This window comes from Anser brachyrhynchus, assembly GCF_964034855.1.
Source record: "Anser brachyrhynchus genome assembly, chromosome: 13".
Classification (NCBI taxonomy): Eukaryota; Metazoa; Chordata; class Aves; order Anseriformes; family Anatidae; genus Anser; species Anser brachyrhynchus.
In genome coordinates this window covers 1,414,260-1,484,001 of record NC_137708.1, presented here as the reverse complement: position 1 = coordinate 1,484,001, position 69,742 = coordinate 1,414,260, and the positions used below count along the sequence as shown (strand labels likewise).

At 56.8% G+C, this 69,742-nt stretch overlaps 2 long non-coding RNA genes across 2 annotated transcripts; one reads left to right on the top strand and one right to left on the bottom strand.

Moving 5' to 3' along the window:
* The first annotated feature begins 40,041 nt into the window (after positions 1-40,041).
* Positions 40,042-42,634, top strand: LOC308177088. The gene is made up of 4 exons (XR_013938863.1): positions 40,042-40,153; positions 40,771-40,819; positions 40,910-41,237; positions 42,343-42,634. It is a non-coding gene; the product is annotated as an uncharacterized lncRNA (long non-coding RNA).
* LOC308177090 lies at positions 42,513-56,690 on the bottom strand. The gene is made up of 3 exons (XR_013938865.1): positions 56,157-56,690; positions 55,145-55,228; positions 42,513-50,210 (listed from the first exon to the last, which is right to left on the bottom strand). It is a non-coding gene; the product is annotated as an uncharacterized lncRNA (long non-coding RNA).
* Positions 56,691-69,742: the final 13,052 nt, after the last annotated feature.

Below are 69,742 nucleotides of genomic sequence, written 5' to 3'. Positions count from 1 at the left end.
GCACCCTCCTCCCCTGGCAGGAGAGGCACGGGGAAGTCATGGCTTGGGGCAGGGAGGGAAGCTGGAGCTCACCTGCTTCTTCTCCAGCTCCTGCTGTGACCAGCAAGGGGATCGTGCCGCTTTCTGCTCTGCTTCTAATTTCTGCCTCTTGCAAGATCCGAGTCGTGCCAAAGTGGTCGGGAGACTTAATCATATTTATTACTCCTTTTGAGGGAGAAAAATGGCTCCGTGAACGCTGGGCATTAGCAGCTCAGATGGACAGAAGCCACCAGAAATCCCTTGTTGAGCCAGGCTCGGGATCATGAAAGCCTGTTTGCATCCTGCCCCACGACCGCTCAGACTGTTCCAAAATGGCTGAATTTCCGAGCCCGTGTTGATTTGCTTCTATTTTTTTGGCTCTTACTTCACCCCTGACTAAGTTTTGCCCTCTGCAAACAGAGCAGGGCAGAGCCAAGAGCAGGTGGCAGGGCATCAGCTAAATCCATCAAATAAATGGGAAATTTCCTACGAGCACCAGTGAGCCTGGGCTCGAGCCAGGTTCTTCTGTTGATATTTTAATGACGATAAATGCAATTAAGGATGAGAGAGAGGAGCATTAAATTAAATAAAGTATCAAATGCTTGAAGATTCTTAGCTGATGGGGTCATAACCATCTCTTGGGTTTCCGTGGCCAAGTGGCAGGTGTTCCAGGCTCGGCTTCCACCCGCCGGGCTGCCGTCCTGTCCTGCTGTCTGTCCGCTGCCTGCCGTGCCGCAGCTCGGCGGGTCCTGCCGCGGAGACGGATGCTTTGGGGCACACCGCTGCCTGGGCACAGATGCTCAGCACGAGGTACCACCGAGTCCCCTTGGTGTCCCCCCGCTCTGAGGAAGGGTATATGGCCGTGTGCCACCTCGCTGCGGTCCCCACGGCAGCTGCAGGGCCCAGCTGGCGGCAGGACGTGCCACAGCCAGGGGACGTCCCTGGCCCTGGCAGCCCCTCCAGCCACCAGCTGCCTTGAGCATTGGTGTCCCCGAACCCCCGGAGCCTGAGTGGGGTCTGACGGGGGTGAGATGCAGAGCCCAGAGCCCTGCCGAGAGCTTCCCATGCGCAGTGCCCGGCCAAAGACATCCCTCGCCTGAGCAGTGGCCGTGGCCAGTGTTGGTGCTGTATAGGACCAAGGTGCTGGGTCCCAGCGGAGCACTGCCCTGGGTAGGGTGGCTCTGTGCCCCCCTATCTCCTTTCCCTGCTCCTTCAGCATTACTGAGGGTATACAATGGGAATAAGGTTTTTTTTGTTTTTTTTTTTTTTTTTGAGGATCGTGCTAATTGCCAGGCTTCGCTCTGAGCCGTGCTGAGCAGCAGCTTTGCGATCAGGCTTCGTGTTCCTAACGAAGTCCCATGGGCTTCCCACCTTCTCCTGCCCCTTTTATAACAGTCACCACTCCTTGAGACTTTAAAGCTCCTTTTGTTAGGGCTTAAAAGCTGCCTTAGAACAGCCATTAAAACCAGAATTAAATTAATTAAGAAGGAAACCATTCAACACTGGCTTTCCTCTAGCCGTGACGGGTTTTCTGCCTGCATTTGCCTCTCCGTGGGCAGGCGGCTGGGTTGTGAGCCCACATCTCTCAGCGCTGGCTGGGGATGTCCCCCTGGGAGGACAGCTACTGGCCCCCGACATGGGGACTTCTCCTGGCTGCTGGGCGGGGGGACATGGCAGGGCAGAGACCTGCCGTGGTGGCCTCGGGGCTCCGAGCTCTGCCTTGTCCTCACCTGTCCAGCACGGGCAGCAGAATGGGCTCCAGCATCTGAGGACCTGCAAAACCCAATGCCCAGGGCGGTAAATGCTCCAGCCTGGGTAATTTTTTGCCCATATCAGAAAATTTGAGCACAATTCATGGATGTTCAGGCCAGAAGGGCCCTTTGCGACCGGCCGGGCTGACCTCCTGCATTCCACAGGCCGCTGCCTTGGCAGAAACCTCCCAACTTTTGCTCAAGCTGAAACATATTTTTTAGAAAGATACTCAGTCTCCATTAAGAGACTTCGAGTGATGGAGATCCCACTCTGTCCCCAGGGATACAATCCAACCCTTAATTGCTCTGACTGCTAAAAATGTGCTTCTTATTTCTAATCTGGATTTGTCTTGTTTCGGCTTCCAACGAGGGATGTTGTAATGCCTTTTCCTGCTAGATTAAAGAGCCGTCTGCTATCAGAAATCTCTTCCCCATGCATATGCTCATAGACCGTGAGCAAGCCACCTCTTGGTCTCCTCAATAAACTAAACAGCCGGAGCTTCTTCGCTCTGTCACTGTAATGCATATTTTCCGCTGTCTTGACTCACTCCCAGCTCTTTTCTGAACCCTGTCCAAGTTCCCCTGCTCCGGTTGGGAGCGCGGGCGGGAGCGCTGAGCGCAGCATCCTTGCAGCGGGCTCCTCGTGCCAGGTGGCCGGGTAGCAGCGCTTCTCCCTCCTCCTCTGTGGCTGCAGCCAAGAATTACGCTCATCTCCGTGGCCTCCCTGCGTGCAGCGAGCAAGGGCTGAGCTCTGTCCTGCCGGCTGCAGAAGGGGAGATCTGAGGGGTTTTCAAGCCCAGGGCAGCCCAGGGATGGCAGATGCAGGTGTTCCTGCTGGGTCGGTGGCACCCAAAGCGCCCAGGGGCACCTGCAGCACGTGGGCAGGCAAAGGGTGATGAGCTGGAGACAGGGATGCTCGGGACATGCAGAGCCACCAGCTCTGCTCGAGGCTTGGCTGATGGAGGGATTGCCCGGGGGACAAAGGCGAGGGAGCCCAGCCACCCGTTGCCACCCCGGTAACTCCCTCCTAGCCCTGTCACCTTCCCCCTCGTTTCCCAAGTCTGGTGCTGAAGCGAGGTGGGATTTGTGATGGCCAAGCAGGGCTCGGCGGGGTTTGGTAGGGGTGGCTGTGGGAACAGGGAGAGGAAGGGCTGGCTCGCATCCAGCTCATCGTTAAAGTCCGCGCGGGGGAATTCACCCACCGGCTCATTAGTGCTGGGACTCGTGTAGCTCTTGGAGCTGGGAGAGCGGCTCCCTGTGAGATTAATCATCTGTGACCCATCCGGGCTGTGTTTTGGTCTTCGTTCTGAAGCCTGTCCTGTTCCTGTTCCCTACCCTCCCAGCGAACTTGGCTCTGCGGCCGGCCAGAGGTCGGCATTTCTCTTCCCTCCAGAACAATGGAGCGATGGGCTGCAGCAGCCGACGCAGAGCAGCGTGCTGATGGTTGCCAGCTGTGTTGCCTTAACATCTTCCCATTATCTCCGTATTGCTGGCTAACCCTATCTTGGGGGAAGCTTCGTCCTGACTTTGGCAGAGGAAGGAGTCTCCTTCCCAGCATGGAAAGCTGGCCCAGTGCTGGCTCGCGCTGCCCCGAACATCTGCTGCTGGCTCGGCGGGGAGCGGGGCTGACACGGGGCTGCAGGAACACACACACAGACGTGCTGCTGCTGCCTGTGCACGGCCGGGCACCCGCAGACGTGGGCACCCACTGCCCTGGGCACCCACTGCCCTGGACATCGCCAGCCCTGGGCATTGCATTCCCAGTGCACACGCCCCTCGCCACGCTCAGCCCCCACTGCACACATGTGCACTTGCACACGCATGAACACACGTGTGCCCCACCCCGCTGGCCACGCGCACTGCTGCAGAGCAGGCTCGGTGTCTGGGTGCATGAACCGCTCTACATCAAAGCAGGAGCAGCTGGAGCCTTGGATAAGTGCAAACAAAGCTTTTTTTTTTGAAGCCCTGGGTGGCTGCAAGTGCATGTATTTCCTCCTGTTACTTTCTCATGACTTGCTCTACCATGTGCAGGCTGGGACCAGGCTGGAAGAGGCAGAATTATGCCAAGAAAAGCTCCTTCCTGCTGGATGCAGATGTCTGAAATGCAGGGGGGTCAAGCCCATACACCGACAGCGGGGTGGGCTCTGCTAAGGGGACAGCAGCTCACCTCGGACAGCCCCCTCCTCCTGTCCCAGCCTTCCAGAGATGGAGAACGGACCCGGGGTCTGTCCCAGCCCCTTGGCAGGAGCTGGCTTCGTGGGGACCAGCGCTTCGTTAGGGGTCCCAGGCAGGGAGGAATGGGGTCCCCGAGCCGGCAGCTGTGCCTGCAGGAAGGGATGGGTGGCACGGGCTGCACGGCATGACTCCAGGCTCTGCCACGCAACGCACGTGGGGATTTCGTCCGATGAGGGTGCAGCACGTTGCACGGAGCTGTGGCACTCCTAGGGCTTGAATCGCCGTCCTGCAAGGACGCCGAGGGGCCCTGCCGACGCTGCAGCACGAGAGGGAGAGCGAGAGTCCCAAATAACTTGAGAACCTGAGCGTCTCTCGCTGTTCAGGTTTTGTGAACATCCTTAACGGAAACACATGTGAAACGCGTTCTCTGCGGATCTACCCGAGAAGCCTTTTCCGTTTTTGCTGCGTTAGCAAACTGCAGACGACTCTTTCTCTCCACCGTGAACTACTGAGCAGGGACCCTGGACTCTCCGCTCCGTTTTCATTCAGAGCCTCTGCCAGCGTCATAAACCCAGTAAAACGTTATGGCACTTTGCACCCACTGGGAAACCAAATGTATTTTAATGTATATTTAATAGATTTCAGGTCTTTCTGTTATTAAATTTGCTTTTCATTTGCCCCCTCCCCCTCTCTTTGGTGCATGAGACTGAATGGGAAATTTTAAGTGTATTAAACCAGCATCTCACAGAAACAAATCCAGATGGCCTGGTACAAATCAGGAAAAAAAATCGCATCAGAATCTATTAGAATCTCAGCCCAAATGCGATGCACATTTCACCAGGCAGAGACCGCCCCGTTACTCGGCTCCTCGCTCCCTGGCGGCGAGGAAATGCGCTTTCTTCTCGGGGCTTCCCAGGAAAGTGATGGGCCTGACAGCCTGCACGCTGCGGGACGGATCCCTCCTTGGTCTGTAGTGGGGTAAATGCACCCTGGGGCTGAGCTGGGCTGGATTTCTGCTGCTATAGCCAGGGCTGAACTCGGCTCGGGGCTGCCTAGAAGTGATGGTGCCCTGCTTGTTTCTTGTGTTCCCAAGGGGGGAGCAGAGGAGGGAGGGACATGCCTGGGGTCCCGACATTCCCATTTTCTGGAGCCAGGTGCTGCAGGGATGGAGGGACGGAGCTCGGTGAGCCCTGGGAGCAGGCACTGCTCTTTGCTTTGTTTGTGCTGGTGTTTCTGAAGCTCCTTGGCTGAGCTTCCCCACAGCCCCCGTGCCCGGTGCTTCCCCGCACCCCTTCCCTGTTTGCCGTGGGTTCACGTTCAAGCAAACAGACCGAGTTACCAGGAGGAATGTCCATGGAAACAGTGAATTTTAAGGCACTCTTGTAAAATATTCATAGAAAGCAAATTTTGAATTAATACAAAATGTGTGCACTGAAGACTCAGAGCTAAGAGTCATCTGCTCGGGGAACGGAAATAATCCCATATGACCTATACGGCCAATAAAGCAGCTTGACTTTTGAATTCTTGCAGTAAACTGCCTGTGAACAAGACACAGGCCAAGAATTATTTGCAGAAATTATTCATTAAGGGCCTAATCCAAAACCCAGCTAAGTCAGTGGAAAGATCCCCCTATGTTAGGCCCCAAATAATTTTGGATAATGAATACATTTGAGAAAACAGTGATCCTTTCCCGGACAACTCAACAACCAGCAAAAAAAAAGAGAAGCAACCTTCCCCAAACAGCGTTAGGGGCTGTGCATGCCCGGTGAGCTCCTGTCCCGCTGCGTCTGCTCGTCCCCGGGCGCGGGGGACACTCAGGGTGCACGATGTCCCTTCCTGCGTGGCTGCAGCTCCCAGGGGAACGGGGACAGGGCAGGACCCCTCCTGCGGGGACAGCACCCGTGGGATTAATTTCAAGGCACCCTTGGGGAATTGGGAGGAATTGTACGGCAAGAAAATATCTTAATATTGTTATTATTATTGCTGTTATTATTATTATTATTATTCCTATTTTAAAGTGGCTGTAATTCCATCAACAGATCACGGTGACAATGTGAAACACAAGAGCAAGCCTTGAAGTTGCCCGAGGCCCTCAGCGCTGGAATGACACCATTAATAGCTGTATAGTTTTATTGCCACGTTTAATACTACACATTAAGCCCCACAAATCTTGCCGTGCTGTTAAATGTTTGTTCTTACCCAGCTGCGGTCCAGTTTGCATTTGTTTGGTGTCCAGGATGATGCTGGTGGCTGGGGAAGTTTGCTTTGTGTCTGAGTGCTGCGTCCATCCTCATGCAGGGATGGAGAGGGGAGCACAGCGGGGGTGCAGGAGCTGTGGCTGCCACCACGGGGGACGCGGCTCTGCCACTCGACTGTCCTCGTGGGACGAGCTCGGGGCCATGCGGGGAGCCCCAGGCAGTGTGGGGTGTTGTGGAGCTGGGGAGGTGGCACAACAGGGGCTGGTGGGGGACGTGGATTATAAAAAAACCTCCCCCAAAACAACATTGTGCTATATTTGTCAGCTGGCTGCATAAACCATATCTGCATTCAATATCAGAGTGATGGGAAGCCAGTGTCAGGGAGTGTGACCCCGAGTCCATCTGGATGCAATTCCAGCTTCACATCTGAAAATCAAATACATATTTTTGAAGCACATCGGACAGAAAGGGCTCATTTCTTTTTCTTCTCCCGCAGCATGAATGTGTCTCTGATGTGTGTGCACGCTAATGGGGTTATTGTCACACGCATGTCGCACAGCCGTCCGCGGGGCTCTGCGCTCCCCTCCCGGCGGGGTCAGCCTCGCGCCCTTGCTCTGCCCCATGGACTCTGCCTGCCTCTGGCCCTGGGCTTGGTTTTGTGCTCACTACCAGGGCACGGCACCCCTCTGGCTCTTTGCGGGACGTGGGGCTGGGAAAGCTTTCCTTTCTTCTGCTTGAGGTCAGAGTTATGCAGCGAGAGTGGAAACTTGTGTTTGGAGACCCCCCTGTGCTCAGAAAACGCGGAGGAAGAAAGCCGGTCCTGTCTGTGGGGCTGGCGAACCCCCCACCTCTTCTCCTCCAGCGCTGCCCCTGCATCGTATGGGATCTCATACACTGACTTCTTACAGAGATTGGCTTTCCCTGCTCGCTGCACCGAGAGGGGAGTGGGGGGAAGCGCCTGCAGCCGGCGAGCGCGGCGCTGGGGCGTGCGAGCATCGGCGGCGAGCCCCGCTCCGCCAACCCGCGCGCGGCGCAGGCACCACGTGGCCGGTGGCACGCGGCCAACCCAAACGCCATGGTACATGAACTACAAGTAAACACAGCTTGAGTTTCACATGTCAAATATGCTCAACAAACTGCTGGCGGATAGTCTACAGGCCAAGAAACAAGACGTAAAAAGTAGATGATGAATCAGTCGCAACGATGAATAAATTAGGGGCTGGAGCAGTTCGCCCATAGGCGGCCCTGAGAGGGCGAGGAGAAGCCAAGCAAATACACGATCTGTGTGAGCTGCTAGCCCAGGGCTCGTTTTTACTCGTAGCAAAGTGTCTCCCTGGTGGCCCCATGGGGCTGTGCTCCATGCAGATGGGGCAGGGCTGCATGGGTCATCTTCTGCCCTTTGGATGAGCAAAGAAAAGGGGTCCGTGCTCAGACGGAGTCAACCTTTAGGGTTAGGACCCCTGCCAGGCAGAGCACCAGCTCCCAGCAGCATCACGGTGGCCTCTCTCCTTCCCCCCACTTATGGGCTGCTCCCGTTTTATCCCAGTGCATGGTGTGACATGTTGGGGGTTCTGGGGGCTCAGGCTGGCTCACCGGCGGTGTCACCGCGCAGGGAGGGTGGCACCGGCCGTGCCCAGCGGTGTCCCCTGCCAGGACGATATTTCCAGCCCCCGCTGGTTTAATTGGCCCAGAGCTGCACATGGCAGCTGGAAACTAAAGTTCCCATCTTCCAAACTCAAACAGGAAGATTCATTAGCCGTAAAAATATACAGAGCCCCAGCCCTTCAAAAGCCTGCAATTTATTTTACTCGAGGCAGCCAAACTTTATATAATCCGAGATGAATGCAGGGATCAGGGAGCAGGCGAGGAGGAAGGGGGAAGAGAGCGAGCGCGGGGACGGCGTCGGGACGGGGTGCGAGGGGAGGAGGAGGGCGGCTCTTAACGAACCGGCAGCGCTGGGGCAGCGGGACGAAGGGGGCTCTCCGGGAGGACAGCGAACGTGGGGGCAACGCTGAGTGATTGATGAACAGGCGAGCCGAGCAATCAACATGCCACTTTATCCAGCCAACAAACCTGGAGCCGTTGGTATTTATACAGGCCCCAGCGTGATTATTATTGTAAGGGAGATTTCTCTAATCAAAACTCCAAAATTACACACAGGCCTTTCTGATTAATATTACATGATAACAGCAACGGGGCACATCTGGCGGAGGAGCCATGAGCTTTGCACTGCGAGTGTCCATTTATTTGCCTGATGGGGGAAAAACAAACGCCTCCTCCCACGCTGCGGGGACACCCCAGGGTGGCCGATGTCCCTCGTGGGGCTGTGCCACCCTGGGTGCGCGGTGCTGCTCCGGCCAGCATGAACATGAGCACGAGCATGAGCAGGAGCCTTGGCGAGAGGGAGCTGGGTGAGGTGGCCATTCTCTCTGCACCCGGTTTTGCCCGTGCTCTGGCTTTGCAGAGCCCCCGTTGAGCTGCTCTGCTTCGCCCTGCTGTGATGCCCTGGATGCTAACGTGATTTGTTTTGGAAGTCGGGATGGAAACAGTCTAACCTCGTGTTATAAAAAACAACAAATATGTGCAAGGCAGCAGGGAAAGGACATTCCATCTGGGTTTTGGTGCCGTGAGCTCGGCTCTCCTGCTCTGCAGGGTGACCGGCAGCCCTGGGGACAGTGACAGCCCTGGCTCTGTGCTCTGGGCACATCTGCAGAGGGGATGCCCACTCGTGTCCTGGGGAAACATCACAGATCCTCTTCTTTGCTATGGCTTGCGGGATGCTGGGCTTGATTTGGGCACAGAGCACCCCACTGAGATGAACTGTTAATAAAGCCCTATGTATCGCAGGCAGAGAGAGGTGCGTTGTTTTGGGGGAGGATAAGTTGCATAGAAACTGCACCGCGGTGAGGGGGGCACCAAAGGAGAGATGCTCCTCTTACACCTCAAAGAAGAGCAAGCAGGGGTGAATCTTGGTTTTGCCACGGAGGGGTAAACTGGCTCCTCCGTGGTCTGAGCAGCAGGCAGCGCAGCAGCTCGAGCACAACTGGAAGTGCCTGCGGGGGAGTGCACTCATGGGAATCTGATGCAACGGGAACCTCACAGGACTTCCAGCACAGCTGGAAAGCTGAAAGGGGCTTAAGTGAACCCTTGGATGAAAACTGCGACATTTGGATGCTCTGACCGAGCCCTCCAAGGACTCTCCTGACACTGGGCTCCAAGTCCAGGAATGGTGGCTCCGGGTGGGGAGCGATAAATGTGCCTCCCCTGCCTGGAACCTTCTTGCTCTGTCCCATGGCACCATGCCTGCAGGCTGCCCCGTGGAAATACCTGGCTCAGCAGCTGGCACCAGGCACGGCGCTGCCTCCCATGCCCGTGGGCACATCCTGCCCTCCCCTGCTTTTGGCAGGGCAGGACACAGCCCTCGTCAGCCTCCTCCCGGCCTTCGCGTGCCAGACTTTGTGCTTGACCGGTCGGTGAGGAGCAGCAGCTGTTCCTGAGCCCTGCTTGGAGCACGCAGGGAGGTGATGTCTGCCTCTGGATGAGAGCCCAGGGGAGTTGGGGACGATGGAGTCCAAATGGGCTTCTGCTCGAGGCAGCCAGGTCAGAGTTAAAAATCTGGGGCCTATGTCACGGTTTGCCTCTGACCCAGGCTGGCTGCAGCCAGTAAATGATGGGTGTTGCACCATCAAATAAAGCACAGCTCTTCAGAAAGGCAGGCCTCTGCTTTGGGGCTTGAGGAATAGGGCAAAAAGCAGAGACCCTGTGCATAAGCCATGCTGGGGAGGGGCAGGGCAGAGAATTCCCATCTCTTTGGGGATGAGGGAGGATTGTGGGGCTCAGCTGGACACAGTGTGAAGGGGCCGGGCGTCCTGGGGCAGCTGCAGGAGGTCTGAATGGGTCTGTCCTGTCTGATTTCCACAGTGCTGCCAAGTTTGGTTCCTCTCTGAGCCATTACCTGGAGCTGAGCTGCAGCCAGCGTGCAGGTTATGCATTATCGGAGATTTATGATGCATGATTTATGGGGCCGGTTGCTGTGCTGGTGCTATATACCCTGACTGAGGAGTCCAATTTTATGCATAAACTCTATTCTTGGATCACCGTACCTCCAGATATAGTGGTTAAATAAAACCACTTTCCAGTCACCCACTGTTCCCTGGGCTGGGGAGCAGAACGGGGGCTGGTCCGGTGCCATCTCACGGGTCTCGGTGCCAGGAGGGAGCTCACAGCCAGAGCAGCTCTGCTGGGGGGGCAGGAGCTGGAGCTGGCGCTGGAAAAAACGCGAGTTTCCAGAAGCGAAGTGATCTGCACGAGCACTGGCTCTGCTCTCCAGACAGCAGGCCTGGTCCCAAGACCCTTCATCCCCCCAGGGAAGAAGACCCCTGCTGGTGGCACCCAGTTTGGGGTAGGGACAGGTAGCACAATGGGTCCTGGTGCTCCAGGGCACTTGGACCACATGCTGTGCCACCCGGACCATGCGCCGTGCCACACCCCAAGGGAGGCCATGGGGACACGATTTTTTGGCAGCGATGCTGAGCACAGGAGCAGCGCTGGCCGCAGTGGTGCTGCCACCCCCTGCGCCGTGCCCAGGTCTGTAGGGGTGTGTTCATGGCCGAGGCCGGTCCCGCACGAGAATCGCTGCGCGTGGCTGACCCCGGTGCTTGTCCCCACGTCCCCCCGCCCGCCGCCCCGACAGCTGCCCCAAATCCCCGCAGGCAGCGAGGGGACAGGGCCAAGGAGCGCTGGGCTCCCTGAGTGACACGGACCATCTGTCCCCTCCGTCCCTGACATTCCAGCAGAGCCGCGCAGCCTGCCGCCGGCTGCGACCCGCTGGCAGTGCCGCCGGTCCTGCAGCCCGCTGGGAAGCGTGCCACGGCCTGGGGACACAGCTGCTCCCCGTGCCAGAGCCCGGCCGCAGGCAGCACGTGCGGGATGTGGCGGCCCCCCAGCTGCTGGCACCCCACGGAGCTGTTTTGGGGACAGGGCGAGGGCCGGTGGCTTTCATCCCACAGACAGGGCTGTGCTCGCGGCTTTGCTCCGCAGAGACCTGGGTGAGGGCCGGAGGGGCGATGCCACCTGGCTCCCATCGGGAGGGCTCCTTTCTCCGGCAGAGGGCCGTGTCATTGCCCTGCTGCTGCCAATTCCCCACTAGGTCTCCGTTACCCTGCACAACCCAACCCTCTCACCCTGCTCCGCCAGCCCAGCAGCCGCCTCCTTGCCGAGCTCTTTTTCCAGGCACGAGTCTCGCCGGGCTGTGCACCACGGCAAGCAGCCGCCCCCACTCCTCCTGCCTCTGTCCGGGGCAATCGATCTCCTCTTTCTCCCTTCTTCCTTTTTTCTCCCCTCCCTGCTCGGCCGGGGCGAGCTGTGGCTCCCTGCTGGGGCTGGCTGAGCCTCAGGCACGCCGGCAGCCCCAGGGTGCCGTGAGTCTGCTGGCCCAGAGCTCTCCAAAACGAATGCTTTTGCCTCTCCCTTCGCTCTCTGTGCCATCCTGGCTCGAGGGGAGCAATGCACGCTCGGAGGTATTGTCCCCAAGGCCCCCTTTATGGTTTTTAGAGCAGGAAAGCAGCTCCTGGGCTGTGAGGGTTTCCTCCAGCCCATGGGCTGCTCTCTGGCAGCTCCACCAGAAGCTGTCTGGTCCTGGGGAAAAAAATGAGGTAGCAAACCGCTGAGGTTTGCTGCATGGCTGCCCTCCCCACCGCTCCCCAGGTACGTGTCACTGTAATAGGATTTGGTCCCTGGAAGCCCTTCTGGGGAGGAGGTGAGGTTTTCACCGCGTTAACTCCTTCATGCGCCAGAGAGGGCAGGACCCTGCCCAGCACCAGGCTTTGCTGGGAGCCCGGGGCTGAAGCAGGGCTGGAAACCGCTCTCACTGCCCCGCAGGGGACACCAGGGCTCTGCACGGTGGGTGCTGGGCTCCCCCAGTGCAGCCCCCGGCCTCCTGCAGACACTCTGGGCTCAACAAAGCCTTTTCCGGATTTCTTCATTCCCATCTCATGGCAGGAGCCGCTGTTTAACAGCAGAAAATACCAGATCAGATCCCTTAAGCCAGCGGATTGAATCTGAGAATAAATTGCCTTTCAGGAGGAGGGCTTTTGGCACGCCTGCACCCGTGGCTCTCTGCTGGCTCATTTTGGTGGGTCCCAGGGGCACAGGCTGGGAGCGGGCAGCACCCGTGGCCACCCTGCCTGGGTCCCAGGTGGGTTTGTGTTAGTGCCACGAGCACAAACCCAAAGCCCCCCCGTCCGAGCCAGCACCTGGGTGAGCCCCACAGCTGGGACAATTAGCGCACTTCCATTTAAATGACCCTCACCCAGCAGCGCAGAAGGTGCCAGCCCAGGGGGAGCAGGGCCTGGGGAAGGAGGGGTCTCCCTCCTGCGCCCACCCACGTGGGGTTTGCTCCTGGGGCTGGTGTGGGACAGGGCAGCCGTGGAATGAGGGGATGGGACAGCTTCCCTCCTGCCACCCCTGCATCCCACCCACAGCATCGCTGCGTCGGGCTGCGGAGAGGGCGGCTTCCTCAGGGCTCGTGTTTATCCCAAGCAGCCAGGGCTTGCCTTCACGCCAAGCCAGGGGTTATTCGAGGCTGCTGCCTCATTCATCAGATCCTCATGTTTCATTAAAAAGAAATATATATATCCCCTCCATCAAAATACCAAGTCTATAACGTCTTATGGGAAAAAAAAAACTGCCACACATGAAGCTGGGATGCCCAGGGCGAGCATCCCACGTGAGGCTGGAGGCTAGCTCTCCGCCAAGGCCCTTGTGAGCAGCGCACTTGGCTGGTCCCTCACCACCTCCGGCACGTCCCCGGGGGGCTCCCCTATGGCCACGACCCCCCATCTCCCCCCGCCTTGGTCGTTGCTGCCACACAGGGTGTTGTGTGAGGGGCTGGGGGCTCCGTCCATGCAGCCCCCTGGGTTGGAAGCTGGTGGGCTGCAGGGATCCGGGGGTCCGTGGGACCCGAGGGCCCCCAGACCTGAGCGACTGGAAATGGGGAAGAGTCACAGCACAGAGACTGAGACTATAAAGGGAGCTGAGGAAACTCATAAGGAGGTGTAAATTGGAACAATATGGGCTGTGTCGTGTCCTGATTTGGCTTCGGGGAATTAAGAGCTAATCTTTTCCCTGAGACCGGGGTTGCTGGAGCTGTGCATGCAGCACACAGGGGAGTTTGTGATCTCCGAGCAGAGCCGGTGAGTGCCGATGCAGGAGATGCAGGACTGAGACCTCGGATGATTATTTTTACATTCGGTCTTCCTGTGGTTATTGAGGTACACGTTTAGGGTAAAAGCTTCTTAGTGCAGATTTGCTTCTTTTAATGAAGTATCCCCGTGTGCGCTCAGCCGACAGACACGGGTTACAAATTGGTGACAGTGGGCTGGAAATCGGTGACAGCAGGTTGTAAACTGGAGGCATCTAGCAGGGCTTGCACACCGGTGATAATGGCAATTCCCACCCAGAGATCGGGGGCTGGAAGTGTGTGGGGCAGCTGTGGGGCATGGACACCGTGGGGCTGAGACCCACAGCAAAGGGGTTGAGCTGGGGCCGCATCTCCCATGGTGGCACCCAGGGGACACGCAGCAGATGTGCATCAGAGCTGGGAAGAGGTGCTGGGTGGTTCCTGGGAGCAGCCCCGGGAACCATGGCGAGTCCAGCGCACTGGTGCTGGGTGCGGGTATTGCAAAAATTGCCATTACTGCTCCTGAAGACCCCATGGTGTCTCTGTGCCATGCCCTGGCAGGATGCTGCTTGCTGCAGCCCTGGCTGGTGCCCCAGCCCCCTTCTCTGCCATCAAGTTTCCTTGCTATCTAGGTCAAAGACTAGCAAGCACAACAACAATTAAAAAAAAAAAAAAAAAAAAGGGAAGAGAAAGCAAAAGCCGGCGTCGTGCCTTTCATGTGGACATGATTTGCTGCTCGCAACAGAAAGCACATCTCAGCTGTGCATTAGTCTCCAGCCTTCCCCTTCTCCCTGCACACACCGGCTCTGAGCAGGAGGAGGAGGAGGAGAAGGGTTTCATGCACATGGGAGGGATCAGTGTGGCCAGCCTGGAGGCAGGATGGTCCCAGCACCAGGAACGTGCTGCAAGCCTCCCGCCACCTTGGGCAGCCTGGGACTGTGGTGCCTGTGGGTGCTGTGGGAGAAGGGCAGCCTGCCAGTCCCGCTGGGTTAAACGTGCACAGAAAAGCCTCCCCTGGAAATAACGGCCCTCCCTGCAAGGCACACGGTGCCCGAGTCCCGTGTGCTCCCAACCCCCGGCACAGGGGGAGGTGGGAGACCAGCTCCTGGGGCTGTGCTGGGAGATAGGCAGCCCCCAGGAAGGTGCAGGGTGCTGGGTGACGCTGGGTGCTGGGAGCAGGGTGCTGGGCAGCCCTGCTCAGGTGCTGGCTGGGGAGCTGCCGAGCAGGAGCCGGCGGTGCCAGCTGCAGGCAGCGCGGCCGTGCCTGCCAGCCCAGATTGTTTCAGTCCAGCGACCTCACAAGTGGCTTTGCTAAAGCTGCAAGTTGATCTCATGGAAGGAAATTGAATTGTCGTCGGGGCTGGGTTTTATCTGGGCTTTGGGCTCCGCTGCCTGGCTCGGCCTATTAACGTTTGCTCGTCTGATTACAGACACAGCTCGGGGTGAGAGGTCGGGTTTAAATCATGCCTCTCGCCTGCCTCGTCAGAAAGCGTGTGCGCAGGGGCTGGAGGCGTGCGGGGGGAGTGGGGCTGGGGGCGGGCGAGCTGGGGCGAGGGGGTGTTAGAGGGGAGCAAACCGCTGCCAAACGTCCTGGGTTGTGGGAGCTCCTATGGGCCGCAGGGAGGGAGCCCAGGAGGTGCAGGGGTCCAACGGGTTCGCCACAGCACCCCCGTCCGAGCTGCCCCGATGGCCTGGGGGTGAGCTTTGATGCCACAGAGTTTTCCCCTTATCTCCATCCCAGCACTGCCGGGCTCAGGCGAGGACCCCCAGACCCTGAACAGGGCAGCGAGCAGCCTCCTGCTCCTCGGGGACCTCAGCACAGCCCCCCGGGGACGTGGGCGCGCCGGCAGCCACAGCCTGGGCAGGGCAGGGGCCGGGCACCAAGCACGTGGGCACTGCGAGATGGGCTTTGGAGCATCTGGTGGCTGCAATTTTTCACCAGGATGAGTGCTTTTTGTAATGCCTGCCTTATGGTGCATGGATCTGTAGGGTTTTGCTTTCGAAATGTCTTCTTATCCCACAGCCACAAAAAAAGAGGTGACCGTTTTTATTCAAAAAAAAAAAAAAAAAAAGGTGGTGCCAAAAGTCCCCTTTCTCTTATAGTCACAGGACTCCGGGAGCTGGAGCTTTAAGGAGCTGTATGTGGAGGAGGTGCCCACTGGCTTCATGGAACCAGCTCGGCTGGGGGATGGGGCAGCCCAGGAGCACGGCTCCGGCCCCTCCGTGCCCCTCCGTTAGGGGTCTTTAACGACCTCAATCACCAGCTCATTTGCAGCAGTCACTTTCCCCACTGCTGCCCTCCCCCAGCATGGGAATAACATCTGCTACCCAACACTGCCCCTATAAACTGCTCCTATTTCACATCACAAAAAATATACAGGGCATTAAACTAGGTATGTTTTATAGGGGAACTGTCAGGCAGCTTAAATCCAGGCTCTGACCTACTTAAAAGTTGTCCTAATCAGGGGAGGCATGTGTGTGTGCGCCGAGTTCACATCTCCGCTTCCACGTGTCGCCCCGGTGCTGGGGGAAGGAGACGGGAATTATTTACGGGAGGGACGAGCGCCTGTGCAACCGGAGAGGAGGGTGCACGTCCTGCAGCTCGGGAGGAAGGGGTGAAGAAGCAGGTGGGTTACAAGTGGGTGCTTTGTGCGGGACCCCAGCGTTGTGCCCCAGCACGGGGAGCACGAGCAGAGCCCCGTGAAGCCGGGCCAGGGCTCTCCCGACACGTCCAGGCGGCCTCCCGGGGAGCAGGAGGCTCCCTTGCCCTGTGTCGGGCTCCTGGTGGGGGGCGTTGAGTTCCCCCTGCCCTCCTCCGCCGTGGCCATCTGCAGCCTGAAAGCTCTTAACCAGCGGATATTTATGAAGTGTCTGCAACTCCTCTGATGGCTGGCAGCGCTGCCAGCAGAAACACCCCCTTCCCTGCCCCGCGTGCTCCCGGCTCCCCGCCAGCCCGGGAGGAAGAGAAGGGAGGTTTTACCTCTGTAATTCGAAGCAGCCCTGAGAGCGAAGGCGTCGTGGCGAGGAGGGTGCTGCCGGGGCTGCACCGTGCACCCGGAGCCTGGCCCTCAGCCCCGGCCCCGCTGGAGGAGGCAGCACCCCACAGAGCATCCCCGCTGAGGCCAAGGGGAAGCTCTCAGCCTGCCAGGCAGGGAGGTCACCTCCAGCCTGTCCCCAGGTGTGTCCTCAGCCAGCTTGTGCTGTGCAGAGCACCTCAAGGCCCTGGCACCGCAGACGGGCTTTGTGCACCCCCGCTCCCGTGGGGCAGGCCGGTGCGTGACGCCAGGCTCAGCTCCTCGGTGCAGGTGCTGTGCTGGCTGTGTCACCTCTCCCAGCCGGGACCCCTCTGTGTCCTCACCTCCCAGTGTGCCACCACATCTTGTCACACGTTGTGGGAGCCCAGGCTTGATGAGCCAACGCTGACACAGCCCCCCTCGTCCTCACAACATGTACCTGCAGCCCGCAACAAGTTGGGAGACGGAGCAGGGGTAGGTCATGACTTCTTCCTCGGCACAGGGGAGGGGAAGGGCCCATCCTGCCCCCGGGGCACTGATTCAGGCTCCCTGGGAGCCTGTGCCGGGCCCCGCCGTGAGTCATGGGGCGAGGAGCAGGCATCCGCCCCGGCGCGTGGGAGCAGAGCTCCCGGGGCCCCCACATCGCCTGGCACAGCTGGGTGCTGGCACCTTGGCGCTGGGGACAGGCACCGCCGGGCACTGTGCATTGCCACGGAGTGGAAAAACATCCAGTTGTGGCCTCCTGGGCTGGCCTGGGGTCTGCTCTGAAGGGTGTCATGGGCCGAATCCCTTTCCTTGCAGCTGCTCAGCACCAGGCAGGGCAGCCCAGCGGCCAGGAGAGCCCTTGCCGTGCCCTGGAGGTGCAGCCTCCCGCTGGGACTGCGCGCTGTCCTCCTGCCGTCCCACGGCCTGGCCATGCTCCCGCTTGGCTCCCACTCCCAGATGTGTTTGGACGAGACAGCAAAGCAGAAAAAGAAGCTGGGGGAAGTGGAGCTCCATCCCCGGGGAAAAGGGCCAAGCTTAAGGTGCCGCCTGACCCAGCCACAGCTCTGCAAGGTGACACCTGGGGACTTTCATCCCGGCTCAGCAGGCTGCCCAGTTCAGCCCGGGGTGTACTGGGGTCGTGGTGGGGGCCAGATGCTGCCCGGTCACGCAGCCCCCATGGCCAGACCCTGGCCACCGATCCCCCGGTCCCGGCTGTGCACGGTGGGACACCGGGGCTGCTGTCAGCAGACATCAAAGGGGCTGCTTTAATAGGGTATTGAGTGTCCAGGGCTAGTGCCCGGGGTATCTGCTGCTTTCCACTCCCCCCCACGGCACTTAGTCCCTAATTAAACTGTACACAGCATTCCTTCCCCATCACACCTCGTAAAAACGAGGAACCCACAGAAAACGGGCAGTGTTACACCGGGGATAATGATTACGGCACGGCGCAGCGAGGGCTGCGGCTCCGGCGGAGAGGAGAGACCCTGCCTGGGCTAGTGTGACCCGGGGAGGCGGGGGGTGCTCCTCTTGGTGGCAGTTGCTTTGTGTTAGCATATGTGCAAATAAGCAGTAATCCACTATGATGAGGGGGAAAAAAAAAAGCAGCTGGGACCCGCCAAGGTTGGGGTGTATGGGACTCAGGGTGCTCGGCGAGCCTGATGCTGGCGGCTGCCCACCTCTGCCAGGAGCAGAGCCGGGAACACGGCCGTCCTCAGCTCCACCAGGGTGCAGGGAGCCAGGGCTTCAAGGGGAATCTAAGGTGGTGGTTATAAAAGCGGTTCTGTAACGTGCAATGTAAACGCAGCCAGCACTGGGTCCCTGCCAGGGTGGGGGTGCCTGCGCCCCCCCTGGCCCCAGGGATGGGGACGAGCAGGAGAAGCCGCCACCGCTGATGCTCGGCTGCATCTCTTGGTGCCAGCAGGACCCTGAGGGCTCTGCTCCTCTGTCCCCCTTTAATGTGTTTTACACATGTGACGAATATCGAAGGAATTTGTTTTTTAAAGCCTGTTTTGATTGAAATCGCACACAAACCGGCTCATGCTTGGGGCCTTCCTGTAAGTTATTATTATTTTTTTCATTTTGGGGGAAGATTATGTTTCTTAGGCAAACAGGAAAAACAACAGGGAAAAAAGGCTGTGTTTGTTTCTTTAGCTCGCAGCTCGCTATTGGAGCGCTTCCCCACGGCGGGGAGGATGGAACCGGCAGGGCCCTGGCATCGGGGGGAGCCTGCACGTATTGGGGTGAGCGGTGCCGTCCCCCGGCTCTGGCAGCAGGGATGGGGGCTCGGCGGGTGCAAACCCTGCTTATGCTGGGGAGCGATGGCCCGGCAGAGGGTGGTGGGGTTTTTCTTAAAAAGAAAAGTCTTTTAAAGAGTTTCACAGTCACAGCATGTTGGGGAAACTCTGCTGCCCTCCCAAAAAATGGGTGACCCTGCAGGGACACAGCTGCCAGCACAGCAGGAGGAGCCTCCCCTGCCCACCCCGGTGGGCACATGGCTCTCTGGAGACGTGGGGCCAACGAAGCCCTGTGCTCAGGTTCTAAAAAAAAGTCTTTTTTATATACATTTGGGGGTGACGTTTCTTTTTAGGGGCTGGAGGAGGCCAGCGTGGGGCAGTGCACCCTTGGGGGCACTGAGGGAAATAGGTGCAACAGCTGCTGGTGGCCTCGTCCCTCGTCCTTCTGCCTCGTGCCGCTTGGAGCAGCAGCTCCTCACCACGGCAAGGACATGAAGAGCTTTGGGTCGCGAGGTGCAACAAACCCCCAGGACCATCCAGGTGACATCGGTGCTGGGGCGTCCCTCCCAGCGGGGGACCCGGGAGAGGCTGTGCCCTATTCCCGCTGCTCCAGGGGGTGGAAGGGGCTGGGGGCAGCGGGGCGTGGGGAGCGCGGGCAGAGCCCTGCCCCTGCTGCGTGCAGGCGGCTGCCGGGGGGAGCAGGAGCCCCTCGCGGTGGGAACGAGGAGGCGTCCGCAGGTCATTTCAGCATGTTGTCCCAGTCAAATATTTGTCTAGTTAATAAATATATTGTTGTTTTTTTTTTCAGCGAGGAAATGAGGAGACTGCAAAGAAAAATAATGAAAGGCCTTTCTTGTGCAGTCCTGCTCTGCACGAACCGGGATCAGGCCCTCCTCCTTCTCCTTGGCCCTCACGCTATAAGAAACCCTGCTGCGGATTTCACAACGGCGTGATTGACAAGATTAGAAATTATCTCCCCCTCTCTCTACATATAAGGTTACTGCCGCTCCAGGCACAGTGTGAAATTCCCCTTGCCGGAGCTCATTAAATGGGTCAATGGACGTGTTCCAGCTTCTCTGCAGTTCACAAAGGGCTGAGTCCTGGCCACCCCACCAAACTCTGTCCCAGGCTGTTGACGAGTAAGTGCTTCCATATGGCTCACCTCAGCATCTCCAGAAAGATAACAGAGAGTTAATGGCTTGCAGATTCCACGGATGCTCGTCACGAGATGTGCGGAGGAACCGGGGGCTCTGGGCTGCATTCAATCACAGCTGATTGGGACCGAGGGGACCGAGGGGACTGCAGGCTGCCTGCCACCGGCTGTCCCCACAGACTTTTCCCTCGGGGACAGGGGCAGGACGTTCACACAGCTGCTGGGGGAACATGGTCAGAGCAGAGGGAAGGGCTGGTGGGCAGCCCCACCAGGGCTGGGGGTGAGGGCAGGGCTGGCTGCGAGGTTACGTGGTGTCCTTACAGCCCTGGGACAAGCAAGGACCCAACAGCAGCGAGATCCTGGTCTGACACTGGAGGCACCCGTGGCCCTTTAGATATCCGCAGGCCTGAAGCCACTGATGAAGTTTTGGTGATGTGAAGCTGGGGGAAAACACAGCAAAAGCATTCCGTCTGAGATTTGCCTTTTCCCTCTTTTTTTTTTTTTTAATGGCACTTCAGTGAGGAGATCGCTTCTCCAAATCATATTTGTCACAAGGAACAATTTACAAATTTCTCCCTGACGTCCCTTCCCTCTGTGGGTCCGCCTGCAGACTGCATGGTGGGGAGTTCATCCTGCAGCTCCTGCTCTTGCCGCCGGCTGCGATCCTGGTGGTCCTGCTCCTGGGGGGCTGCTGGGTGGCTCCGTCACCTACGGCATGGCAAGGATGTCAAACGCACCCAAACGCACCGCTCACAACGCTGCCGCTGAATATCTGAGCGTGGAATTTATATTTAATGAGCGTGCGTGCTGGGGAAGTTTGAGCGTTGGCATTATTCATGCGGAAGAGACACAATGGGGTCAAGAGCACAGGTGAATCAAAGAGCTCTCTGCGCCTGAACAAGCTCCCAGGGGATTCGGCTGGCGGTGCTCGGGCTGCTCCCTGCCTCCCTACGTGCCACCTCTCCCCCTGTCCCTGTAGTTTTGGGGAGCCCTGGGGCACCGTCCCCTGCACTCGAGGAAGTTAGGACGTGACCCAGTCTGCCCGGCTCACCCCCACCAGTGCTCAGTGCTGATGGAGGAGGATGAGGAGATGAGGTCCCGGGCTGCAGGGTGGCTCCGTTACCCCCCAGCCTGTAGCACAGAAGCAGGAGGGCTGGTGGCGAAGGCACTGCTGGCGGAGCGGTGACCTGTGTTGTTTATGGCCTCGTAATTACCCAGATCGGCATTGTCACCACCCGGTTAGGTCCCTTTGGCCCAGGGTACTGGTGTGGCTAACAACAAATTAATGTCCCCGCTTTCAGCTCCCGGCTTCCTTGGGGTCAGGTATTGATGCGGGGTGGCTGTGGTGCTGATGAGCAGTTGACACCGCTTCACCCCCATCCCGGGGGGAGCACCCTAGTGCCCCAGCACCACCTCTCCCCTCTGTACCCGCTCTCCAGCGGCCCTACAGCCCCAGTAAGCCCATTGATAGCCAGTCCCAGGGGGTGGGGGGCTGCAGGCAGGTCCTGCTGCCTGGCTCAGAGCTCTGCTCGCTCCCCTCCCTCCTTCAGCAAAGAGCTGGACCCCCCCCTCCCCATCTGCTTTACATGCTGAAGCCGAAATAAGTGAAATTACCTTTAATTATTCTCATTACTTTCCTTGGGAATGCTGGAGTGAAAGGCAGCATTTAGCTGTGAGCCACAGCAGGGCTGTGCCCTTCCTCCTGCCCCCGGCCGCTGCCAGGGGAACAGCCCCCGCCGCCAGGCGTGCCTCGGATGGAGGCAGGGAGGGGGCTCTGGGGGAGAACCGGGACGGGGCTGTGGAATCAGGGGCTGGCTGTGGGGTGCTGGGGGGCTTGGGGATGGGTTCCCTGCTGCCTCCAGGCTCGGGGAGCCATGCAGGAGGCAGGGGGCTCTGGCACCGTCCCGGTTGGTTGCAGGAGGGTGAGCAGCCCCCAGTGAGAGGTGGCTTCCTCAGCTCCCAACCCCGGCGATGCCGGTGAGAAGCTGCCAATTATTCTTCCCTGCTTAATGATTCCTGGACCTGCAATTGCCGCGGCTTCGTTACGTGTTGTCTGGCACCTTCCAGCAGGTGTGTGCCGTGTATTTACACACACGGGTCCGGCAGGATGGCTCAGGAGAGGCTGCGAGGCTTTGGGCTGCCCTGCTCGTGTGCTGCCCAGGTACAGAAGCCCTTATCCTGTGAGCTGGGCAGGGAGCACCCCCCTGCTGCCTGCCTGCCTTCCTCCCGCTTCATATCCAAGGGGGAAGAAAGAGCAAACCAAACTGCAGCCCCATGGGACCCACCGAAATGGCACCCCCCCGTGCCACAGCACCGGGCAAAAGCCCTCCTCTGAGAAGTGGGGGAGAGGGGCAGGGGGCTGGGGATCCCAGCCCCAGGTGGACACTGAGCCATTCTTCTGGAGAAGGTCTCGTTACCCACCGGGGTCAGCCGGGAGTGACACCGAAACCGCCGGGGCCTTTGGGAACGAACCCGGAGACACGTTCGCTGTCAAATGGAATCTATTAAAAGGGATTAGACGCTTTTTTCGTCAATACCCCTGTGACACCGTGATGGGCTGAAATTGCTGCGAAAACATCATTATTAAAAATGGGCCTATTACTATTAGAATGGACAGAAGCTCCTCGCTAATTTTAGCAGCAGCCGCCGGGACCGGAGCTGGGGGGGGGGGGGGTCCCAGGAGGGGCTGCAGGGGGCGAGGTGGGAGGGGAGTGGCGCTGGGCTGCGGGGGGGGGGGAGACCCCTGCACGGGGAGCACGGGGGTCTCGGGAGCAAAACAAACTCATGCGATCGTCTGGGCTCCAGCCTGCCGTGCTCTGGACGTGAGCACCATCAGCGCTAGAAAGAGATGGCTCAAAAGTTGGGGGATCATTATTGAAAAAGGGTTTTAAGGGGGGGCTGCTCCTGGGCACGTCCCCTCGCTGCTGTGCAGGGCTGTGTGGCAGGGGGCAGCTGGGTGAGCCTGGCACCACGCGGCCCCAGCCACACCGGGGGCTTCTCCAGGCTGGAGAGAATTTGCTGATCAAGGGGCCTGTGGGTTAACTGCCTTTTATTGCCAGGAAAGCACAGTTAATGAGGCAGAGGCATGCTGAGGGTTTCTGCCCATTTGCTGCATGGGGGGAGCCGCAGGCTGCCTCTCACCTCCATCCTACAGCCAGGGCGGTCTCAGGGGTGCAGTGACGATACCAGCGTCCCCCGGTGTGTGCACAGTGCCACGGGGCTGGGGCTTGGGTGGCTCCGGGGGTGCTGGCACCGAGCTGCTGGCACAGTGAGCAACATCTCCCCGGCTTTGCCATCACGGGGACACGATGGACCCGGCACCCCTGCCAACACCACCAGCTCCCCCAGCCCCTGGCAGGGAACCGAGCCCCCACAGTTCGGGAAATGCCTCTCTGGAGCCAGGTTCCTCCTTTATTAGTGCTCAGGCAATGTTTGGAGCTGGCTGAAGCCGCTGACAGGTTGAGTTTTCTACTGAGAAATGCAGGTTTATCGAAATCAAAGTGTTCCCTGGGAATGAGCGGATTTTGACAAAGTTTTAGAGGGAAATGTGTCTGAACAAATCACTTTAACTCTCTTGCTTTATTTTTCACAAAGGTAAAAATAACTCTTTGGATCTTTGTGTGATATAAATCCTATACAATACTATTAATCTAATATTTATAATTTCGCATAACGCATTGACTTTGTCAACTGAAACATTTAGTTGTTGACAAAAGGATTCAGAAATTCTCTTTCATAAAGCAGCCGCCTTGCTCACGAGCCCAAAGACAGCACCCGGTGAGTTTCCCATGCAGTAGTGGCTGGGAACCCCCCCAGCATGGAGCTCGGCCAGGGCCGGAGGTGCAGAGCAGGTCCTGCCCATGGCCCAAACCTGCTGAGGGTGTTGGGGTCTCGGTGGGGCTGCTGCAGGTGAGGGCTGCCCCGGCTCAGCCCCCGACACCTAGCGCTTGCAGTGATTTAACGCGAGGCTGTTCTCTCCTGGCCCTTCCCAGCCTGCTGCAAAGCACCAGATGGTGTCTGATATCCCGCCCTAAACGTTAGCTTTGATAATCAGCTACATCCCGTCATTACAATTAAGCCTCACTTACGTTCAGTCTCTTCTTCTCTTCTCTTCTCTTCTCTTCTCTTCTCTTCTCTTCTCTTCTCTTCTCTTCTCTTCTCTTCTCTTCTCTTCTCTTCTCTTCTCTTCTCTTCTCTTCTCTTCTCTTCTCTTCTCTTCTCTTCTCTTCTCTTCTCTTCTCTTCTCTTCTCTTCTCTTCTCTTCTCTTCTCTTCTCTTCTCTTCTCTTCTCTTCTCTTCTCTTCTCTTCTCTTCTCTTCTCTTCTCTTCTCTTCTCTCTTCATTTATTTCATTCTCTTTTTATTTCTTTCTCCCTTTCTCTTTTTCTCTCCCTCTCTTCCCCTTCTCTCTCTCCTCATCCTGAGACCCTGATTCCGCCTGCCGTTAACAGCTGACTCTCAGGGTTGGATGCAGGGATGAATCCTGCCCTTGAGGACTTCAGTCACCCAACGCATCCACTCTTTCCCAGCAAGGCTCCTTGGGACTTTTCAAATGGGGTTTGAAACAGGGAACGAAAGGCTATAAAAAGCAGGACATACTAACATTGCCTGCATCCTAACTCCCTTTTCCATCTTTCCATGGGGCTCGGCTCCTCTGTGGCCTCACTTTTTGGCAGAGCCCCACAAGTCAGCCTGCATCTCCCCTCCACCGGGGTCAGTCGTGGGCAGTGTGTGGTCGGGGCTTCCTTCTCTCCATGGGGCTGATTCCCATTATTTGCACCCGGCCATTTTGGAGCATTGTCTGCATTTCCCTGTGGCTCAGTCATTTTGTGCAGTAATTAGGTAATTTCCCACATAACTTGGCTGCTCCCCCCGCTCCCTCCTCCCTGCTCTCTGGCGATGCCCTGGGGGCGCAGGCAGGATGGGGGGGTGATGCCCCAATGCCAGGAGGAGGGCGCACAGCCCGGCTGCCCGCCTCTGTTCCCCTGGGCACTGGTCTCAGTGCCCTTCCCTCTGGCACTGGGATTTGTCCTAAAAGTTCAAGGGAGGGAGCATGTGCTGGCAGTGTGGGCAGCCCCTCGGGGTCTGGGGCAGGGGAGGAAGGGTTTTCCCCACCCCTACTCGCTTGAGCCCCCATCTGCTCCTGGGTTGCTCATACCTGTGCAGAAGTCCTGTGCAGAGGACCTGTTTCTGCTCGAGGACCACCTCTGGCACGAGCTGGGTTTGGCAATGCGTGTGCACGAGCAGCCGGGGAGCAAGACAGAGCTCCGTGAGCCCTCACCTGGTGTCAAAGAACATCTGAGAAAAAGCAAAAATCTGCGTCTTGTGTACAAAATGACCCTTCCTTTTGAAGTAGTAGAAAAAAACGAGCAGGAAGGCCAGCAGCCCCACGCACAGCAGCCTCTCCTGCTCCCGGTGCCCACCCAGCGAGCGGGGCCGCGGTGCCCCCGGCGGGCTGGGGGCTGGGGTCGGGGGGGCGGCCGAGCAGCGCACCTCGGGCAGAGCCGCCTGGTAAAACAGGCTTTTTAATTAACCGTAGGGATAAAGCCGTGGACAGTCCGTAACCATGGCGACGCGGAGCCAATCCCCGAGGATCCCCAGCCAGCTGGAATATTTGCTGGATGGCAAAGCTTCAGACCAGTGTTTAATGGTGTTCGACTCTATTCGGGGAAACAATTACATGCTCCATTTTCAATGTAGTCAGCTGAACAATAGATTAAATGAAGCAATTTAGGCAGAGGCTTCTCTGCTGCTGCCCGACCCATGGGGCTGCTCCTCTGCCGGGCTGGACCTCTTCCTTTGGAGAGCTGGCACAGGGGCACATTGCTCCTGCCCACGGCCAGAGCCGCCCTCACATGAGCAATCCTCGGGCTGGTGGTGGCCCCAGCACCCCTCCTGGACTGGATCGGGCCCCTGGGCACACAGAGAGGTGGCCCACCCATGTTCATCCCCTCTCTCTGACCATAACTGGTGCTGGATGCTCAAAAGAAGACCACAAACTAGAAGAGCCACCATCACCATGCGTACTTGGGGTGGCTGCTGCCGATCACGGACCTGGAGAGCGAGGTCCCCATGGCTGATCTTCTCCTACCATCCGTGCCAAATGCCACCTGCCTGCCCTGGTGGCCCTTCGTCCTCCATCACGGGCATCCCTCGGCTCCTGCCGCCCTTCCCCAGCGCCCTGACCTCCTTTCCCGTGCAGGAATATCCCGTTCCCACGCCGCGGTGTCCCAGCCCGCGCGCAGAAACCACTTCATTGAGAGCAGACACGCAGTCGGGAGAAATGCCTTTTAAGGCATGCTGGGGTTTAATTAATCGCTGCCTTTACTTTACTGGTATAAAAGTGCAGGTCTCTTAAATATTTTCTAAGGTGACATCAGCGTCTTCAGTTTAGTTTGGATTTTATTATGTTATTATTTTAGCTATTCAAGGTATGTGAGGAGCACTGGGGGTTGGTGACTCCTTCCTCGCTGCCACGCCTTGCTTGGGCTTGTTTTTCCTTCTCCTTGACCTTAGCACATCCACTGGCACGACAATCCGCTCCGACCTTCTCCACGACGTTCTTTTTCTGCCAGTAATTGGCTTGCTCCCTTGATGGTTCAGCTTATCAAGCCCGATCTGATACTCTCGGCAGCCTTTCTCCTCTGCAGTGCTCTGCGAGGTTTATTATTCCCTACCCCCCTTCCGCAGCCGGCTGCTCCTTCTCAGCCGTTTCACCTCTGGTTTTATAACCATGGGCAGGGCTAGCAGTTTAATGGACAAGTCTGCTCTTGCACAATTACTCCATGAAAATATTTCTTGGATTCCCGAAGAGCGTTGGCCTGGCAGTTGAAAAGCAGAGGTGCTTTTTTGGTGCCCATCTCAAGACCTTTGAAAGCTGCCTGACGTTGGGAGGATGAGCGCGCAGAATTGATTGCTTTCTAAGTGCTGTCAAGTTGGGCTCACAAAATCACTGGTTGCTCTTGAAAATGTAGGCTGTTATTCTTCTGCTGATGACTCAACTAACACCAAGCATTAATGGAAGAGTGTTATTAGGTAGGGTTACTCAAACTAGGGTTACTCAACTAGATATTTAACCCCATGAGAAGTGCTCTTCCTCCTCTCTCACCCTTTTCTGCTTCTTTTGTCAAAGCAAACTCGAGGGCTTATTTCAGGTTCCAGCGTGTAGCTTCTTGAAGAGAAAGATTTGTCTCTAGGGCAGGAGGAAACCATCCCAAATCCACCTCCTCCTCTTCCTCCTCTGACCTTTCTCCACCCGACTGTGGACCTAAGGCACAACCACGCGCTGCACGCCTCATCTCTTGCCCTGGAATGACTCTAGAAAATAAAGCGAAAATCAATGTTTGCTGGAGGTTTTACATACCTGTGCTGCCGCTCCCTGGCCCGAGCCCTGCCTGGGGACGGCGGCAGCCCGGGGGTGACCGCGATGGGACCGTCAGCCCTTCCGTGCAGCCTCAGCCCTGGCCAAACCACTTAGTGCACCAACACCCCAAATGAGTTTGGCCTCTGTTTCCATTCACACGGAGCTCAGCAGAAGAGAACAAAGGCGAAAGAAATAGGGAAGAGCCAGGTTGTACTTGAGAACAAATTGTTTATCAGTATTTTCCATGAGGCATCAGCAGTTCTTTAAAGAGGACAAAACCAGAGGGACCTTATAGAGAAATCCTTGTAGGGACTCTGGTGGTATAATTAGTTTCTATATTTGACCAATGTAAAAGTTTATCTTTAAGCCTCCTATATTTTCTAAGTATGACATCAATGTCTTGGCTTTGTTTTGATCGTTCTTAACCACCAGGTTTTATTATTATTATTTTTTGTTTTTTAAACTGTTCACAAAGAATTGAGAATATTTACTCAGGGCATAAAAATACCCCCAAATTCTGATGTCTTTGGCAGAGAAGTGGCAATCCCATTTGTTTTGCACGTGATAAATACTCCTGCTGCCACGTTACTCCCACCACAAATCCAACGATTGTTTAATTTTCAGCTCAATTCTTAAAAACCTAAATGTTCTGAGAGGAGTTAATGTTATATTAATTTTTTAAACCAACAAGGCAAACTGGCTCATAACATAAATATTTTACCAACCATTTATAAATATTGTGGCTTCTAAAAAAAACAACGCAGTTGGTCCAAAAGCTTCAGCGGCTCCGTGCGCGCTGGAGCCAGGCGGGCAGGGGCGGGCGGCTCGGGCAGGAGCGGTGCTGGGGGAGCCAGGGATGCGGTGCAGGGTGCTGAGCAGGGTGCTGAGCAGGATGTGACATGGGATGCAATGTGGGATGTGGTGCAGGATGCAGCATGGGATGCCATGCAGGATGCGATGCAGGCAGCACGAACTCACTGGAAGCTTTTCAGATCTGCAGGAGTTTCCTTTTCTCCCCTTTCTCCCCCACTCCCTTGTGCCTCTCTGCCCACCCCAAAGTTGAATATGTGGAAACCTGTGCTCCTGCTGCTTCTGAGTGCAGGGAAGTCTCCTCCCCACCGGCTCTTGCTCCTTCTCCAGCCTAGCCGTGGGCCTGATCCTGTCACTGTTTTGCACAGCAGATGGTGAGGGCACTGCGTTGTGGGCTGCAGTTTCACCACATTTTCCCATGCGGGTGGGTCCTGCCCTGCGCCTGGCTGCTGCTCGTGCTTCCCAAATGCCCCTGCAGTGCCACCAGCGATGGCAGTGCCAGCCAGCAGCGGGCAAATACTTTTATTGACGTTGGATTTTCTTCAGCCAGATCAGCAGCATTGCCAGCCGCGGGGCAGCCTCCGTGCAGATTCAGCACCAAAAGTGGGCTGGGGACCTCCCAGTGCAAGTGGAGCTGGGCACACAGATGAGCTGGGAACCTTGCAAAAAGGGAAACCAAAGGCCCCATCTCGGTGCAGCTTTAAAAGCAGTGTTTCCAGCAGGAAAAGCTACAAGTGCCCGAGGCTTGCTCTGTCCCCAGCGAGAAACTGAAGGGCTGGAGCCAGGGGGAGGCACAGGGAGGGAAAGGGACTTTATAAAATTCACTTTCAAACAAGTGAAAACAGCGTTAAACAAACATGTAGCCTTTTGTAAGGGAGGATAATCCCTCCATTCAGATGTTAACATTAAGGAGTTATAACAAGGCTTTAGCTGTTTTCTCTGCAGAGTGGGAACAGTAATTCCGTAAGTACATCTTGGGAAGGCTTCCAAAGGGTTGGGAAGTGACAGTAATAAAGCTGGACAGGTACCTTTGAGAGGAAGCACGGAGTATAATGGCCAAGAGCCACCAGGACCTGGCCGCGCACCCGAGGCCACCCCGCTCGGGACATCACTAATGGACTTTTTCTCTTCTGCAGGAGCAGAGCAAGGGAGAGGTGTTACAGGGCAGAAGAATAATGCCAACAAAAAGCGGGTGAGGTCACAAGCTTCTTCTCCAGTTGCAATTGAAAGGGTTTGGGCAGCAGGGTCTTGCTCCCCTCCAGCAGGGAACCCTTATGAGGTGCCCAGGCTGGGTGCTGGACCAGCAGCACCCACTTGTTTCTCCCAGCACGGTGTGTGATACAAGTGGTCGTGCCTTTCCCCTCCCAAAGTGCCAACGTGGTCCACTTGCTGTCAGGGGAGGTGCACGGAGAGCGGTGGTGGCAGGAGCAGAGCAGAGGGAGTGGGACAGAGCCTTTGGAGTTTGACCAGCGGGATCAAAGGAGCCAAACCTCCCTCCCTGGCCCTCAGTCTGCTTTTCTAGACCCGGAGGCTGAGCCGATAGTCTGCTCCCTCATGGAAAAACACCAGGGAGGCCGAGCTATTTCCTCTTCAGATTGGGTGATTTTATGGCTGTTTGCACATTTCCCAGCTCGCTTCGGCCATGAGCCAGCCTGAAATCTGCCTGGAAAAGATCCCCACCTTTCTGGGAACGCGTGGGAAAAGCAAACACCAGGAAATCTCCCTTCCCTACCCTTGTGGGCAGCCTCCTACCTGACTGGTTCTGCCCAGCAATGGTTGCTAATCTGGAGATCGGTGGATCGGCTCCACTGGTGGAGGAAAGAGCACCACGAGGAAGATGTCTCTGGATGATGGGAAGCACTGAATGCACCCGCCATCTGGTGGCATCCTCCTTGTGCATGTGGTCGGGGGGTCCGTGCATCCCAGGGTGCAAACACCAAAACCACGTGAGTGTTGCTGGAGAAGATGGGATGAAATGAGAAATGCAGGCTGGGTGCCAGGTCCCTGGAGACGTGATGCGCTTGGGTCCAGCACAGCACCTGGGGGAGATGGGCAGTGCTTGGAGGATCCCCCCTGGCATCCCCACCTTGAGCAGGCAGTGCTGGGGGAGATGATCTTTGCAAAACCTCCTCCCAGAGTGACGACAGTGCTCCCGGCTCCCTCTGAAACATGGTAACAGCCTCATCCAGGGCAGGAGCGAGATTTCTGCTTCCCCACAATAGCTGAACCCGGGCCAGCGTACGTTCCCTCGGGCCTTCTTCCACCCCATTATCCCCCAAACGTGCCAGGACAGTGGTGCGTAAGGCCAAGCCTGGATGTTTCCTCCCCGCCTGCCTCCTCCCCTCCCATCCCCCTGGCCTGTCTTGTCTGCATCCGATGCTCGGCGAGTATTAATAGAGTTGCAACGTCTGACGTCTCGGAGGAAGCTCCTGAAGGGGGAAAAGCTGCTCCCAGCTCTGGCACCGTCTCCTCCCGCAGCAACCCGCGCAGCCAAGGGCTCCGACGTCCCCCAGGCACGGGACCTCTGCTTGACAGGGCTCCCGAATTCCGGCCTGAATTATAGATCCCCGTGCACCGGGTCCGTATATTTAAGCATTTAATGGGGTTTTACGCAGGCTATTTTTACAACTTTAATGCACTTAGCACTAATTTGGGGAAGTTTAATGCAAAACACATAAATGTTGGATGGGAGACGGCCGAGGTGTTTTACAGCCACTGGGAATTGCACGAAGTATGTGGGGCTCATTTTGACTTCTGATATCACTCAGCACAAAATTACCTTTGCCTGGCCGGGTGCCAGGGAGCCGCGGGCTGCGGCTGGCAGGCGTGATGTATTGCAATGTCACTCTCGGAGCGGTGACTGTGGCCATATATAAACCCCAGACCCAGGCGAGGGCTCAAAGCCCCGCTAATGCCTTCCCTAATCTGGCAGGATCAGATTTGCCCGATGCGCTCGGAGCCGTTCAGACTTACATCCTCTGGTTCGTGTGGTTGCCTTATGATGTGTTGTGGGGAAAGTGGAGACGTCTTTGGTGCAAAGCAAGCAGCCCGCGGTGGGGGGCGGCTGCAGGGGAGCCCAGCGGGAGAGCGGGGCAGGGGGTGGCAGAGCAGGGGGGCAGCACCGTGTCCCTGCCCCTTGCTTCATCCCTCTGCCTCACCACAAGCCAATTCTTCTCCATCTTATGGTCTGAGGGGCAGAGGAGGCCGTATTCTTCATCCGCCCTCTGCCGGGCGGTTTGTCTGCCGTGGGGTGAGGTCAGGGACGGCTTCGCTGTCAGCACCGAAAGGAGGGAGGCAGGCACACCTAAGCTGATTCCACCAAGAGCTACAGGTGAAAGCTCCCAAGAGGGCACCTGAAAGCCAGGGGCAGGAGAAGGGACCAGGCTCAGAGCCTCAGGAAGTGTTTGGAGGACTTTGCTTAAAAGTCACTGGCTCTTTTGATGGAGGGATTTGTCCGTGGGTTTGAGTGAGGCTTCACAGCCTTACTCATCACCTCTGAAATCTCCCTCATTAAAACCATCGCAGTGCCAGTGCCCCAGGAAGCTGCACAAGGAAGCCAGTGGCAAAAGAGACGGCTTGAAGAGAGGCTATAAAGCAATTCGCCTGCTCGTGACGAGAATTAAGCAATGCTTTTCCTCCCTCCTCTTCCTGCAGAGGTGCCGAGCAGGAGGGCAGGGTGTGCAGCTGGCACGGGGCTGGGCTGGGAGGAGTGGGTGGCATGGGGCTGGGAGTGGGGCTGGGAGCGGGGATGGGAGCGGGGATGGGAGCGGGGATGGGAGCAGCCCCCCTGCCCCACTCCCCCTGGCACAGGAGGGCAGATCTGCCCCCTGCCTGCACCAGCAGCCCAGCTCCGGGTGCTGTTGGGCTGTGGAAACACCCACCCGCTCTGCCCCAAGCACCAGCAATTAGCAGGATAAGTACCGAGTATTACGAAGGGAGAAATTACACACACAAAAAATTGGTTCCTCGGTTAGCGCTTTAATTTAGCAAATGAGCTGCTTGTCCCCGGGATGAGCCGACCTTCCCTTCTCCAGCTAATCCCCAGGAAGCTGTGACGGCTGCAGGAAGTTTTTGTGCTCTTCCCTTCCCAGTCTCACTTGTCTGGAGTGAGAAAAGTCCCATCTTTTCCCAGCCTTGGCCTTGAGGTATCTGCCTCGAGTGGGCCAAGCAGACACCAAGCAGTAACTAATCAGGTCAGGTCCATGAGACACGTAGGGCTGCTCCCAGGCCTCAGGAGACAACAAAGACATTAAGTGCTTTATGCAGGGCCAGCAGCAAAGCCACCCGGGTCACTCGGGCATGGACTCACAGCCCCGTGCTTAATCTGGGAAGGCACGGCAGCTCAGGGGCTGCAGCAGCCCAAATATTGGCAGCTTTGGCCACTCGGGAGGTGGGATGAAGCCCGGGGAGCAGCCAGGGCTTGTGCAGGGCATCAAAGCCAGCGAGCAAAGTCGTGCAAGGATGGACCTGGCAGAGCCATGGGGAGCTTGATGCTATCGCCGCTGGCTGTCCAGGGAAAGGGGAGTGAGATGGGACGGGATGGGGTGGCATGGCATACCGTGGGTTATGTAGCTCACAGCACCTCTGTGTCTCCGTGAGCTATTGCAAAAGGCGTCCGTCGAGTCCCTTGGTACGTGCACCACTCCCGACATTGCAGCAAGGCTTCCCACCTTCCTTTTTGCTCCAGGTTGGACCTGCTGCTTTATCACAACAGGCCAAAGGGCACATCAGGCCCACATCTCGGGCTTGGCAGTGGTGATCTGCTGTCCCCACACAGCCTGGTTAATCGAGTTATTCTATAACTAAACAGCTTATCTATTCCTGGAGGGCAGCCAGGGACTTGTGCTTCCTCAGCACACATCCCCGGGCACGAGACGGGCCATAGACTGTGCAGTGACCCCAGCAGCACGACTTGTCTGAGCGATCCTGGCATTGATTTTTATCCCAGACGCTTGTCCAAGCGGGGCAGCTGCCCTGTTCCCGGGCGGCTGTGCCAAATTCCTGCCGAGCAGCCGACCTCCCCGGGCACAGGGTCTGCATCCCCCGGGACTGCTGTCAGGGCAAACACCGCTTCTCCTGGGGGGAGAGAGGATTTTACATCCACTGCAACAGGGTGATGTTCTCCCTGGGGAGATGTTCTCCCTCTCAGTCCTGGTGATCGATCCTTCCTTTAATTTTTCGCCTCTTCTACCTTCATCTCCTTTAACTCCTTAAAGAGCACCCCAAAATGAAATTATAATAAGGACGTGCTCCAGGAGAGCCCCAAGAGGCCGTGTGGCTGCAGGGGGGGGTCAGAGGGAACACCGACCCTTTCCTGAAACACCCGATGGTGGTGGTACAGACACAAAGGGTGCATGGAGAGACCTGGGGGAGGAGGACAAGGTGGGCCACCCCTCCGGACACCCCAGGGCAGAGCAGCCCGAGGAGTGCCCACCACCGCCACGTGTCCCATGCACAGCCCCACGCGTGGGGCACCGCACACGTGTACGAGGCCCTGTAGGCACTGCAGGCCTCCTGCCCTGCCTTGGCACCCCCCGAGCAAACCCCTCTCTTCCCCGGCAGCTGCTGCTGGAAGGGAAGCGGTTAACACGGTGCCTTGCCCTTCCTGCCCGGGTGACTCAGAGCTGCAGCAAGAGGCGGCAGGACCGGCTGCGGAGCGCAGGGCTGGACGGACCTGCTGCACCGAGCAGAGCGCCGCACGGGCAGGCACACGCACGCACCGTGCACGCCAGCCCCGCGCCCGTCCGCTGGCGAGGATCAAGCAGAAGCAAAGTTCGTGGCGATACACCCCCGCACGCAGGGGGTTGCGACGGCGCGGAGAAGCCCTGCAGCCTCAGAGCTATTTATCCTTCCTGTCCCTGCTCCCTCGCCGCCTTGTTATTAGGTGTCTGCTCTGGGGCTGGCAAAGTAATCAGTGTTCCCTGTCTCGTGTCACCGAGCCGCGGCTGTCTGCGGGCTGCCCTCCTGTCACCTGCTCTCTCTCCAGCCTAATGCGCCCATCAGTCACCGTCCCCTGGGAGCCGGGAGGAAGGCAGCCAGGGCCCCCTCCTGCCGTGCTGCCACGCTGGCACTGTGGCGGCAGCGTCCTCCTGGCAGCAAGCAGCGGGGCCTGCTCTGCAGACAGCAGCGCGGAGGTTGGAAACACAGGGGCACTTCTGCAAGGTAACAGCCAGACAATGAGGATGGGACATGGGGCAGGGACACGGCACCGCTGCAGGACACGGGTCGGTCCTGGCCCAGCCCTGTCCCCTGGGATGTGGCAGCCCCCACACTGGCAGGGTGAGGATCTGAGGGCAGTACAGGTGTCCTGGGGCTTGCATGGGTTGTGCTTCCTGGTCCTCACCCCCTCTGGGACCCCACCACGTCTTGGGGACATGCGGGGGCTGCCAGACGTGCACCTGGGCGATCCCCGTGACAAGTACCAGCAATGCAGACAAACACCCCTGGGACCCAGGTGGATGGCAGACAGCTATTTTTCTCTGTGTCTGAGCTGAACCTCCAAGCAGGCTTTGGCCTGGAGAGGCTGCCAGCTTGGCCCCTGCTCTGTGGGTCCACAGTTTTGGGGGAAGCAGAGGCTAAATTCCAGCAGAGCCGGTGATGCTGGTGGCCAGCAGCGAGGGGCTTGGTGACAGCTCCTCCCGTCGGGCTCCTGCTCTGCGTCGCTCCAGCCTTCCCATGCCACCTGCATATGAATGAAGGGAAAATAGGACATCAATTACTCCGGTCAGAAATGGAAATGGTATTTCAGACGGGCTGGGAGGGCCCCTGGGTGCCGGCTGGACACACCTCTAACTGCTGGGTAGTAAAGGAGAGCAAAATGCTAATTGAAAGGGCCCAGAGTTACAGCCCCCAGTCCCGAGCTGCTGCCTGGGAAAGGAGCAGGTATAAGCGCTGTGATGGCAAGGGAAAGGCCACCCAGCCCCCGTGCCACGCTGTCCCCAGGCCCTGGGGCTGGGGACACACTGTAGGGAGCCCCCCCCGGGCCTCTGGGATGACCCCCCAGGAGCAGGGTCAGGGCCAGCCCAGGAGGAGCGATGGGTGCAGGATGTGACACCGCAACCCCGGCACCGCTGGGTCTTAAAACATTGCCCTCTAATAAATTGGGAAATGATCTTTAAAAGAATCCTCTTGGCAAGGCTGGAAGTGGGTTTTGAAGTGGTCAGAGCATTTTGTTTTGACTTCAATGTTCCAACTAACAGGAAAAATAATGGAATTCCAATGAAATTCCTGGACCTTGCAGTATGTTTTCATAATTATTCACAAAACATGTTGATGAAACAGATACGTTTCCAAAAAAGCCGCTCTAAAGTGCGGGATCAGCGTTCCCTGATGACAGCTCTCCCTTGGAAAGATTTGGGTCAGCTCGCAGAAATGCCTGTACTGCTCAGCCAGCCAGGGTGGGCCCGTGCCCCCCGCACCCTTCACTCATCTTTCCCCTATTCCTGGCTTTTAAGGGCAGGGGCAGAGTTGTCTCAGCCCCTAGGCCACTGGCCCGTCCTGCTGCTCTGCTCCGGGGGAGGAGATGCTGGAGAAGCTGGCGGTAAGGATTTTTCTCCCCTCTCTGCTAGGCAGCGGGAGGCTCTGGGGCCATTCCCAGGACGGCAGCCCTCGCCTTGCCCAGCTCTGCGTGTTGGGGCTGCCTCGGCGGGGAGCGTGCCTGCCTCTTTGAAAACCCACAAGCGTTGCCTCAGCTTGCAGGCAGCCGGCGGCCGGGAGCCTCCCGGGGCTGTGCCTGCGCAGGCTGGGACAGGATCCCCGCTTGCAGTGGCCAGATGAGGTGTGGGCAGGAGGGATGACCTCCCCCTTGCTGGGATTCCTGGAGCTGGGCTGCATCGGCCTCAGATATCCACCAGCTCCGTGGGTCAGTGAGCTCAGGAGGGAATTGGGACCCCCCATTCCCTGCAGGTTGCTTGGATGAGGACAGGCGCAGCTTGGCTTTGGCTGGTGGCACCCGCTGCCCGCGCTGTCCCAAGGCAGGGCTGGTGCTGAGCTGTGGGCCGGGGCTGGACAGAGTCCTGGCCTCTCCTCCTTACCCCAAAAAATGTCGAGGAGAGCCTCGCCTGTGGCTGGGAGAGGTGGCTGTGTGTCCGTGCGGAGCTCTCCTGATGGCACGGACAGGGAGACACGTCCCAGACGCACCCCGATCCTCCTGGAGGGCAGGGGAAGGGCCACGGCGATGGTAACCAGGCACCCTGTTTGTTTGGGTGCAGTGCCCATACGGGATGGGAAAAGGATGTGAGCTGACACAGGGATTAGGGAGTATCTGCTCACCGTTTCCCACACCAAATACACCCTTCCAGTTAACAACAGCTCTCGATGACTTCTTACACCTTGGATACAGAACACACAGAAACAGGATTACGGTCACGGGGCGGGGACTGGAAAGTAAAACTCGGTAATGAAGCGGCTTGAAATGGCACAAGGTGTATGGGATGTTCTGCGTGCCAGCGGGGGGTGAGGAGGGCAGCGCTCACCGTTCGGGAGAAGCTGCACCCAGAGCATTTCACCTCTGTGCTGGCTGCCGGAGCCCTCAGCAGCCCCGGGAGGAGGGGAGCACCCAGCAGGACGTGGTTGTGCTCCGTGCCTGCCCCCACGGGGACATTTGGGAAGGATGCTCATGATGGTTCAGTGGGCCTGGTGCAGAGGCTCAGGGTCCCTGGCCCCACGGGTGGCAAACGCTGCTTGTCCTGGGTGTGCAGCTCTGCCCCAGGACTCTGCAGACACCCCTCAGCATGGGGATGTTGGGATCCCACCAGCAGCACCAAGGACGTGCCCGAACTTCAGCCTGGGAGAGTTCCCAGCCAGAGGGAGCATTTCCAGCTCGGCCTCCTTGGGGTCCCTCGTGCCAAACTCCATCCCACACGACACGGAGCCCTTCTTCTCCTCTCTCCGGCTCCACGAGCAGTTTCCCTGCCCCACGTCAGCACCATGGGCTGCTCTCAGAGCTGGCCGGTGCCTTGCAAGGGCTGGCAGCCAGGAGCAGGCGCTGGCATGGGGAGCCAGGGCACCTCACCTCCGGTGATTAATTATCCCCTGAGCCTGCTGACTCCTTCACCTCCAGACATAATTCAAAGTCTTGAAAAAAAAATCTGTGTTTTTCTTCTCCCTGTACCATTTAATTAGTTACACATGTCCCCAGGACTGTATTTTTTCGTGGTGCACTCGGAAAATTAGCAGGAAGCGGTGATAAGATTTCCTCATTACCTGCTGCTCTCTGCCGCTCGCTGCTCGTCCCCTGGTCGGGGGGACCTGGCTGTCCCCAGGGGCTCGGGGAGACACAGCTGGGTCTGGCTGCTTGGGGGTCACTGCTCAGGGGCTGCTGCCTCTCCTGTTGCACGGAGGGGACCAGAGGACACCACTGCCACCCCTGGATGCCTGCTGGCCGCGACACCGGTGCCCCATCGGCCCCGCGGTGCCCGCCAGCAGGGCAGCTGCTCCTGCACAGACCCGTCCCCGCACCCCGGATCCTGGCCACAGCCTTTGGAGCCAGCCCAGCTGTGCTTGCTCAGGATATTCTGCTCTTTGCCAGCGCTCTGAATGCCGTGGTTCCCGTCCAAAAAACACAAGACCAAATACAAACAGGGGGGAAGCGCAGACTGCCTCGCAGCCCTGTCACCAGGGTGGGTGCCATGAATTCCTCCAGAGCAAAATCTCTGTTTGGAGCTTTCCTTGCAGAGCATAAAGGAAGGAATCTGGCCTGTCAGGATGAGGGGTTAGCAAAGTCCCAGCAAGGAAATATTTGCTTTAAAGGAGGAGATCAAAGTCCTCCAGCCTGGCCCTCCTCCCTGCTGCCACCGATGGGGCCAGCACGTGCCAAGTGTCCCACGTGCTGCCACTGGCACTCAGGGCAGGGGACAGTGGGGTGGTGGCCAGCCTGCTGCACGTCCTCCCTGCTGCTGTGTGCTGCCAGCCTGTGCTGGGACCCCCACACCTTGGGAGAGGTGACCCTGCACCTCTGTCCTCTCTTGAGGGGTCCCAGCCCTGCTGCTGGGTGTTGGTGGGAGATGTTCCTCGTGGTCATGGCTGCATCTGCTGCCTCGAGGCCTCACCAAGCCCATGCTCTCCCAGGAACCCAGCCTGCAATGCCAGGGGGTGGATGAAGCCCAACAGGGTTGCCAGGTCCTACGGATCCCTCTGTGCCCAAGGGGATGTGGCGGGTAATAGGGCTTTCAGGGAGCAGTTGGGATATAGGGTCTTAAAAAAAAAAAGGAAATGAACCTCCCCAACAACTTGCTGTTGCCCAGTCCCATGCGTGGTGGAGCTGCCAGGCTGCTTCGGGAAAGGGAGCAGGAAAAGGAGGGGGAGAGAAGCTCACACAAAGTGGGGATTTATGGTCACCAGCGACAAGTGCGACGGGCTTGCAGAGACCTCCGGGTTTTATGAGCAATGCTTTAGAGCTGACTGGCTGCTTAAATAAGTCTGTGCTAATCCCTGGCACAGTGTATCCAACTCAAATTGGAAAAGAAAAAGGGTGAGCGGGAAGACAGGGGGAAAATGGGAGCATAAAACATGTTTTACATCGTGTCAGTGGTGTACGTAATTTACGGCAATATTCTGTTGAACAAACACCGGAGGCACCCAGCACAGAGGGGGCGGCGTGGGAGGAGGAGCTGGAGCTGGCTGAGGGCTCTCGCCCGGGTCCAAAGGGACGGGCACGGCGCAGGGCGGTGCGGGTGCACCGGGAGCTGCCCCACCTGCCGTGCTGGGACAGGGACAGGGGACAGCTGGTGGCACCGTGCCCGCAGCAGGGCAGCACCGGAGGAGGTTTCCCCACAGGTTCTTCCTGCTTTTCACCTTCCTGCTTGACTCTGCCCTTTTTGGGGCAAAAAGGGGCAGAGAAAGAGGGCCAGGGAACCCACTGTCACTATGACACAGTGCTGTCACTGCAGGGCGCACGGGATGCAACACCTGGGGGTCCTTGATGGGGTATGAGGGGACAGCCCTGCACAGGCATGGGCAGATTTAAGGAATTTCATGTCCTCAGGCCAGCCAGCAGCAGCAGCTCCCATGGCTGCTCCCCTTCATCTGCCCGTGGCAGGGGACCCCGCACCCCCCGAGCACCACCAGGGATCACCGTGCTGATGGCAGCAGCAGCGGGTTTGCTGCAGGGGCTCCCAGAAGCCAGGATTCCTGCAGAAAGGGATCTTCCTTCTCCATCCTCTTCTCCATTAGCATTGCTGGAGCAAGGGTGGGGTGGATGTGGGGCCCTGCCTGGTCAGAAGAAGGGCATCTCTGGCAGGATAGCGAGGCTGTGCCTCCCGAGGGGTGAGGGCTGCCCTGTGCTGGCCTCCCCTGGGTGCTTGCTGCTGTGGTGCCAACATCTCCGTAACCTCTCCCCGTGCCGCCTTTCCTGGTGGTTCTGCACGAAGCACGGTTAAGGAGATGCTCTTTTCTCACCTTCTCCAGCAGAAGCCCTGCTCCCCTGGGAGCCCTGCTCCCCTGGGAGCCACCAGCCCAGCTGTGGAGCTGCCAGCACAGCAGTACACGGGGCCAAGGAGCCAGGCCCCGGCCGGGGAAGGAAGATCCGTGTTGTGGCTTCCTGCCTTGAGAAATGTTTGCTTTCACTCACCAAGGTCTCTCGCCTGGCTCCTGCACGGCAGCCCGGCAGCCTGAGGCTACCAGGAAATTTATTAGACTTGTAAAACTTCAGGGCTCAAATCTAATTGTCTCCATCTCCCCCAGATCCCTGGAGGGAAGCTCTTTGATTTAAACCCCAATTCCGAACTGAGCCAGCGCGTCAGCACTCGGCGCTCCAAGTCAAAGAGCAATTTGTGCAAGGGCCAAAGGATAATTACAGCCCCTTCGTGCGAGGGTCGGGAACCCAGGGAGCAGCTCGTGCCCGGACAGAGGTACCCTCCTCGCTCGAGCCCCTCGTGCCCATCTCCCTGAAATTCCCCTCTCAGGGTACAGCTCAGAGGGGTGCTGGGTCAGGGCGGCAGCAAAGGGCAGAAACGTGGAGCTGGTTCTGCAGAGACACCCTGGAGGTGAACAACAGCCCAACAGACGTGGGCTCTGCTCACATGGCTGCAAGCCCCGGAACTTGCAGAGGATCACAGAAACGAGTTTAATGGGAGAGAAGTTGCTTTAATCTCACAAGGACTTCCAGCTGAGCCGGGCTTTGCGTGGTGATAAAAAGCAGCACCTGCTGGGTGGGAGGTGCAGAAGTGGCCAAGTGCTGGGAGGCTGGATAGGAGCGGAGGGTGGCTCAGAAATGAGGGGCTGGAGGCCTGTTTTTCTCTCTTTGCAGAGAGAGGTGGAGGTCAGGAGCTGCAGGTGGGTTGGGGACCTTTTCCTTGCAGAAATGTCCTCAACTATTTTTGGAAGAGACCTGCCTGGGACCGATGCCTTCCCTTTGGGATGAAGGAGCTTCACGAGTTAGCTGGGGGGTCTGTAGGGAGGAAGAGCTGCTGCCAGGAGGAAGGCTTTGTCGGATCCAGGGTACCAGGAAAGAAGGGAATGAGAAAGCAATCACTGCAGTGGGGGTTGAAGGTTTTGGTATGGAAAAGATACACGAGCTTGCCTGGCCACAGACGAAGATAGTGGGAAGGCTGAGATGGGTAACATGGCCTCACCCTGCCCCTCACCCTCTGACTGTCCACTGGGGTATTTGGGGTGGCCCGTCGTCATCCCCCAGAGACCTCAGGGCAGCCGGCCCTCCCCAAAAGCAGGGTAAGGGATGGAGGAGAGGATGCTCTGCTGCAGCCTCAGCCGGCTGTGGGAGCTGGGGGGTTGTTGCCTGACGCAGCTTCATCGCGGCAAATTTTAACCTCACGTAGATTTTGCAGCTCTGCTTGTGGCCTGCCTGGCAATGGGAAATGTGCTTACTTCAGCAGCCCCTTTCTTCTTTCTTTTCTTCTGTTTTTAAAGAATAACTTTGTTTTCCTCTTCAGGACCCAAATTTCACATGAGCAGCCTCGGCAGGGCAGCCGGGCTGAGCAGGTTCGTGCCTGGGGACATGCAGCAGGGCTCTGCCCTCTCCTTGTGCTTGTCCCAGTCCCTGTCCCCATCCCTGTTCCTGTCCCCATCCAGGCAGCGAGCACTCGGCCCAGGCAGGGGTGCAGAGCCCATCGAGGAGGCTGCTGCAGGGAAAGGACCATCTATGCAGCTCGGCCAGGCAGGGCCAGCTCCTCCAAGTCCTGCTGGAGAAGAATAATGTCTTCTCTCCACCCAAGTCTCCCATGTTCTTGGTGCTTGCTCTCCAGCACATCGGTGCACCCAGAGGAGCAGCTGAGCTCGAGGAGAGGCTGAAGGCTGGCTGCCAACAGGGGATGCTGAGCGCAGAGTCCTGGGGAGCGGGGCTGCTGCTCCTGGTGGCTCGGGGCTCGGCAGACCGAGGAAGGGAAGGAGCCCACGTGGGGTGAGCATCCGAATCTAAACTCGCAGCCTTCCCCAGCTTCTGGATGCCTGCTACTCACAATCTGCTCACAGGCAATTTGCAAATAAGAAAGGAAGTTTAAATTCAGTCACCAGAAATAGCTCATTTCTGGGTTTGCAAGTTGTCTGGGAGCTGCTCGCAGTTTTGTCATTTGCAGTTGGGTTAAAAAAAAAAAAGAAAAAGCAAAATCCGAAGGAGACAGAAAGCAGAAGTCTGGCTGGGGAACAGAGCTGAGCTTTGCGGTAGGGGACGGAGGGATGCTCTGGGCTAAAGCACCTCGGAGCTGTGGTCCCCGAGGTGCTGTGCTAGGGGGGAGGCAAAAACAGCCCCTCCCTGGCCAGCTCTGGCCTGGCCATCGCTGCGGGGAGCTTTGCTGAGCCTCTCATTAACGGAAATAAATGGACAGGGTGCAGTGAGTGGATCAGGGCAGATTTATGGGGAGGGATTAAAAGAACTAAATAGACATAGTTTGGTGAAGAGACGTTTAAAGGAAAGGGCATGTGTGTATAGGGAGGGAGTGAAAAGTATAATAACAGTCTATAAATATTTGAAGGTGTAGGCACCAAGAAGCAGATTGATTTATTCCTGGCGATGTAAATGGGATGCAGTTAGAGAGGGAAGGATACACCACGGGGAGAAGCCGCGGATGTTTCCCTGCGGAAGGAGCAGGGACCCCATCAGAACGTGCAGGGGAAGGCAGGTTTGGCCCAGGTGGCATCCTGTGCTCTGGCTCTGTGCCACTATGGGTCCTGGCCCCCCGTACCCGACCAGGGACACCAGGACACCCCCCCAGTGTCACATTCCCAGCCGAGCACGGTGCCGGGTGCCACAGCCCGGCTGGCAGCGCCGCGAAGGCGACAGATGGGAGCGAGGAAGGCTCGCTCCGCTGGTGCCAGGGTGAAAATGGCTCAGCTGCAGATGAATATTTCCAGAAGCCCCTTCTTCCTTGGTCGGTAATTACGAGCAGATTTTCTTGTGGATAAAAGGGAGGCTGGTTTCAAGAAAGAAATGACCCCGTGTGGGAAGAACTGATTCTTCTTGGAGAAGATGGTGCCTCGAGTGAGTTTAACTCTTCTGCTTCCTCCAGGCACGAGCAGATTCGCTGCGTCCAAATCCCCGTCAGCCAGCTCCTGCAACCTGCAGCCGTTCGGTGCAGGCGTGGAGATCTGCTACGAAACACCGCGGCCCTCGTGGCAGCCTGCGAGTCGGGAGGGCTGGGCTCCGCCTCACCAAAATCACCTCCCGTCTGCCAGGAACGGCAAGGAAAATTTATGAAACGGACGTGAAAGGCAAACAGGGCCTTGGAAGTTTTCCCCGGCGTGAGAGAAGCTCTTGAAGTTTATTCACATAACAGCCATCTTATTAAAGAGTGTCTTGGAGAACTTTGAACAGCTTTCTATATGGAAACAAATCTGCCTCTATAGCAGCAGTTTTCTGTGTTTCTTTTGATAACGATAATGATCTTACATTTCTGTGCTGCCTTTCATCTTGCCGGATCTTAATGAGCTTTACAGACAAATGTGCAAGCTATACGCAAAGATCAATTCGCCCAACAATGACACGCAGCCGCGGCTGGGGTGGATGTGGCAGGTGTTTACACAGCCCGCTGCAGAAGCATTTCAGGCAGGAACGGAGGGGATTGGGTTTTGTTTTGATTTTTGTTATTTATTGAAAATACAGGCAGCATTTTAGAGAAGCAGAAGTTGGCAGGCTAGAATTTGGCCGGGACAACAAAGTTGTCTCCCTGTCTTTCCTCTTGGAGCTGTTCCTCCTTTCAATACATATTTCACCCTTCCCGGTGCCAGGGAAGGGATCGCTTCCCAATAGCTAACGCTCCTGCCTGGCATGGAGGCGGACAGCTTCAGCGCTCCGCTAAATATTTAATGTGTTTCATAGGAGGGGGACAGTGCCAAGAGGAGAGCGCCGTGCCAGGGCGCTGATGGCCAGCGCCCACGGTGCTCAGCCGAGCAGAGGCTGGGACAGAGCTGCATCCATCCCGGCCACCCTCAGCACCGCCTGTCTGTGGGTTTGCTCCCGTTGTTCCCATTATTTCACCTGAAAACCCCGAGTGATGCTGTGGGCACAGAGCTGGTCCCTCGTCGGCAGCTCCCGTCCCTGGCAGGGTCTTTCTGGCAGCCGTGGTGTTCAAGGGTAGAGGCATCACCTTGAAGGAAGGATGCTGCCTGTCCGGACCCTCATCTATTCCCAGCCCATCAGGCCAAATTTAACGTTGCGGTGAGGAGCAGCGGTCCCTGAGCTGAGCACTTCTCCTCCCCATCCATCCAGGGCGTCATTTATCTCCTTCCCACCGCAGCGAGCCGAGGAGGCAGCCTTCACGCGAGAGGACGAGGCAGGAGCTGGGCGCATCCTAAGTGCCCCCAGCTTCTGTTTGGAGCCAATATGCTGAATAATGGTCACAGGCCAAGGAGAAAGCTGCTGCTGTTATTACTCAGGTGTCACTTGCAGACCTGTGTCGCTGAGGCTTGCCACCTCCTCCTTCTCCTCCTGTCTGAGCATCTCCTGCCAAGAAGTCGCTGCTCCTTCCCATCCTGCTGGTGCTGTATCTGTGCGGCACATTCACTGTGCTTCTGGGGACGTGCCACCCTGGTCAGCTTGTGGCGCTCCTGGGGACATGCCACCTTGGCAGGCTGCGGTCCGTCGGTTCACAAATTTTTTAAGCCACTTGTGGTTTCTGGGGAAGCAAATTCCTTTCCTCTCCTCTGTTTCTTTTCCTCTCAGGCTGACCACTCCTGATAGCCCTTTTATCCTCCTGGATCTCCATTTTCACCTTTTTGTTTTTGTTTTTGTTTTGCCTTTGCTTAAGTTAACCCTTCCTGTGCTGCTTGGAGTTTGTGCAGCCGTGCTGGCTCGGTGTGTTTTATTTTAATAGCACTCCTTGCCGTACGCTAGCTGGCTGCCTCAGTGCAGTGCCCCCGGTAATGTCTGTGCCACAACAGCCCATAGCAGGAGCATCCCCCCGGAGCTTTCTCAGGTCGTGCCTCACTCCCTTGCTCATTCCTGAGGATTTCAGCTCACTGCAGTGTGAACGAATGGATCTGGGTTTAAATCCAGAGCAAGGTCCCTGCTGTGCATGGTGGCAACAGAGAGCAGCAGAGGGGAGCCGGAGGCACCCTGGTGGGTTTTTCCCCCGCGGTACAGACACTGGCACAGCACCGTCCCCCCTGTGCCTGGCAGGAAAGCTGCAATCTCCCTCCATCCTCAGAAACCTCCAGGAGAGATTGATGGAAGCCCAGGTCAGCCATTAGTGACCGCTGCATAAATCACCCTCATTAGCCGAGCTCCCTTGGCAAGGCGTGCTGATGTATGGGCCTGCTACGTCTGTGAAGCATTAAAAAATCACGGCTGCATACCTGGGACAGCCGAGGATCCCTGCTGCACGAGCACCTTGTCTGCAGGAAGGGATGGATTCTCCTTCTGGCCCTTCCTTTTGTTGTCTGCAAGTTTTTATCCCTGCCCTGAACCACTTTTTTTTTTTATCAATTCCAGACTGTTTGGGGCTGGCTACTGAGATGATTAACAGAAGCAAAGGGGAACCCACCTGGGGTGGCAGCTCTCAAAGAGGGGAAGTGCCCTGAGCCTGAGCAGACATCCAGCCCTCCGCAGAGCCAAAGGCGTCGGAGCGAGCTATCGTGAGAGCATTTCCCAGCGGCAGGGCTGTGGGAAGCCTCTGGCTTTCTGTCTGCTCATCTGGAGGCCTGACACGGCACATGCTGCCGGGTCCTGCTGTAGCCAGGCATGTGCGCTGCCTGCTCCCCTTCCCCTGGAAGAAAATCCAGGCCCCGCTCTGCAAGGCAGCGTCGGACCTCACCTAGGTGCAGCGTGTCTGGCGGGTGTCCTGGGGCTGCGGTGGGGCGATGTGCTGGCATCGTGGGCTTTGCTCAGCGACGTTTTGCCAAGGAAACCCCTGAGTATGTAAGGTGCTTGTTCGGGACCCTGCACCTCTGTCCTGGTGCCCAGGGCTCGAGTGGTGTGGACACGGCCCAGCTTTGGTCTGAAGGAGCGAGGGAAGGGCTGCGGGGGAATGAGCACATGTTATATCCATAGGGGTGGGGAAGGCATGGGGGGAGATGAGCTGAATGCTGATAGGAATGAGTGACAATAAGGGACACAAACACTGCTCGTGTGAGGGCTTGTTTCTGGTGGGGATGCTGGAGGGGCCATCTGGGGAGGGCCTGTGGGTTCGGGAACCATCCAGTCCACAACTGGGCTCAAGTGACTGTTTGTATGGTGGTTAACGTGATTGCTGTGGGAAGAGCAGTGGCCCTATGGCTTCTGTGGGTGTCCTGTGCTTGCAGCTGCTGGCTACCACCCAGTAATGGGCAGTGCCACGATATCAGGCAGTCCGCACAGCCCAAAGCCCCGTATTGCCAGGATGAGCCCTCTGCTGCACCAAACGTATATGTGTGGGTAAGTTGTGTAGCGTTTTAAATTGTGATGCCTTTCTAATTAGGGCCTGGAGAGGCTGACGACTGGCAAGAGGCTTTGAACGGGTTGGGTTCGAGTTCACAGCTTGGTGAACCACAGCTGGGTCATGGCACATGGCTGGGGGCTGAGTGCCTGTGGCATGGGCAGGATCCGTGCCGGCCCCCCAGCGCCAGGGGGCAGAGCAGTGGGTGGGAGCAGGGGAGCCCCCTGTGCCTTGGCAGCCTCGGGGTGGGCAAAGGGCTCGCGTCCAGCAGCCCAAGGGCAGGGGCTGGGCCGGGGAGATTTTTGTCAGATCCCCGTCCTTGCTGTGCATGTGAGCCGGGCTGTGACTCATGCAGCCCTGCAGGAGCAGATGAGGTGAGGTTGGGTTTAGCCAAATGCTTTCCCCCTGGAAGCAGAGAAGCCTCCCTTCTGCCTTGCCTGCCTGGCTGGTGTCTGTATCATGCTCTAGATGTGGCATCGCCCACCCCAGGAATAGATGTGGTCATACTTGGAGCATCTCGAATGCGCCTCTCCCCGCTGAGCGCGGCTCTGGCAGTGCCACCCGGTAAAAAAGTGCTCTTTGTCTTGGGCTGCTCGTCCCCCCCAGCTCCTGCAGCAGCCAGGTGAATGTCACCGTCCCCTTCTACAGGCAGATAGGGAGCTCACGGCCCGTGGCGAGTCAATGTCAAAGCAAGGGTTGCAGCCTGGAGAGCCAGCCTGTCCGCTCCTCCCCGCAGCATTTATTTCTCTCCGAGCAGCATCCACCCTGCATGAGAGCAGCGCCATAAAGAACAAATAAAGTGCTGTGCAAGCCAAAGGAAATGGCATCATTTAAAAATATGCACAAGGTTAACGGGCACGGGGACGGCACGGTGCCTGTGGATGGATGGTAGGAGAGCTGGCAGATGAGACCCGAAGGGCTGCAGAAGGTAAGGCTCTACCGGCAAATTCATCCAAGTGCATAAGTCACGAGCGAACCTGGCTGCTTACCCGGTTTAAGGACTGTCCCTGGGCCAGGGCCACAGGTTGTGTTGGTGCTGCCGTGTCCCCAGGGCCTGGGGAGTTCTCCCTGACCCCACACAGATTCATCCCAAGCAATTAGCCAGGAATTATGCAGCTCCGACCCTTCCCCAGCTGGATGAGACGGAGGGGGGGAAGCGCTCCAAGGTGCTCTGGGGCCTCAGTCTCCTGGGACTAAGGAGCAGAATTGAGGGATTTTTAGAACATTTAAAAATGTTTGCTCTCTCAGCCCCACTGGCACGGCCTGAGGCACATTGCCTCTCCAAATTAGGCCACTGTCAGGTTTGCCGGCTGAGTGTTGAGTTTCCATTTAATTTTCATCACTGTGTTCACTGACAGCAGCCCGGCGTGGCTACCCGGAGCAGGATACGGAGCACCTGGGCAGAGCTTGCTCTGGCTGCTGGCTGCTGACACCGAGCGCCTGGGAATATTCAGGTGTGTGAGAAGCAGCCGGGATGCTCCTGCAGCCAGGGCTCATGGAGCTGGAGGCAAACCTTAGCTCTGCCACGGCCTTTCTTCAGCTTTGTGGGGAAAGCAGCTCTGCCTTTGGCTTCCTTGGGCAAATATTTTGATTCCCCACACCTCATGTCCAGGTGAATACCCAGGCTTGTCCCTCGTGCAGCCTCATGCCCAGAGCACCAGTGCAGTGCCCAGCAGTGCTCTGCGCTCTCCACGAGCTGCTGGTTGTCTGGGCTGGGGTCAAGTGTTCCTCTGCCCATCCTTGCTCCCCGTCTCTGAGATAGGGCTAACGATATCCAGGTGGTTTCCCAGAGAGCTCTTTTGTTATAAACAAAGGTTGGCTACGAGGACCACATGTCCTAAGGGTCTCTGTGTGTGTGCCTGGACTCTTTGTTGGAAATATTTTGCCTTGGCCACGCTTACAAAGAAGAGCTTTCTGTGGTGGCAGCAAAACATGCCTGAAGCTGCAGGTGCGCACCACGGGGGAAAAGGACCATCTAGCAAGGGAAACGTTGGTAGAAGGGAGCTCAGACAAGTTTCTGTCACCCAGGGCAGTTTTCCACCCCAGTGCCCAGGCTCTGAGGTGCCATGGACACTGCTCTGGGCTGGTGGCCGAGGGTCTGGTGACGAGGGAGCCATGGGCAGGGGCTGTGTGGGTGATGGGTGGGCTTCCCTCCCCAGCCCCTCGTTGCCTGACCTCCTGCTTCCTCCCCGCCCGGCTCCCCCACCTCACCTCGCTCATGGGAACAGCTGGATGGGACCTAATTTTTGCTTGCCTTTGGAGAACCAGCGGGTCCCGTAGCCAGCAAAAACATTTACAGAAAAAATAGTAATAGATCTGCTTCCCTTTCGTCAGGGTGAGGAGGGGAGCTCTGATGTGGAGGTTTCTTACGCAAGATGAAGGAATTGCTGTCTCTAAAAGGAGAACCCAGCGTGTGAGCAGGCTGAAAGGGTGCTGACACCTCCCAGCCCCCTGGAAGCAGCCCAGGGCTTGTGGGGAAGGCCTCTGGCTTCCTCGGTGGCGCTGGGCTTTCAATGGTTATTCCTCTGAAACCAGTGCTTCTGTTTAGTGGTTTTCCCTTAATAAAAGAAGCTTTCCCTCTGCAAGGATGTCATTGCTGAGGAATTATTGACGGGCCTGGTCTTGACATCCTTCAAAAGTTGTCTGTTCTCCAAGGCCGTGCACATGGACGTGTGAGCTCAGCCTCCCCATGCTGGTGCTCCCCGAGCCCAGGCTCTCCAAGCTGACCCCGTGCCCCCGCCGCTGGGGCTGGCTCCAGGAGTCCTGCATGTCCCCTCCAAAGGCTCTGGTCCTGGTTGGGTTTTGGGGCCACCAGCATCTTGCCGAGGTATTTACGTGTGTGACCCGGTTCCTGCCGGGTGCGACTCCTGGCTCGGCTCCTGCCAGCCGCACACCGCTGGGACGGGGTCAGCCGAGCCCCAGGCGGGAGGCAGCACCCCCACCGTGCTGGGAAGCGTTGGGAGCATCCTGTGGTTTGGACGACATCCGTCTGTCTGTCTGCCTTGCTCCGGGCCTTCGTGCGGCTGGATTAGTAGCTACACCTCTCCAAGCGTTGACTCAGGCGGGGCTGTCATCTCCAGCAGCCACTGGGCACTGTCGGTGGAAGTGGATTTCAACGCTCATTAATCCCTGGCTGGGTTGGACTCCCTCCTTCGGCTGGTTTTTCCAGGAACCTCATCCAAGCATAATCTCCTCGCTGGTTTGCAGTGGTTTGGCAGCGACTTGTATCCTCCTTCTTCCTCCCCCTTGCCCACTCTTTGCCCTTTCGTTTCTCGGAGCCGTCCCATGTCCTTTAGCTTTCTCTTTTTCTGGTTTCCCTTGGTGACTAGGCACACTGGGAGGGAAACGGGTTTCTTTCCCGGTTTTGACCCTTCTGTGGAGAAGTGGGGGATGAGCTCATTGTGCACCAGAGTTTCAGCTCAGAGGAAGAAGAGGAGCACAAAATGCATCCCAGAAATGCTTGTGTGCATCTCCAGCCCCACGCCCCAGCACCATGTGGGGCATGCACCCACACAGCATTCCCACAACTCAAATCCCCTCGGCCCCCTTACAAGCCCCACTCGCTGCTGCTGCCGCCTCTGCTGCCTCGTGCCAGGCTGGGTCTGGCTGTGCAGAAACCTGCACTGCGCAGCAACGCCCAGGGATTCGAGGGACAAGGAAAGCTCCTGGTTCATGCAACCTGCAAAGGTAAAGCATCCTGCCCTGGCGGAGACATCTCCTTCCAGACAAAGCGCCCTCCCCGGTGATGCCGTCTGTGTTGACCAGAGACCACAACCAAGGAAGAGGACTGGAAACGGGGCGTTTAAATGAAGAGCACAACAAAAAATATTTGTTGGCATCACAGCTGAGGAGGGATGGAGAGCGAGCTGCAAATACTTGTAATGACTCAAATTCCCTTCCCTTGCCTGAGGCTAAGAGCGAGGTAGCTGGGCAAATTTTAAAAGTTGTCAGCATGCCAGACTAGTTTTCTTTTTTCAGAGTTCTCAGTAGCATTAGGTGAGACCTGAAGCGTTCCTCCTGGAAGCAGGGGAAACGCTTCCCCCTTGCGAAGAGAAGCGTCCCGTTGTGCTCTGCAGCTGCCGCTGTTGTGGGGTCAGCCCTCGGGCTGCGGCAGTCACGGCAAGGAGCTGCCCCCATGCACTGCACTGGGGGGGGGGGCAGAGCCACCGGGGAGCCCCGGGTATCTGGGGGGCAAGGAGTCAGCGTGAAATACACAGGGACAACGCACACCCCATCCCCGAACAGGATATTTATTTTTGGCTTTAGGTGACGACGTTCCTGCTTTGGCCCCCTTCCCTCTGTGTTGGAGAATTAATCCCAGAGTGAAAAGCCCAAGCACTGTGTGCTGAAAAGGCCCGGCTCAGTTAAGTCTGGTCTCAGCCTAAATTTGCAAATAGTTTCCATCTCGCTGGAACTGCTGTTTCCAGTCAATGGGGGTTTCGCTCTGGTAACACAGAGTCCCCAAACTGGTTAACAGGAGAGTTCCTGCTCTTCCCTGGTGCTGCTCCGCGGAGAATCCGCCCGCCCTGGAAAAGTTTAAGTCAAGAGTGAATATTTCTCTGCGAGCCTTGCCTAGTTTAAACAATGAATTCTGGGAAGTGCCATGGCATATGTTCTGCAGAAAATCAGAGTAAATGACCACAATGATTCCCTCTGGCTTCATGCTCTGTGAAGCTATTGTTTGCAATGTGTTGCATGGGTGTTTAGCTTGGCCCAGCGTGTCATCCTCTCTCCGTTCTTTGAATAGACTCTGCTGGAGGAACGACTGGAATAAGCCTGTTCTGTATTTGCTTTTGGCATTAATTTTTTTGTTGTTTGTTTGTTTATTTCTTAGGGATTATTTTAAGGACCTCAAGGTCTCCGCAGCTCGCGGGGCCGGCCCAGCACATGTGGTGCACGGCTGTTCCCCCCACCCCAGCCCAGAGCCGTGGCTCAGGAGGTGGAGGGGCCCCGGGGCAGCTCACGTCCACCCTGGTCCCAGCAGGGCCGGGGAAGGCATCGTCCCCGGCTGGCCAGGCCGATTCCCAGCAGCCGGCCCTCCGAGGCTCCCGCAGGACCGCCGGTGCTGGGGAGTCTGGCACGGCCCCAGGCAATCTGCTCCAGCGATTTGCTATCCTTAGAAAGGCTTTTGTAAACACCAATCTGGATCCTTTTTGCTGCAATTTAAGACTATTGTCATCTGCCCCGCCGAGGCAGACACAGCTTGTTTGCTCTGATGTCTGAAGTGCTGTGAGAAACCTCAGCTCTCAGCAGCCCCTGGTCCTGCCCGGCCCCGTGGGGGCACCCACAGGAGGTGGCCCCCCGGGGAACGTCCCCAGCCCACCGCCAGCACCACAGCAATGGGGCAACCCCAACCCGTGCCTGCGGAAGAGGAAACTGGGCTCAAAGAGCCAAAAAGAAAGTTCGGAGCTGTCGGCAAGCCCGCGAGCTCCCACGGGGACCCCAGAGGTTTCTAGGCCTATGATGGCACTCGGAGGAGGTCACGTCTGTCCGGCTGGCAGGATCCAAGCCGGGGGGAAGGTGTGTGATCCCGAGGGCAGGAGCAGGGCTGAGGCTCAGGGTGAGCACAAGAGCAGGGGGCCCTCCGCCAACAGCGAGGGCAAGGAAGGGAAGGAGCAGATGGGGAAAAGGAGGAGCAAGGCAGAGAATGACAAGTGAGCGAGTGGATGTGTAAGAAGGAGCCGGGAGGAGAGCAAGATGGAGAAGGAGCTGTAATTAGGGCAGGTTTAGTATGCATGAATTTTGCTGGGTTTGCAGCAGGAGGCTTGCCCAGCAGCTGCAGAAATGATTTATTACATGCTCACTACATTTGCCCTGTAGGAAGGTAAATAAAATGTACACACCGTCCCATTTACTCAGACAATCGAGGGGGTGTGACCTAATTTCTATGTTACTAAAATGTTTTCCTCCCCAGGATTGGACCCCTGGGATGAGGCGAGCGCGCAGTTCCCCCCGCAGAGCTGTACAGGGGATGCATTTATCTCCTGTGCCCTTGTCAGAGGGAGCTGCGAGCATCCCGACTGCTCGCACCCAGCCCTGCCTGCTCCTCCTGCCCCCCGGGGGGCAGCGACCCGTGACAGCACACTGAATGTGAAGGTGTCGGGCTGAGCGCTAGGGAAATCCACCCGCACCATCTGCACGTCGGGCCGGGCGATGCTCTCCCTCTGACGGTGAGATGAGAGAGGCAGGAGCCGGCGGCAGCATCTGGCTCGCACATCTGCTGGTGCTGCCCGGGCTCGGCACAGCTGGCGGCACCGGGACGGGGCTCGGAGCCGTGCAGGGAGAGCAGAGCCCGTGTGGGTGCAGCAGGGTGAGGAGCACAACGGGGCCTCCTGCACCCAGGATCTGCCCTGCCCGGCACAGCCCAGGCTGCGATCAGTGTTCTGACCCCCAGATGTGCTGAACGTGCAGCATTTGGCAACAAGGTTCCTGTTTCTGCACTTTTTTTCCACCCCTTCTCGTAACCCTCCTCCGGCCTCCCCAGCAGCCCTGGCCATGCTGAGCCGCGGGGATTTGCTGCAGATGCTGGGCAGCGAGGGGCTGGGGCAGGGGCACACGGCCAGCCCGGCCCACCAGCAGTGAGCAATCCTCAAGCTCAGGACCCTCTCCTTGGGATTTGAGTTCAAGGACTTTGCCATGACATATTTCTGGTTGGTAATTCTGAGCTGCTTCAGACCGAGCGAGCAGGGACAAATCCTGCCTCCGGGATGAGCAGCAGCGAGCCTGCCGGAGCCGCTTCCCCTTCTCCCTCTGTTCACCAGGCTCGGGGCTCCTTCCCCGGCTCTGCACTCATGGTGCCTCCTGGAGACTGCAGACAAAAACCTAATTGCATGACATAAATTATTGCAACTCTCCAAATAAAAGCCCAGGAAAAAAAGGCTGTGGCTGGATGGACACTTGAGGGCTATTAGAAGATGCATAAATTCTTTTCCTTAGGTTTTACATTTTTACATGTCTAATTATGGTGAAAGGAGCCTTTCAAGGGCTGCTCAACTGCCAGGGCACTCAGCGGCCCCTGGCAACTGGAGTGGGAAGAGGTGGCGGGGTCGGCCCTCCCGTTTACCTTGGAGAGAGCCTGGGGCTAAACAAATGCCAGGGGCTTGGGAAGAAGCTGGGGGAGAAACCGCTGCATTCCCCTGGGTCTCCCCCGGGAACCCGTCTGGCTGCCAGGGCGCCCATCACTCCTAGGACTACTTGTACACCATCAAAGCCCCTTTTTATTTATCTGATGCTCCTCGAGCATCTTTCAAACTTTAATTAAGTGCACCTCGCAGGGGGTGTCCTTTACCCTCGTTTTACAGGCAGACCGAAGATGAAATGAGCAGTGTTTCTGAGGCGGGTGGGATCGCAGGCGGGACGGGGAGAAAAGTGCTTAAACGGAGAGAAATGCACGGGGTCAGGGGGCAGGAATGCCCCGGGCTCAGCGCGCCAGCCCCAGCACCCAGCGCATAACGAGCCGCTGTGATAATTAGGGCCAATTTATACTTCCAGGTCCTGGGGTCACTCCGGCTTGTCATCGATTTTTAGGTAGGTGATAAACGGCCTGGAAGCCGAGCTGCTGGGATAGCAAGGGGAAGATCCCGTTGGAGGGGGAGCTGGTTTTCTGCATGTGAAGGCAAAAAGAGATCCAGGGGAGTTTTGTGGGTCTGTCTGTGAACTTATCCCCGCCGCTCCCGGCGATTTGTCACTGCCAAGCCCAGCGGGCTGTGGTCCGGCCGGGGCTGGCTGCACATCCCATCCCGCTGTCCTGCCGGGGGGGGATTTTGTCCCTGGCTTGCAGAGCCCTGCTCACAGAGGCAGATCCTGCTGCTACTGGCAAGCACGGCAAAAGCTTAAATATATTTGCTCCCTCACTTCTTTGCAAACTGCTCCAGCAGGTAGAGCCGTTCCCAGCTCCACTCCCCTAGCCAAAAGAAAGCAACTGCAGGAGGCAGCGAAGTGTGTGCAGCTTCTCAAGCTCTGCTTGGGCAGGAGAAAGCAGCCCAGCTGCTGCTCCAGGAGGAGCAGAAGGGCAGCAGCAGCCCAGCGTGCCCCCCCAGCCGTCCTTTGGGTGCTCTCCGGCTGGGTTTGATTGCACTGATATGATCCCACTCTAGATACGCCGCTCTATCTGGAGCCCAGCTCTGCTTCCTGTAATTAAAGGTGTCAAGTTATGCCACGGACTGAATTCAGCAGTAGCAGCTAATTTCTTCCTAAGTACATTAAATTGTCCAGGCTGGGAAGGGTCATGAAATTACAGCCTCTGCAGGGTGAGGGTATGGTGGTGCTCTGAACTTCTTAGTCTGAGAAGTGCCCTTCTTTATTCTAAACAGGTCTGAACCAAATTGAAAGTGATGTGCCTGAGGAGAATCACTATGATAAGGGCTAAAATTGCTTGGCCTGTGGCTCTGGCCCATCTGCAGGCCTTGCACCTGGTTCTCCCTGGACAAGTCCCCGAACAGCAGCTGCTCAGCCTCAGGTCTTGGCGTTTCTCAGCAGCTCTGCAAGGAAGCGAGCTCCCTCACTGCCTTCCTGGCATCCTCCGTGTTGCTTTAGGTGACATCCCCACCTTCCAGAAACCACTCCTTGTTCTGATGGGGACCCAGCTGGATGTGTGCAACCCAGCCGTTTCTCCCAGCAGCTGCAGCAAAGAGCCTGAGCCTGGGCAGGGCCATGGGAAACAGCATTTCCAACAGCAAATAATCTCGTTTGTAGAAGCCCATGCTCACAAACTGGCAATGCAAAATCCATCAGGTGCCAGTGAGCCCCCCGTGAGCCCAGGTACCCATGCCCGTGCCTGCCGAAATGCCGCGCTCAGCGGCTGCCCCTCCGAATGCTCAGCACATCACCTCTGCCATGGCATATTAGTGAGGATGTTCCTGCTGTGCCACTGAAAATATCAGAGAGGAGAGGGAAGGGCAGCTGCCTGGTGGTGGAAAAGTGACTCCCTGCATCCCAGAGAGCCGCCGCCGAGCTGCGGCATAGCTGCCTCGCGCCTGGAGAAGCCCCTCTCAGCAGCCAGTCGCTGGGTGGTCTGCCTCTTAATTACAGGGTTAATGCAATGGTACTATCAGGAGAAGTTTCTTAACCTGATAATGAGTAGGAAGCAGCTGTAGCTTGGAAAATGTAATAATTGCAGAGTGGAGCAATGTAATTATAAGGTGTGTATCAACTGCCTCCATGTTTACTTAGGGAAGACTAAATCCCCTCAAAAGCAGCAACGGGCGCAGCAGCCGGCTCTGGTCCACGTGCGGGGAAGGGGCGAGCAGGGGCCAGCAATGCCCTGCTCTGCTGTGCTGGGGCTTGGACTGGGCTGTGCCCGTGGCCCCTGCTCCGTACCAACCCCACCCTGCCCAGGAAGGGCCAGCAGCAGCCCCTGCCCACGAGCTGCGAGCCTCGGGCCTCCCTGCAGCCTCCCAGCTGAGAGCCTCGGGCCTCCCTGCAGCCTCCCACCGCTCTCCCGTGCTCCTCCCCCACCTACCTGCACACCAGGCACTTTTCCCTCTGTGGTCTCCATGCCAAAGAAAATTTCCATTAGGTAGAAAAACTGCTTCCCTTTCATGCCCTGGAGGCAGAATGAGCACATGAATGGAGGTGTGCATCCCATGCAGGAAAAGCATGGCTGAGCTGAGTCTGCCTCGCACTGAGCACAGACCAGGGCTTGCCGGCTGGAGTCGGGGGTGTAGGCACGGCAGAAGGTGTGCCCGAACACACGTGTGCACACCATAAATCCCTCACCACCAGCAGACGATCAGCTAAGGCACACCGACACGGCAGGGCCATCACTCATTCCTCCCGCTGCGGCTACCAGACAGTGCCTGTTAATCTGTCGCACGGCCAGGGTTTATCATTCCTGTCCAACAGTCCCTAAATCAGGGCAAAACTCGCTCTGGAGCGGGCCTCGCCCTCACCATCAGGCAGGAGAAGGAGCCACCAGCACAGGAGGCCGTGCGCTCCCCGCGCCGTGGGCAGTGCGACACACAGCTCTGGGGCAGCTTCCTCCCACGTGCGCTCACGTGCTGCTGTGCATGTGCATCTTCTCCCACATTCTCACTCCGATTCTGGGAAAAGACTTTTGCCAACTGTTTTTTTCCCTTAAAAAACAGAGTTTTGGCTCAAACAAAACATTTGGTACGTTTTGCTGGGTGTACTCAATTATTCTCTCTCTCCCTCTCTCTCTCTCTTTTTTTTTTTTTATTTAAAAAAGATGAAATATGCCAATATGGAAAATAAAACTGGGTCAAGTTTTAAATGAATTACAGTAATACCAGCTCCGAAGCACAGTCAGACTGTTTCATCAGCCCTTCACAATGCTCTCCTTGAGATCCAGGCACAAAGGCAGAGCCTCTCCAGAAACGTGTTTCTGGGCTTCATTGCCTGTGCAACCTTTGCAAATGTCGTTCTTTGATCTTTAATAATTACCCTTTGCTAACGCTTTTGTGATGTGATGAATGCGATTGAGAGGAGCAGAGCAGGGTGAGAAGAACCCTTACCTTTCTCATGTCAAGGTCCTCCAGTCAGGGGCTGTGATCTGCTCCTTCTGCCGCCCCAGCCGTCAGCCACACTGCCAAATGCCTTGTGTGGCAATTAGGGCCCTGTCACGCCCCGTGATGCCTCCGATTGAGAGGAATCCTCCCTTCTGCATGAGCTAATTAATGGCAGGACATTCTTCATGACCCCGCGTGATCCCCAGGCACCCCACTTTTGGGGAGCTTTGCCCCGCGGTGCTGGCTGGCGGTGCTGGCAGATGTCCGCCTGGTCACCGCCCTGTGCCTGCAGCTCTTCCATCCCTGCCCTGGCTGAAGGCAGAGACCTCGATACAGAGCCCAGGGGAAGGGATGTCAGATCATCTTGCACAAGCATGAGACACCCCGAAGGACACGGAGCTGAGTTCACCAGGAGAGAAGGGGAGGAGGGAGCGGCTGTGCGGGAGGCAGGAGGGGCAGCACTGGGAGGCTGTTGGCGCTGGAGAGGGGCCTGGTTCCTTCCAGCAGGCTCCTTCCGCATGCAGATCCCCCCGTCTGAAGCCTCTGCCCTGCAGCAGGTGACAACAGTGCTCTCTGTAAGCAGCGCTGTGCTGGGACAGGCGTTTTCTCAGGATGGGAGTTTGTCCTTTGCTGAGCGCCCGCTCTGCACGCAGTCAGCAGCAGCTGTGCAGGAGCAGGTCTGACATATAAAACCCCGTGCGCCTGCATGGGGCCTCAGCGTGTGCAAAGGAGGGTCTTCCTTGGGCCAGCTTCCGCAGTACAATTTTTATTTGAGCATCCTCTCTTCCCGGTGTCTTTAGTTGAGCTCAAGCTCTTCATGCTGAAAATCAGCAGTGGAGATTAAAGCTGTGTTTGCAAACGGTTGGTACCGCTAAATCAAAGCAAGCGGATTAGCAAAACCATTTGGCTTCTCAGTTCTGCTTCTCTGCCATGACCGCAACACGGAGCCCAACAACTCCGCTAATCCACGAGCCAGCCCCGTCCCGGGGACAGCCCGCTCCCTGCCAGCCGGTGCAGAGCTGCAGCCCCAGGTCCTGTCACTCCTCCCCCCTCTGAACACTGACTCCCAGTTAAAGAAAAGGTATGTCCTCAACGTTCACCCACGGCTTTCTTTCCCCTTACTTTATTAAAATTATTCATATCAACAGGGAGATTTTTATATATGCCAAAGGGAATACAGGCAGCAGGCCCTGGAGTTCTGATGGCTTTCCGTTTCCATTACGTGCCTCTGCTTTTAGAGGCTTAAAGCAGTGCTTGCCACAGGAGAGGATGCACACAGCCCCCGTGCTGCTTTTCCACGTCTGAACGCCTGATTTCACCGTGTTACTTGCTTTTAGCAGAGTAACTCCCTGGATATCATGGAAACGAGCTCTGCGACCTCATCTGCTGAGGGAATTTGTCTTCACTGCCACCTTGAGATGGACTACTTCAAGGAGCTCCAAGCAGACCAGACCCTTTTATGCCTCCCCTGTATCTAACCCACGTGGCAGCACAGTGCCAGGGAAACCCACTGTGGGTCATCGCCCCTTGAAGCCTTGAGAGGCTTCAGACCATCACCTGCTAGAGAACGCCCGTTCCCCAGCTGGCTCCTGACCCCAGCCTGAGCACACAGGTGCTTTGTGGTCTTGCAAAGCCTATAAAAGCAGTGGTAAACGTCTCAGCACAGGGTATTTTTTAAGAGAAACTACTCAGTCATCTCAGCTTCAAGCCAGCCCGGCAGATACCTCTGGTCCTCTAACTTGCGGACACCCCAAGGAGAGGCTCTTTGCTTCACAGGCTATTGCTTATCAGACTGCTCTTGCATTTGGCCTCTCCTGATGCTGGCAAGGGTGCCCCTTTTCCCTGGAAGTAGCAGCAATCAGCCTATGATACACTGCCTGCAGCAAGCACTCGCTAGATATCAATATATATATATCAATACATGCGTGCATGTTTGAGTGCGTGTGTATTTTTATGTATATATATAGAATCAATAAAAAATTAACTTTTAAGAAGCTATAATACAATCTGCGTCATTGTCAGGAAATGCAGCAAGTGTTAAAAGCTTATTGGGCAGTGGAGGAGCGGATTTAAGTGAGTTGTTTGCAGACTTCAGCATGTGGGACGAGAGGGAAATCAGGGAGAGAGAGAACAGGAATTTAGAGGGATTTGGAGATGCTGCCTCCAGAGCTGGTAATGAATAAGAATGAAGAGCCTGAAACACCGGGCTGCCTCCTAACACGGGCCTGGCACCCGCTCTGGTACCCGCTTTCATTTTATGCTGTAGTTACCTGTTCCCCTGTTCCGACCTCAAATACAACACCGATTCCGATGGGAAGGTTGAATTAAATCAGCTGCTCGGCCCCTCAGGATGGGCGCTTTCCTCCTCCTGCTTTTCTCTCCCTGGAGATTTCAGCACTGAAATTCAAGCCTTTTTTCCTGCCCTGGAGATTTCAGCAGTGCAATTCAAACCTTTTTTCCTGCCCTGGAGATTTCAGCAGTGCAACTCAGACCGTTGCAGGCGGACATGGGGACCGGCGCGGGTTCCCCAGGGAGGTGCAGGGAGGATGCCAGCCGGGTGCGACGGGGCTGCCCGGCAGGAGCAGGGTTTTACAGCATCTCCGCAACCCTGCTGCGGTCCCACGCTCCGGTTTGTGTCCCCAGGCTCCAGCCTGGCAGAACTGGAGGAGGCTGGGAAGGGGCCACGTGAGGTGGGTGGCACGGAGCAGTGGAAGATAGGAGCTGGGGGGCTCCCCTGGGGGGCTGGGGACGGCACCAGGGAGGATGGTCCTGAAGGATCTGTGGGGAGGGGCAGGGGAGCATGGCAGGGCTGCTGCTCCTGGGGGCCTTCTGCACTGCTGTGGACCCAAACCAGCAAACAGAGTCCTGCAGGGCACCTGGGCTGCTGCAGGACCCAGGACCCGGCCATGCTGCTGCGGCTGCAGGTGCTGCATGGCTCTGGCACTCTGTGAAGATGCAGCTGTATTGACGTGGTGGTTTAATGCCTCTGGTTGGTGCCGGCAGGGAGGAGGGGTGGTAGCAGGTATGATTTCTCAGAGGATGGGCCATTTAGAAGGCGATGGCTTGTCTAATCCAGTCCTTGGGGAAAATTCTGGGGGCCGTTGTACAGCCACAAATATCACTGAGGCTTTGACACCAGCTTGCAGCCATCACGGTCTGTGCCTTGCCTTTCTGCTGCCCCTCCTTTTCTTCCCCCAGGCACTTCTCTCTGCAAACTCACCTGAGCCTCAAAAGATCACTTTTCACCTGTTGTTTGGCACGGCCCAGGGCTCATCTTCCCTGCACGGCCAGCGTGGGAAGGGTTAAAAGCCTTCTCCCCTGGAGGCTACGCTTCACTTGATAATATCATCAGCTTGTGACAGTGTTAATGTGGGGATCAGGTGCACCAGGCGGCCTGCATTACCCTGGAGAGAGATGAGTTGTGTCCGGAAGAGCCAGGACTGGCTACGCGGCGTAATTGCCCCAGGGCCTGATGACGGCTCCCTGACCCCTTTCCTCTTAATAAACCATTAGCTGCCCCACCGCCCAGCCTCCTGTTGCATGAGCATCCCCTTCTCCATCCCCTTCTCCTTCGTGGCAATATCCATGGCCTCCGACCACGTCCCTGTGCCTCCAGGCACTGCCTCGGCCAAGCAGGCTGCTCCGTGCGCCCCGGGAAGCGCAGCCTCTCCTGCACAGCTGGGATGCTGAAGACAGGTGAGCAAGCAGCACCCTTCACCGTGACCGCCCCGCCGCCCCCTCAGCCCTCCCGCACCCTCTCCCTGCCTATTTGACACACTGGGAAAATTTTTCAATATATATTCAAATCGCTGCGGCTGGCAGGGAGCTGAGGCTGCCACCCCCTGCTCCTTCCTCCCATTCGCCCCCGTGCCAGGGCAGGTCCCAGCAGAAGCCCCCTGCCCACCCTGGGAGCCTCTGTGGGAAGGGGCTAGGGAGGAACAGGGCAGTGGAGGGGCAGGAAAGATCATTTCTGCAAATCTGCGCTTTTAGATAAACAAGTAAAAGATGAACAGGGATGGGATCGGAGGGGAACGCTTTCAGATGCGTTTTCTGTGAGTGCTCGAGTGCACAAAGCAGACCGGCACAGGGAGTTAGTCCCTATCTCCCTTGTCCTGCATTTTGCCAATAAACGTATCTGCAGCCGCCGTGCTGGGTAGCACGCTTTTGCAGGGCTCTGTCAAACTTCCAGCAGAAACTTATCTGCTCTGCTTGTTGCTAGTTATTTGTATTCCACTGGTGCCAGGAGCGTGTTTGCTGCAGGGCATGGCAAGAAACCTCCCTGCCTTCAACCAGAGCTATCAAAGGAGAAATAAGCCCTTCCTCACGGAGCTGTGCCCTGTGATTTAAGCACCAGGAGCGGCAGACACCGGAGCTGTGCACGGCCCCGACCTCCCGCTGCCTGCAGCCTCCCCGTGCTGCCCTTGCTCCTCCAGCACCTTCTGGGCCTCCACATGCCCAGGGGGCCAAGATTTCATCTTCTCGCCATCAGCAATTCTTGGCCTGGCTCTGCCACCTCCCCTGCCTCCAGGTGATGCCAGCAGAGAGGGCAGAGCTCTGCTGGGGCTCTCAGCATCCCCAAGAGCCTCGAGCACCTCCGAGCCATGGTGCAGGAGGCACACAAGCAAACCAGCAAGCCCCGAGCATCCCCCGCTGGGGTGAGTGTGCGCAGGGGCCATGCCTGCTCCCCTCACACCGCTGTGCGAGGGACTCCAGCTGCTGTCAGAACCAAACTTTTCCCAGTTTCTCCTCCTCTTTGGACATGATTTGCCTGAAGGATCTTGCCTGGGGACCTTGCACATCGTCTCTTTGGGGCTGTGCCCCCCCCCCCCCCCCCAGCTGAGGTCCCTTTGCACGTTTCCATCTCAGCCCCATGGCTGGCCCTGTGCCTTCTCCAGCTGGCTCAATTTTCCCCCATCGCTGCATGGGACCACAATCATTTTAGACTAAACCTCTGTGTTTCATTCCTCCATCACCAGGCCTTGCTTTCTTCCCTTCCTGCTCCTCGTTCCCTCCCCTTTTGCTGGCCACTGCCAAGCGCGCTCCGTCTCGCCCTGCCCCTGCTCCCACACTCCCCAGCACCTCCGCGTCCTTCCAGGCTGCTCCTTCGCTCCTGGCCCCGAGCTCCCAGCTTCTCCAGCCACCGCTCCCCGACAGCTGTGATGTATCGGTGACAAGCTCCCATTGTGTTCTGCTCTCGCACAACAATAGATACTCCTGTCTGTTTATACAAGTTTGAATTTGTCCATATAAATACGGTGTGGAGGAAACAGTAGACTATAGATTGCATGCTGACAGCTGAAAGATTAAGGGAATCCATTAACTAAACCAACTGCCTGGAAATCTTATGCAGAACATACACCTGAAAGCTATTATTGCTGTCCTGTCATACTACTTTATCTCTTTATTTAGGACCCTTTTTGTTTGGTTGAGTTTTTTTCTTTTTTTCTTTTTTTTTCCTTCCCCCTCTAATAATGTAAACTTGTTCTGGAGTAACAGAGGAGCCCTTGATTAAGTATCTAAGTATTTTCTGCTGAAGAATTTATGAACTCTGAGCCAGCACTGTCCTTGCCAGATCCCATGGAGTGTAAGGGGAGGGGGCACTTGCCTGTCTCTGGGCCTGTGCAGTGAATGGCCTTGGATCAGGTTTCCTTGCAATGAACTGTTTGCATTGCTCTCATGGGCGACTCCGTCTCACTTAAATATCTGGCTGCACTTAACCTTTTTTCACCTGAATTCTCTCCATCACTCGAGCGCTCCCCGCCCCTACCTCTCCCGCCAGCTTTCTGCTCTACAATAGCAGCCCACCCTCAAGTTTACAAGTGTGCGCAGCCAGTCGGCTTTCCCGGAGCCTCGGTGATCCTGGCTGTGATACTGTTGAAGTTTTTCTGTTCGGGTCTATTCAGGTTTTACACAATGCTCGTCACCATAGTATCTGTGCAAGCGCCCTGCTCTCCGCCGAGCGACACGCCTGCTCCTCTTTCTGGTTGTCCTCGCCTCCTCGCCCCGCGGGTGCAGCGGGGTGTGAGGGGAGGGAGGGTTTTTTCCGTGCACCTTGCTGGGCGCTGGTGTTCGAGAGGGAAGCGGAGATGTGTGGCTCTTTGAATGTTTAGCCTGTGATCCTGAACAGGACTGCTCTCCTGTTAACACGCAGCTGAACTGCAGCCTCGCCGGCTGCAGGTTGCCTTCCAGCACGCGAGGTGCAGCCAGAGGAGTTTGTACAGACCAGGGGCTGGTTTTGGAGGCTGTCTAGGAAATCACACACAGGTTGAAACCCTGCTCATCCCCTTTCTCCTCATCCCTGCTTTCATGTCCCTCTCCTCTGGAGGCTGAGCCCCGCCAGTTGCACTCCAGCATTGATTTTGTGGTTATCGGGGTGATATCGGCACCTGTACACTCATGCTGTGCTACGTACCTCGGACAGGGATTCTGAGCCTACAATTTCTTTTTACTGTTGTTGCTGCTTGTTTTCTCCTTCTTTTGAAATCCCAGGGTGGGGGAGTTCGTAGAAAAATAAATATTATGGACAATGAAAACACAACCTGCACAAGTGTAAGACTTTTTGACTGCTGCGGTGGTGGCAGCAGCGCTGGGCTCCCTCTGCCCCAGCCCCCTTGCCTGGGGATGTGCGAGGCTTTAATCCTGTCCTGAGCAAAGAATAAAATTTCAGCACTGGCCCCTGGGCTGGGAGCACGGCATGGCCCCGCTCTCCTCCCTGCTCTGCCCTATGGCGGGGTTCCCCAACCAGGTGTAAATGCAGGTGCGGAGCTGCCTCCATCCCAGCCTGCGTCCCTCCAGGAGCATCCCGGGGCCAGGAGCGGGTCAGCCTGTCTGCTCTGCTGGGAGGCTTCGCCGCCAGGCAGGAGAAAGGGCTGGAGCTGGAGGGGTGAGCAGTGTGCTCGCTTCCCCAGCCCATGTAAATCAGCTCGCAATTGTGCCAGAGGAGGCTCCGTGCGGCTCGAGCTCATTTGGGCTGTGCTGGGGGGAGATGGCAGAGGTCGGAGAGCCGAGTTGCCAGGCAACGCTCCCCGGATATTAGGAAGATAAATCCTGTAATAATGGAGAGCAGCGATACTTTCTGTGCCCAGCGCTCATTTCTTTCTTCCTTGGGGGTTCTGCTCTTCTGGATCCCAGCTGAGGCATCGGGGAGCAGAACGCCCCTTTGGATGCCCCGAAGCACTGGGGGGTTGTGGGGCAGGGGGCTGCGGGCAGGAGGCGAGGTCGGGCTGCGGGCGAGAGATCTGGGGAACAGGCACTCGGTGGACGGGAAGCTCAGCTTTTCCGGGGAAGGGGATGTCGGGAGAGGCGAATTCCTTATCGCCGGACACATCCTCCTCGTGTACCACTTGGTTCTTGCAAACATTGGTGTGTTTGCGCTGCGCCTATCTCAAAGCAAGCGCGCTCCAGCCTCTCCTCCGGCTGTAGGGCCGCGTTTGGATTTGCATGCGGGGTGTATTTGGCGTGCGAGCGCTCCGTGCAGCCAACCCAGGGCTGGAGGCGGCACCAGGTGACTGCTCTGATCAGTCCTGATTCCCGGTAGAGCACAGCTTGAGTGCCGAGCACCCGCGGGGAGCTGTTTGCAATCAAGCCAAAAAAAAGAAAAGTCTCCCTCCCAAAGATGTTTAAATACTTCCAAACAACAAGAAAAACTGGAGGAAATTGCAATGATTAAAGTGAACAGAAACGTAGGCTTAATTTGTCACATATATCATTTGCTCCAACTTGTTCAGCCGGCTCTACCATTTTCCATTAGAGCACTTCAGGGTTGCAGCCGGGATGGGAAGAAGTGACAAAGTCTGAGGAGGGCCTGTGAGACTCCAGCACGATGAGCGTTTGCTGAGCACGCAGGCTCCTGGAGCTAATTCCTGGGCTCTGCAGCGGCCCCGCACCTCCAGCACTGGGCACAGGAGCTGCTGGCCCGTCCTCCTCGTTGTGTCCAGCCCTTCTGGGAGGAGGCGAGGGGGGAGCTGGAGCTCTGCTGGCTTTTTGTCCCAGCACCACTCCTGGCCAGCATCAGCCCCCGGATGGCGGCGGTGCCACTTAGCCTATAGCGCTGGCACTTTGTAGTTTCCGTATGCAATTAGCTTACAGCAGCATGGTAAATATTTCATACCTTATAGCAAAGGTTGTTTAATTTTTTATTATTTTAAAGCTGCTCATGAATGTTTTACAGAGATGGTGTCCTCTGGTGGAGAGTGGAATGGGAAAGTGCAGAGAAAGTTTCCTGCAAAATAGTTTTGGGGAGTGTACTCCGGTCACCCAGTGCCCATGGTGGCTGTTAGTTTGTTCTGCAAACGAGTACAGCGGAAGCAGGACATTGAGCAAAGCATATTTAGCAAATAAGTCACTGTGTGAAATAAATTCTTTTACAATCCTGTTTATTACAACAGCAGTTAACTTGTCTTTTACTCCATAGGCTCCGTATACCCACTCAAAAAGGAAAACCTCACAGCTCCTATGTCATGGTCCCTTCCATGTTTGTGTGCTCATTTCAAATCCGACCATTGCTGAGACTTGGAAAAAAGCCTTTGCAAAAAGCCTCTGTGCAAAAGGCAAATGCCTCTGCGTGTTGCTGGATGGTGTTTGTGAAACGAGTCATCTGCTCCTCCCCAGTCCAGGAGTCACCTCCTCGGAGCATCTGTTCCAGCACTGACTTTGGAAGACAACTGGATCTCTGCCTGCCGTCTGAAAGTTAGATGTCTGTTCTAAAGTTAGGCAAGATGAGTTTATTTCATGGTATCATTCTATTTCTATAGGACGAGGAAGCAAAGAGCATCCTTGGTGGTGACATTTACCACCCGGGCTCTTCATTCTGCACACCTTGGGGTTCCCCTTAGACTCAGATACTTGCCCGTCCCCCTGGAAAGCAAACTGAGGGCAAAGTCAGTTGTCTGAATCCAAATTAAGTCTTCAGGAAAGGCCTTGGTACTTTAATCACAGCCGGTAACTCAACCATGCAGGATATACTCACACTGCAGTGTCACTGAAATGCCTGCTCCTGCTCTCCCCCTCCTGCCCAGATCCTTTGGCAGTTTAATAGAAATAGATTTCCCAAAGCCTTAATCATCTGTGAGCCAGATCAGCTCCTTCTAGTTGTGTTTTCTTGATCTGTTATTTGCTGCATGGCCAGGGTTGACTGCACAGGGTCACGGCAGGTACTTGTTTTTCAGAAGCATTTCCTGGAAAAATCTCTTTCCCAGCCTTCCTTCCCCACCTCTCACCACTGCTCTGCAGAACGAAAGGCTGCTGGCGGTTTTCTCCAAAAACACCGACCTTTTTCTGTGCCTCCCTCTCCCTGCCGAGCTGCCCCAAGTAGCGTGGCTGAGCGGGCGCTGCTAATTTGACCTCTCTGAGCTGTGCACATATGGAAATCCTTTTCCTCTACAAAAAGGAAGGAATAGACACGGTAAAGGGCAATTTCTGGGGCTGCCCAATTAGGGAAGTGCCTGGGATCTGGTTATTAGAAGCTATCTCATTTCTCGTTCAACTTTGGTCGTTTCAGACCTTTCCAAGCGAATTTTCTCCATTTCAGCCCACATAATGGTGACCTGCAAGTCTGCTGCAAACACCCAGGGATGGGTTTGTCCCACAGGCAGTTTGCTGTAGTGTGGGAAGTTTTGGCCAGGTTTGGTGGTGGTTTTCTGCTGAACTCCAGCAGTTTGGACACCCAGGGGTAATGGGGTTGCTGCTCGTACTTTCACTGCTATGCAAACCAGCGACTCAGATCTGCCGTGGTCTCAGCAAAGAGTGAGCAAAATCCTCATGGAAACATCAAGGAAATGCTGCAGCTGTGATGTGCTTTTCTGACCTTCCCCTGGGCCCTTGGAAACAGCATTTGGTTGTCCTGTAACAAAAGGACTTTGGAGAGAGTTTGGTGGTGGTTTCTTCCCCAGCACTCAACTCGCATGTGGGAGGAAGGTGATAGCCGGGGGGCTGCGGGAGCATCTGCCCCTCCTGCACCCCCGGCCTCACATCCCCGGGATCTTCCTCTGAACTGCGGCATCCCCCCAGGTTGCCTTGGGATCAGAGATGAGATGTGTGAGACGCTCACCATCTGTCACCTCCGCGACACCTAAACAGCACCCGCCTCCGCTCCGCGGGGACAACCCGATTTTTGTCGTGCCTCCATTTCGCAGAGAGGCAACTTTGTGCTCCCCCTTTCATGTTTTCAGAATAGCCCTTTATGTCCCGTTCAAAGAAGCCACGGCATACGCTGCACTTAGGCTTAGGTTTCCGCTTTTCCCTGGGGCAGGAGCAGGTAATGAGCCCCAGAGCTCCAATGTTCCCCAAGCTGCTGCCACCGCTGCGCTCGGGGCAGCCGGGGCTGCGTGGGTGGGAGGCTCTGCTGCTCTCCTGGAGCCAATCTGGGGCTCTTGTACACAGGATCTCAGGAGGCAGTGGTGCTCTGCACCCATCCCTGGTACAAGAACTGGGAAGCCAGGGAGCCCGAGGACGGGCAGGATGAGCAGCATCGGCCCTTCCTAACAGCCCAGCAGCTCCCGGCACTAGTGGGAAAATGGACCCGAGTCAGCCCTGGCTGGCAGAGACACCAGTGCTTCGCGGAGACTGTGACCAGAGAATCGCAGATAATGAAATCATCGTGTCCTACCTGTGTTTCCATCTGCAACCTGCCTTCTGTGTGGTTTTCCTGCATACATTAATTAAGCGCTATGTGTCTCTGAACAGTATTAACAAATCATCACTATGCATTTGCCCATGCTTCCTGTAAGTGTTCGGTATTTGAAAATCTGATTAGGATTGGTTAATTTTAATCAGCCAGCCGAGGAACACGGTATACCTCTCCTTCCTAGCCGGCTGAGTGATGCAGCCACACGTGCTTGAATTGAAATTCAGCTCTCTGTAGCCGTTTCCTGGAAATTCATAAGAATCAGGGGTGTGAACTTCTGCTCACCAGAACATCTCCTGGGACACAGCAGAGCAGGGGCATGTCATCCAAAAATCCTAGTGAGAAGTTTTGGAAGCATTTGGCTCACGCTGATCTCGAGCTATCAGCGAGCATGCGGCGAGCTATGAAAAAGGAGACTAAGACAACAAACACGAGGACAAAATCCTCTCCCAGGCAGCTAGTCGGACGTAGCCGATGGTCCCGTGCGAGCTGGTATCTCCAACAAATGGCTCCAGCAGCCGGGAGAGTTTCCCAGCCAAGCGTCTTCTCGAGGTGCTCATTGCAAATTTTGTCTATCTAAAATGGCATCGCAGAGTCCATCCGACGAGACACAAGCACGCTGATCCAGACCAGATTTTTTACTTAACCTCCCCTGCCTGAAAATATGCTACTAACAAAGTGTCAGACAGGGAAGAGACTCCCCTTTGTCTCTTCATTCACCGGGAAGAATCCATCATCCAACACTTTTCACCTGCGTCAGTCGCAGGTAAATCCCAGACCAGATTTTTTTACACTCAGCCCCTCGCTGCTTCCTCTCACCTCCCCGAATGAGACAAATAAAACCCAATAGCATGCAGAATCCCGATTTCCAGAATTCCTTCCACTCCAAGATGTCTTCTGGCAAGGAGCCTCCTGCAGAAGGGATGAGCCCCATCCGTGCCAAAACGCAACTCAAGCCCTCGCTTTCAGCTCTGCACTGGATTTTTATCATAACTTTGCTTTGAATGCATATATGTATGAGAAGAGAAGGACATTCGATGTAAAAACAACAGCTTTGAAATGTGAGCTCGGCCAGGCACGGCTCAGGGGGCTGCTGCGGGCGGCCGGCTGCCCCCCTCTGGACCCTGTGCCCCACCGAGGCCTTTTGTCTGCCCGCACGCTGGGACCGGGGACAGAGGGCTGCTGCCCGGAGAGAGGGGATTTTGTTTGCAAGGAAAAGGGGAGTTTCCTTTGGCTTTTTTGAAAAATAATCTGCCTTTTTTTTTTTTTTTTTTTTTTTTTATAACTGCATAAATGCTGCAATTCTTTGTAGGATTTTCTTTCTCTCTCCGCTAACAAATGCTCCAGTGTCTTTCCTGGGATAAAAGGGTGGGGGAGGGAGAGGCACAACCCCCTCCTCCCCAAACCCAGCCAGCAACATGTTTGCACAGTTTAATTTAATAGGGAATTAATACCATTAGCGGATTAAATACGCTGGGAGCCCGAGCACCAGGCATTAATTGCAGCGGCATGGGCTGGTGCGGGCGGGTCTGCCGGGGCTGCAGCCAGGTGGGAGCAGGCGCCTGGGCTGCATCCTGCGGGGATGTGCGTGGCACAGGGGCAGCACGGGGATGCTGTGCATGGGTGGCTGCTGCATGGCAGGGTGGCAGGGGACAGAGGCTGGTGGAGACTCAGGGGAAATGGCTCTGTGTGCATTGCTTTGCCATGCCTCAGCTTCCTCAGCTGTACAATGGGCATGAAGATGGTGGTCCAGCATCTGCCGAAGCCCCCTGATGGGACATGCGGGGTGGCAGTGGTGCTTGCAGAGCCCAGGAGCCAGTGGACACATGCTGGACATAAGGACCCACACATTTCTTCCTCTGGCATGCCCACGCATCCGCTGCCTTCCCTGCCTTTACCCCTCGCTTTCCAATGATGGACTCCAGCTCATGGAATCCAGTCACAACGGATGCAGCCCGCTGCCTGCCCACAGACATCACGGGCTGCAGGGAGCACGGAGGAGAGGTGGGGCAAAGCAGAAGATGAGGAGACCCAGGGGGTCACGCAGCTTTCAGGAAGGCTGAGCGGGGAGGTGACGTGAGAGAAGTGCAGCGTGGAGAAGAGCGGAGGGAAAGAGGCCAACAGAAGCGTCACTGGGGCCGGTCAAACATCTCATTTTTGGCAGCCGTGCTCCAAAATGTTCGGGGAGCCAAAAGAAAAGAAATAAAGAGAAACCACTTCAATAAACGCTAAAAATTACAAGAGCCTTTTATTTTAATATGATTTGAACAGCATTTTTGTTAGCGATTGACAGGATTCCCTCCCTCTCTGGCGAGGCACCTGGGAGGAGAGCAGGGATGAATGGAGGAAGCTCCCCACGAACAATGCAGGGACGCTGGCTGGGGACGGCTGGCAGCGCTCCACCAGGCCCAGTGGGCTGAGCTGGGAGAGGATTTGGCCCATTGCTGGCTCTCTGTGGGGAGATGAAGGAGCAGATCAGAGCACAGGGGGGGGGATCTGGGGTGGATGCTCTGTCCTGCAGCCACCAGCTAGGGAAGCTGCCCTTTGCTGTGAACGTGGTGTCACCACAGTAATCCTGACCCCATTTCATGGCCTCATAGCACAAGGCTGGGGAAGAGCATCCTCCATACCAGGACATCGCTCCTGGTTTCCAGTGAGATGTGGAAGAGAGGAGAGAGGTTGGGGTGAAACTGCCTGGCCTCCACCAAACCTAACCACTTCGGTTCTCGAGGCATGGTGGTTCCTTGCACCCCTTGGCCACCCCACCCCGGGCTGGGGCAGCCTCTGAGCAAGGGCTCAGCATGGCCACCAGCACCCTGACACCTCCCGCAGCACTCCTACACCTCCATGCACCCACGTGTCTCTCCCACTGCACCCCCCTGAAGCCCTCAGCCTCCCTGTTTTACATTACGCACATTAACTTTTGGACTCTTAATCCCCTCCATTGAATAAATCACTCCTGCTAGCC